This window comes from Helianthus annuus, chromosome 14 (assembly GCF_002127325.2).
Source record: "Helianthus annuus cultivar XRQ/B chromosome 14, HanXRQr2.0-SUNRISE, whole genome shotgun sequence".
Lineage (NCBI taxonomy): Eukaryota > Viridiplantae > Streptophyta > Magnoliopsida > Asterales > Asteraceae > Helianthus > Helianthus annuus.
Window position 1 is genome coordinate 128,411,337 of NC_035446.2, and position 72,089 is coordinate 128,483,425.

The 72,089-nt window shown below is 37.7% G+C and overlaps 5 protein-coding genes across 6 annotated transcripts; 4 read left to right on the forward strand and 1 right to left on the reverse strand.

The window, feature by feature from the left end:
• The first annotated feature begins 17,900 nt into the window (after positions 1–17,900).
• Positions 17,901–27,719, forward strand: LOC110903724 (beta-galactosidase). The gene is made up of 17 exons (XM_022149504.2): positions 17,901–18,057; positions 18,194–18,368; positions 20,115–20,354; positions 20,749–20,895; positions 21,208–21,286; positions 21,695–21,878; positions 21,964–22,029; positions 22,134–22,352; positions 23,510–23,716; positions 23,796–24,099; positions 24,420–24,579; positions 24,692–24,936; positions 25,680–25,735; positions 25,827–26,126; positions 26,250–26,369; positions 26,481–27,149; positions 27,256–27,719. The coding sequence occupies exons 2-17, from the start codon at positions 18,221–18,223 to the stop codon at positions 27,418–27,420; spliced, it is 3,309 nt and encodes a 1,102-aa protein (XP_022005196.1). The 5' UTR covers positions 17,901–18,057; positions 18,194–18,220; the 3' UTR covers positions 27,421–27,719.
• Positions 27,720–29,386: 1,667 nt separating this feature from the next.
• On the reverse strand, positions 29,387–35,638 carry LOC110903722 (protein RBL). Of its 2 annotated transcripts, XR_004879358.1 has the most exons (7): positions 35,409–35,638; positions 35,215–35,313; positions 32,559–33,598; positions 31,752–31,950; positions 30,417–30,968; positions 29,582–30,162; positions 29,389–29,543 (listed from the first exon to the last, which is right to left on the reverse strand). XR_004879358.1 is itself a non-coding variant. In XM_022149502.2 (6 exons), the coding sequence occupies exons 1-6, from the start codon at positions 35,425–35,427 to the stop codon at positions 29,657–29,659; spliced, it is 2,415 nt and encodes an 804-aa protein (XP_022005194.1). In that variant the 5' UTR covers positions 35,428–35,638; the 3' UTR covers positions 29,387–29,656. The 2 variants fall into 2 exon arrangements, 1 of the variants encoding a protein (XP_022005194.1); XM_022149502.2 differs by having other exon boundaries at positions 29,387–30,162.
• Positions 35,639–41,270: 5,632 nt separating this feature from the next.
• LOC110907375 lies at positions 41,271–49,080 on the forward strand. Its single transcript, XM_035983080.1, has 2 exons — positions 41,271–42,245; positions 48,641–49,080. Exons 1-2 carry the CDS (start codon positions 41,271–41,273, stop codon positions 49,061–49,063), a joined length of 1,398 nt encoding a protein of 465 aa, XP_035838973.1. The 3' UTR covers positions 49,064–49,080.
• Positions 49,081–64,330: 15,250 nt separating this feature from the next.
• Positions 64,331–65,592, forward strand: LOC110903721 (phosphoglycerate mutase-like protein AT74). Its single transcript, XM_022149501.2, has 2 exons — positions 64,331–64,850; positions 64,962–65,592. The coding sequence occupies exons 1-2, from the start codon at positions 64,394–64,396 to the stop codon at positions 65,381–65,383; spliced, it is 879 nt and encodes a 292-aa protein (XP_022005193.1). The 5' UTR covers positions 64,331–64,393; the 3' UTR covers positions 65,384–65,592.
• A 4,751-nt stretch (positions 65,593–70,343) lies between these two features.
• LOC110907373 lies at positions 70,344–70,874 on the forward strand. The gene has a single exon (XM_022152366.1). The coding sequence runs from the start codon at positions 70,344–70,346 to the stop codon at positions 70,872–70,874; it is 531 nt and encodes a 176-aa protein (XP_022008058.1).
• Positions 70,875–72,089: the final 1,215 nt, after the last annotated feature.

Here is a 72,089-nt window from a genome sequence, read left to right on the forward strand (position 1 = left end):
GTATACATGATTATGTGCAATTAAGTGTGATATTGGATTATTTCTTGTATACTAATTATTTATCTATAACTTAGTTGTCAAATGGAAAACGCTAATAATGAACCAGTTAATGAGGTTAATCAATCTGAGCAACAACCGGGGGATCAATATATGACTAGGCAGGATATAGAAAATATCGTTGCTCAAGGGATAGCCAACACTATTCCAACAATGATAGCTCAAGGGATAGCCAACGCTATTCCAGCAATCGTTGCTGCTGTTAAAAATCCAATAGAACCACAACAACTCGTTCCTAGCAAACGTATTTCTGAAGATAACTTCAGTAATAGCGTAAACGGAGGCAATGATCATGTTAATCATGACAATGAACCACAACAAGCGCCGCTCCCTAAGAAAATGAAAGTTGCAACGCCTGGTTACACTTACAAGGAATTTCTTGCTTGTAAACCATCTGAGTTTGCAGGCAACGAAGGAGCGACTGCGGCACTACGTTGGTTAGAGAAAACTGAGGCAGTAATTGCCATAAGTAAATGTGCTCAGAATGATCAGGTCATGTACGCGTCAAATCTTTTCAAAGAAGGAGCGCTAGAATGGTGGAATACGGTGTTACAATCAAAAGGAAGAAGGATGGCGTATGCTATGAACTGGGAAGAATTTAAGAGCTTGGTAGAAAGAAAATTCTGTCCCGAATATGAAAAGGAACAAATGACAAACAAATTTTTAACCCACCGAATGATGGATGTAGATTGTCGAAAGTATACTACGACATTCTTTGAGTATGCTCGAGTAGTACCAACCCTGGCTTCGCCAGAACCAGTACTTATTTCTCGATATATTTGGGGATTGATTTCTGAAATCCGTAACATCGTCAAGGCTGCGAAACCTCGCACGATTGATGATGCGGTGGATTTAGCCAATACTCTGACTGACGAACTAGTACGGACAAGAGAAGAAAATAGAAGGAAGGAAGTAGCCCAAAAGATTACCCAGGTAATCCGTTCGGATAACCATAACGATTTCAAGAAAGGAGGGAATGGGCAATCTTCCACTAGTCCATTTTGCAATTTTTGCAAAAGAAAGCATTTTGGAAAATGCAAAGGATACTGCAATTTTTGCAAAATTCCAGGGCATCAGTAAGAAGACTGCAGGAGGAAGAAATTTTCAGTTTGTTACAACTGTGGAGAAACTGGACATCTTAGGCCAAATTGTCCAAAACTAAACAAACCATCTGACACTAAAGCCAAACCTGCAGAAGAAGCAAAAAGGAATGCAAGAGCCTTTCAATTGACTGCTCAGGAAGCAGAGCTCATTCCAGATGTAATAGCCGGTACGTCCTAGGTTACAACGTTTACACAAAAAGTATTATTTGACTCTGATGTACACCAAAGTTTTATAAATACTTCATTCTGTCAAACTCTTAACTTAGACAAATCTTTACAGTCAAAACAGGCAAAAAGGAAAATATAGAACTCTTAGGTCATATAATTCTTCGCTAACCTAATTCCTATGAAATTAGCCGAGTCTGATGTTGTGTTAGAAATAGATTGGTTAGTAGCCAACCCTACTCAAATTCTCGGTGATAAGAACTTTATAGAAAATCCAGGTACCCGCCGGAGAAGTATTTATGATTATAGAAAATAAACCACGTAAGGTCACATGATAAATTATGAAGATATTCACTTAAATCCTGCTAAGATAGCAATGGAAGAGTTCGCAATCTTTAAATGGAAATTAGGAATTTTGTAAATTTAGCCGGATACTATAGACAGTTTATTAAGGATTCTTTTAAATAGGTATATCCTTAACTAAGCTAAAACAGTTAATTCTAAATAAGAACCCAAACAAAAAGAAGCCTCTAGCTAGCCTTACCAGAAGGAACAGAAGATTTTAAAGTATACGGTAATGCCTCAAAGTTAGAATTTGGATGTATGGTAATGCGACACAAAAAGGTAATTGTGTATGCATCAAGGCAATTGCAAAAGCACGAAGAAAGCCTTACCACTTGTAAGCTTAAAAAAAAAATTAGAAACCACAAGTTACCCTTAAGATTAGGAAACATTATCTAAGCAAGCTTACTATCCATATAAGTCATAAGAATTTAAGATACATATTGAGCAACAAGAATTAAAAAATGAGGAAAAGGAAATCCTCGGTGATTACGACTGTGATATTCAGTATCACGAAGGAAAGGCTGAAGACGGTTAGAAGAATTATACAAATAATAAACAAAGGCCGTCGAAGTTCGAGTTGGAAACAAAATGCTATTGAAAGTATTTCCTTGGAAAGGAATTTAAGAAGCTAAGTCCAAGATACGTAGGACCATTTCCAATAATCCAACGCATAGGACCAGTAGCTTATCATTTATAACTACCAGAAGAATTAGCAGGAGTACATGATGTGTTTCATATATCCAATCACAAGAAATGTCTCACAGACGAATCCCTGGTAGTACCTCTTCAAGATATAGAGATAAATGAAAAAATGCTAAAATTCATAGAGAAACCCCTACAAATAGAAGATCGGATGATTAAGTTCTCAAACACAAACGACTAGTACTAGTAAAAGTCAAATAGGAATCCAGGAGAGGACCAGAGTACACTTGGGAACTGAAATCAAAGATGAAGTGAAAGCACCCTCATCTATTTCAGTGAATCTCGAGGACGAGATTTTTCTTAAGGTGGGGAGGATGTAACAACTCTCATTAAAATTAATAATTAGAATGTTAATTATCTATTAAGAAAACCCTAATTGAGACACCCAAGTGATTCTACATAAACCCTAAAATTTTCAGAACAATCGAAATCAGGATCAGGGCCCCTAAAACTCAGCGGGGGTATTTCCTAGTTAGTATTATCCAAACTGTTTTCGATAGAAATTGAATTTTAACAAACCGTCGACTCACCCAAGCTACTGAGACGCGTGGCAACACCATATTAAAAGTGACCTCTCGCGCCACGCGCCAGGACCAGGTTTCCCTGTCGTGACACGCGAGGGAGGACATTTTTCAGCTATAAATAGGGGGCAGTGGCACTTGAAGTTTGCCGTTAATTCGACGTAAAAACTCAAAATATACACAGAGATATCGTTCGTTTACCACACAACACACACCGATCACGAAACGCTGCCGCAATCAGGGTAATAACTCGATCGCTATTACGATTCATTTCCGGGATCAATATATCCAAAGAATGTCTAAGTGCCGCCCACATTGGGTTATGCTTTATCGTTTGTCGATAATTCGATAAATGAGTTGAAGCATTATACTTTGTCGTTTGTCGATAATTCGATAAATGAGTTGAAGTATTATACTTTGTCGTTTGTCGTTAATACGATAAATGAGTTGAAGTATTGCACTTTGTCATTCATTGTGAGAATTTGATCTTGTAAGTTATCGTAACTGCTGTATTGATCACTAACCCTGTTTTGTGTGCATTATTGTTAAATTAGAAATAATCAAGGCTAATCAGTAGGCTTATACACTGCTCGTTAAATCTGCAATGTGAGTCATTCTCTTTTTCTCAAAGTGTTTTACAATACCTCAAAGTATTTTCAAAAGTTATAATTACAGGGACTAAGTCGTGGATATCTTGATTTATTGGTTAGTGGGGTATTGTGCACATTACTATTTCTCCCAGTTAGGTTCATTGACCTACTAGGGAGAAACGTCACTATTAGAGTTCATTAACCTAATAGTGGTATGACCATCGTCACCATTGTGACTTGTCACCATTGTGGCAGAAAGCCAGATAAAGATAAGATGTGAACCATTGTAATCGCTCTTATGCTGTAATTTATAACTATGGGTCATTTCCTAAAAACTGAATGAACTCACTCAGTATTTCCCCGCTGACAAAACCTTTTTCAAACATGTTTCAGGTAATCTGTTGTGAGCAAAGAAAAGTGCCAGAAAGCACTACCAGCTTAGAAAAGTGGCTCAGTGTAAATAAATAAAGGAACATGTTTTAAAAATAAAGATTTCCATGGAAATCACATTATTGTAAATTACTGGGTTTTATCCCTAAATTATGTAACGAGTAGTTTTAATACTAAAGATCCTGTTTTAAAAGACTTCCGCTGTCACCTAAATTAAATACCGCAGGATTTCTGTCCCGCGGCTCCTGAAACGGGTCAAACCGGGTCGGGGGCCGTGACAGAAATAAGGTGGTATCAGAGCCACTTCTCAAGCCACTGATTTAAGCCAATTAATTATTTAGAAAATACTTAATTTTTATTAATTGCTATTTTGTGATTATGTGTTCTATTATCTGAATAATTGTGTACAGTATGAGCATATTTTTATATGCTAGTCAATGTAGTAAGTAATGCAAATTCTTAAATAATTTGACTCAAGTATTAGTACCTTTATTATCTACAGTCTAGAAGTCTTATCAAGAAAATCATAAAATTTACAAATAAAACCTCGTGTGATGTAAATTTCAAATAGTACCCAGTAGGAACTAATATTTAAAAAGTTTTCTATAAATTTTATGAATTCTGACTATGTCTATTTTTGCTAAACAGCATGAGTAACTTGTCTGAGGCCCTTCAGAATTTAAATCTCTATCCAGTAAGAGTAGAAGTTTCCAGAGATTTCAATAGGTATATACCAGATATAGAAGAACCTATAGAGTTCGATGCTTTACCTCCCAAGAAACCCAAGCCCAAGGAAATAGAAATTGGGGAAAGTTCCAGGCAAATTGAAAAGTTACCATCTCAGGAAAAATTAGACTCTATAATGGCAAGCCATAATACTATTAAGCCTGTTAATGAAACTATTTTTAATCGCTCTTTTGAAACACAACTACCAATGAACTTAGAATCAGTTATTCCAAACCCTTTAATCCACTCGCAAATAGACGAATGGTTAATTAATGAAATACAGTTACAAAACCATCCCTATAAGCTTTTTCCTCAAGTTCCATCTAGAACCTTTACCAAAATTTCCCAATAAGTAATAAGAATATAACTGAACTCCGCCACTTTGACCAAAAAACTAATAAATGTTGGGAATAGGATCCAAGAGATTGGGAAACAGATCTCCTGGAAATATGATAAGAGGGAACACAGTTACTAGAAAATCGTTGACAAAAGGATAGGGGATTTATGAAACTGTTATTGTGTAATAGTAATAATAAAATCAGTATATGTAAGATGAATAATAAAACGGTTGTATATAGAAGCATGAAATTTTAGAAAATTTACAAATTTTGTTCGTATACATGATTATGTGCAATTAAGTGTGATATTGGATTATTTCTTGTATACTAATTATTTATCTATAACTTAGTTGTCAAATGGAAAACGCTAATAATGAACCAGTTAATGAGGTTAATCAATCTGAGCAACAACCGGGGGATCAATATATGACTAGGCAGGATATAGAAAATATCGTTGCTCAAGGGATAGCCAACACTATTCCAACAATGATAGCTCAAGGGATAGCCAACGCTATTCCAGCAATCGTTGCTGCTGTTAAAAATCCAATAGAACCACAACAACTCGTTCCTAGCAAACGTATTTCTGAAGATAACTTCAGTAATAGCGTAAACGGAGGCAATGATCATGTTAATCATGACAATGAACCACAACAAGCGCCGCTCCCTAAGAAAATGAAAGTTGCAACGCCTGGTTACACTTACAAGGAATTTCTTGCTTGTAAACCATCTGAGTTTGCAGGCAACGAAGGAGCGACTGCGGCACTACGTTGGTTAGAGAAAACTGAGGCAGTAATTGCCATAAGTAAATGTGCTCAGAATGATCAGGTCATGTACGCGTCAAATCTTTTCAAAGAAGGAGCGCTAGAATGGTGGAATACGGTGTTACAATCAAAAGGAAGAAGGATGGCGTATGCTATGAACTGGGAAGAATTTAAGAGCTTGGTAGAAAGAAAATTCTGTCCCGAATATGAAAAGGAACAAATGACAAACAAATTTTTAACCCACCGAATGATGGATGTAGATTGTCGAAAGTATACTACGACATTCTTTGAGTATGCTCGAGTAGTACCAACCCTGGCTTCGCCAGAACCAGTACTTATTTCTCGATATATTTGGGGATTGATTTCTGAAATCCGTAACATCGTCAAGGCTGCGAAACCTCGCACGATTGATGATGCGGTGGATTTAGCCAATACTCTGACTGACGAACTAGTACGGACAAGAGAAGAAAATAGAAGGAAGGAAGTAGCCCAAAAGATTACCCAGGTAATCCATTCGGATAACCATAACGATTTCAAGAAAGGAGGGAATGGGCAATCTTCCACTAGTCCATTTTGCAATTTTTGCAAAAGAAAGCATTTTGGAAAATGCAAAGGATACTGCAATTTTTGCAAAATTCCAGGGCATCAGTAAGAAGACTGCAGGAGGAAGAAATTTTCAGTTTGTTACAACTGTGGAGAAACTGGACATCTTAGGCCAAATTGTCCAAAACTAAACAAACCATCTGACACTAAAGCCAAACCTGCAGAAGAAGCTAAAAGGAATGCAAGAGCCTTTCAATTGACTGCTCAGGAAGCAGAGCTCATTCCAGATGTAATAGCCGGTACGTCCTAGGTTACAACGTTTACACAAAAAGTATTATTTGACTCTGATGTACACCAAAGTTTTATAAATACTTCATTCTGTCAAACTCTTAACTTAGACAAATCTTTACAGTCAAAACAGGCAAAAAGGAAAATATAGAACTCTTAGGTCATATAATTCTTCGCTAACCTAATTCCTATGAAATTAGCCGAGTCTGATGTTGTGTTAGAAATAGATTGGTTAGTAGCCAACCCTACTCAAATTCTCGGTGATAAGAACTTTATAGAAAATCCAGGTACCCGCCGGAGAAGTATTTATGATTATAGAAAATAAACCACGTAAGGTCACATGATAAATTATGAAGATATTCACTTAAATCCTGCTAAGATAGCAATGGAAGAGTTCGCAATCTTTAAATGGAAATTAGGAATTTTGTAAATTTAGCCGGATACTATAGACAGTTTATTAAGGATTCTTTTAAATAGGTATATCCTTAACTAAGCTAAAACAGTTAATTCTAAATAAGAACCCAAACAAAAAGAAGCCTCTAGCTAGCCTTACCAGAAGGAACAGAAGATTTTAAAGTATACGGTAATGCCTCAAAGTTAGAATTTGGATGTATGGTAATGCGACACAAAAAGGTAATTGTGTATGCATCAAGGCAATTGCAAAAGCACGAAGAAAGCCTTACCACTTGTAAGCTTAAAAAAAAAATTAGAAACCACAAGTTACCCTTAAGATTAGGAAACATTATCTAAGCAAGCTTACTATCCATATAAGTCATAAGAATTTAAGATACATATTGAGCAACAAGAATTAAAAAATGAGGAAAAGGAAATCCTCGGTGATTACGACTGTGATATTCAGTATCACGAAGGAAAGGCTGAAGACGGTTAGAAGAATTATACAAATAATAAACAAAGGCCGTCGAAGTTCGAGTTGGAAACAAAATGCTATTGAAAGTATTTCCTTGGAAAGGAATTTAAGAAGCTAAGTCCAAGATACGTAGGACCATTTCCAATAATCCAACGCATAGGACCAGTAGCTTATCATTTATAACTACCAGAAGAATTAGCAGGAGTACATGATGTGTTTCATATATCCAATCACAAGAAATGTCTCACAGACGAATCCCTGGTAGTACCTCTTCAAGATATAGAGATAAATGAAAAAATGCTAAAATTCATAGAGAAACCCCTACAAATAGAAGATCGGATGATTAAGTTCTCAAACACAAACGACTAGTACTAGTAAAAGTCAAATAGGAATCCAGGAGAGGACCAGAGTACACTTGGGAACTGAAATCAAAGATGAAGTGAAAGCACCCTCATCTATTTCAGTGAATCTCGAGGACGAGATTTTTCTTAAGGTGGGGAGGATGTAACAACTCTCATTAAAATTAATAATTAGAATGTTAATTATCTATTAAGAAAACCCTAATTGAGACACCCAAGTGATTCTACATAAACCCTAAAATTTTCAGAACAATCGAAATCAGGATCAGGGCCCCTAAAACTCAGCGGGGGTATTTCCTAGTTAGTATTATCCAAACTGTTTTCGATAGAAATTGAATTTTAACAAACCGTCGACTCACCCAAGCTACTGAGACGCGTGGCAACACCATATTAAAAGTGACCTCTCGCGCCACGCGCCAGGACCAGGTTTCCCTGTCGTGACACGCGAGGGAGGACATTTTTCAGCTATAAATAGGGGGCAGTGGCACTTGAAGTTTGCCGTTAATTCGACGTAAAAACTCAAAATATACACAGAGATATCGTTCGTTTACCACACAACACACACCGATCACGAAACGCTGCCGCAATCAGGGTAATAACTCGATCGCTATTACGATTCATTTCCGGGATCAATATATCCAAAGAATGTCTAAGTGCCGCCCACATTGGGTTATGCTTTATCGTTTGTCGATAATTCGATAAATGAGTTGAAGCATTATACTTTGTCGTTTGTCGATAATTCGATAAATGAGTTGAAGTATTATACTTTGTCGTTTGTCGTTAATACGATAAATGAGTTGAAGTATTGCACTTTGTCATTCATTGTGAGAATTTGATCTTGTAAGTTATCGTAACTGCTGTATTGATCACTAACCCTGTTTTGTGTGCATTATTGTTAAATTAGAAATAATCAAGGCTAATCAGTAGGCTTATACACTGCTCGTTAAATCTGCAATGTGAGTCATTCTCTTTTTCTCAAAGTGTTTTACAATACCTCAAAGTATTTTCAAAAGTTATAATTACAGGGACTAAGTCGTGGATATCTTGATTTATTGGTTAGTGGGGTATTGTGCACATTACTATTTCTCCCAGTTAGGTTCATTGACCTACTAGGGAGAAACGTCACTATTAGAGTTCATTAACCTAATAGTGGTATGACCATCGTCACCATTGTGACTTGTCACCATTGTGGCAGAAAGCCAGATAAAGATAAGATGTGAACCATTGTAATCGCTCTTATGCTGTAATTTATAACTATGGGTCATTTCCTAAAAACTGAATGAACTCACTCAGTATTTCCCCGCTGACAAAACCTTTTTCAAACATGTTTCAGGTAATCTGTTGTGAGCAAAGAAAAGTGCCAGAAAGCACTACCAGCTTAGAAAAGTGGCTCAGTGTAAATAAATAAAGGAACATGTTTTAAAAATAAAGATTTCCATGGAAATCACATTATTGTAAATTACTGGGTTTTATCCCTAAATTATGTAACGAGTAGTTTTAATACTAAAGATCCTGTTTTAAAAGACTTCCGCTGTCACCTAAATTAAATACCGCAGGATTTCTGTCCCGCGGCTCCTGAAACGGGTCAAACCGGGTCGGGGGCCGTGACAGTTGCCAAAGCCCCTTATCGACTCGCTCCATCCGAAATGAGGGAACTCTCGAACCAACTCCAGGAATTACTCGAAAAAGGCTTTATTCGCCCAAGCACCTCTCCTTGGGGCGCACCAGTCCTTTTCGTCAAAAAGAAGGACGGGTCGTTCCGGATGTGCATCGACTATCGAGAATTGAATAAGCTAACCATTAAGAACCGATACCCCTTACCCCGAATTGACGATTTGTTTGATCAGCTACAAGGTGCAGCATGTTTCTCTAAGATCGACCTGCGTTCAGGATATCATCAGCTACGGATTCAAGAGGAAGACATTCCCAAAACTGCTTTTCGAACCCGTTATGGCCATTACGAATTTGTTGTTATGCCCTTTGGTCTAACCAACGCACCCGCGGTTTTTATGGACCTAATGAATCGCGTGTGTAAGCCTTATCTTGACCGTTTCGTCATCGTGTTCATCGATGATGTCTTGATCTATTCCAAATCGAAAGCCGAACATGCGCAACATCTACGTTTGGTTCTCGAGTTACTTCAGGGAAACCAACTCTACGCCAAGTTCTCCAAGTGTGAATTCTGGCTGGAGGAGGTTCAATTTCTGGGTCACATTGTGAATAGTCAGGCTATCCATGTCGATCCTGCGAAGATTGAAGCTGTCAAAAGCTGGATTACGCCTAAGAACCCGTCAGAAGTTCGTTCTTTTCTCGGACTAGCGGGCTATTATTGACGATTCATTGAAGGATTCTCCAAGATCGCTGTGCCGCTTACCGCTCTTACTCATAAGGACAAGCCTTTTGTGTGGGGAAACGCGCAAGAGACTGCCTTTCAAACCCTCAAACATATGCTGTGCAACGCACCGATTCTTACGCTGCCCGATGGAAGCGACCACTTCATTGTCTACTGTGATACTTCTAACCTTGGTCTCGGCTGTGTCCTCATGCAGCGAGACAAGGTTATAGCCTACGCATCTCGTCAGCTCAAGATCCACGAGAAGAACTATACAACCCATGACCTCGAGCTAGGCGCGGTTGTCTTTGCATTGAAGATTTGGCGACACTACCTGTATGGCACTAAGTGTGCGATCTACACTGATCACAGGAGTTTACAACACATCTTTAATCAGAGAGAGCTTAATATGCGTCAACGCCGATGGGTAGAACTTCTCAACGATTACGACTGTGAGATTCCTTATCACCCAGGCAAGGCGAATGTGGTTGCTGACGCGCTCAGCAGAAAGAGTTACGTGCTCAGTACCCGAAACATCCAAGCCCAGCACAACCTCGAAGCCCTTATTCGTGAAGCTCAACATGCTTGCTTTAACGAGCGTACATTGAAGAGAGAAAGAATCTATCACGATGGAGCTCAGTTAGTAAGCAAATCCGATGGGATATTCTATTATCTGGACCGAATTTGGATCCCTAAGCGGACCGATTTGCGAAAGATTATCATGAACGAAGCCCACAAATCCCGGTATTCTATTCATCCCGGTGCAGATAAGATGTACCAGGACCTTCGTTATAAGTACTGGTGGCCGGGTATGAAACGGGATATCGCTCTGTACGTTGGAAGCTGTTTAACTTGTGCAAGAGTCAAGGATGAACATCAAAGACCTTCTGGCTTACTCGAACAACCGCCGATACCTATATGGAAGTGGGAGAGTATAGCTATGGATTTCATAACGAAACTTCCGCCCACGCCATCAGGTCACGACAGTATTTGGGTTATAGTTGATCGTCTAATGAAATCAGCCCACTTTTTGCCGATACGAGAAGACTACAAGGTGGAACGACTAGCCCAAATCTACACCGACGAGATCATTTGTAATCATGGTACGCCTCGTGACATCATTTCAGACCGTGACGCTCGGTTCACTTCGCGATTGTGGGAAACGTTTTAAGCGGCCCTTGGTACGTCGCTTAATCTGAGTACTGCATTCCATCCTCAGACCGACGGACAGACTGAAAGAACGATCCGTACTCTTGAAGACATGCTCCGAGCGTGTGTTATAGATTTTGGTGGCAGTTGGAACAAATACCTGCCATTGGTGGAATTCTCGTACAATAATATCTATCATGCCAGCATTCAAATGGCACCTTTCGAGGCTTTGTATGGTAGAAGATGTCGATCGCCTATTGTGTGGCACGAGATCGGTCACTCGCAACTAACCGGTCCCGAGATTCTACAAGAAACGACTGACAAAATCCACCAGATAAGAGACAACTTGGTAAAAGCTCGGAACAGACAGAAAAGTTACGCCGATAAAAGACGCAAGCCCCTTGAATTTGAAGTTGGCGACTACGTACTCCTAAAGGTATCACCTTGGAAGGGTGTAGTCCAATTCGGCAAGAAAGGGAAACTAGCGCCTCGATATGTTGGACCTTTTAGGATTCTGGAAAGGATCGGAAAAGTCGCCTAGAGACTCGAACTACCGGAGGAACTCAGTAACGTCCACCTGACTTTCCACGTCTCTAACCTCCGAAAATGCCTTGCTGATCATGACGTAATCGTATCGCTCGACGATCTTCAGATCAACGAAACCTTACACTTCGTGGAAAGGCCTGTCGAAATCATGGATCGCCAAACCAAGCAACTCAGGCGCTCTCGCATCCCGATCGTGAAGGTCCGATGGGAAGGCAAACGAGGCGCGGAGTTCACTTGGGAACTCGAAAGCGACATGAAGGCCAAGTACCCGCAGTTGTTTAAATAAATAGATCTGAAGCATCAAATTGGTAAACCACGGCGTTGGGTAGCCTTCGAGCCTAATTTCGGGACGAAATTCCCTAAACAAGGGGAGGCTGTAACACCCCGTGTTTTCGAATGTCAAAGTCAAAGTCAAAGTCCAAGTCAACTTTGACTTTCTTTGACTGTAGATGGTCTATTTTATGTTTTAGTTGTATTATGTGGAGTAAGTGTTGTAATCAGCAAGAATCGAAGTAATCGAATATGTTTTAACGCGAACTGATCTACGACTGTGAATGATAGGAAGTAACAATGCGATAAAGTTGACTAATCAGTAATCAAACCGATCTAACAATCATCGAACTCGAGACTTGAATTATGCGAATTGTGGTATTGTTATATGTGTGTGTGTGCCTTATATGTTACTTGTGCATGTTTACTTTATGTTTGGTGTGGTATTCAAGCAAATCAATTGAAAATCGAATTGAAACTCGAAAGGCAAATGAACTCAATCGAAACCGACAACGAAACGCGAAAAGTAGATGCTTGTATGTAGATATAGTGGTTGGGATTAAAAGTAATTTGACTAGGAAACCCTATCGTATTCGTATCATCGTCCATCGAAATCGAAACGTCGAAAATCGTCGCAAAATACTCAAAGTGTGTCGCGGATCGAACAGGAGGCAACCTGATCGAACAGGCCAGCCGATCGAGCAGCCCACTCGATCGGAGCTCCTAGCTGATCGGCTGCCACTTTCCTCTTTTGGAGCCTATAAATAGGGCTGTCATTGTCACACTTTCCATTTTTGGAAAGCTCTGACCGAACCAGCCATCTTCTTCACCTTTTCTCAGATTTCTCTCAACCCCGGTAAGTTTTCACTCTAATTCTTGTACGATCTTGATCATTACTTGATTCTACACCTTTCTATCTTTCAAAACTTGGATTTTAACCGTGAAATCACCAAGATCTAAGTGTTTTTAGGTGATGTCATCATGGTGTTCTTGAAGACATCATGTTTTGGCCTCATTCAACTATGATTAGCTTAGATCTAACCGATTTCCACATAAACAAGCTAAGATCTATCAAAGATCTAAACATCCACAAGTTGTGAAGGATTGGAAGAAGGAATCCCAACTTTATTTCTACTCTTTTACACTCATTGCCTTCAAACCGAGAGAAACGGAGCTTGAACCGGCTAACTAGTCATCCAAACAGTTAAAAGGGTTCAAGATTCGAGTTCTATGAACAAGGTTCACCGATTTCGGGTTAAACTCTAAACCGACATTCCGAACCGTTCACCGGCCGGACTTGGGTGATTCCTGTCCGAGCCAAAGAAACAAGTAGGAACGGAGGTTATCATAGTTCAACACGTTGTCAAGATACCTTGAAAGAATGACAAATAATCAAACAACCAAGTGTTAGACGAAAAGCCGACCAGGTCAGACTTGCTGGCCGAACGGCTAGGCTGTTCGAACAGCCCAGCCGATCGGACATGCCAGCCGATCGACCGGGCCAGCCGATCGGCTCGCACATGGTCCCACAGTTTCAAAATTTCATGAAGCATAGTATTGAGGAAGAGATGTTCGATCGAACTGCGTTTGGTGAACATTACTCTTCGGATCATGAAATACTATACTTCAACACTTAATCGTTTTCACAACTCGTTCGTAGTAGGAATGCCAGCCGATCGAACAGACTGTTCGATCGAGTGACATTCAGTTGACTAATTCTGAAGTTTCTAGCCGATCGAGTGAGCTAGCCGATCGAACGAACCGTTCGATCGACCGACTTGAAAGGTAAGAACACTTCAGTGTTCTCAAATGCTGCAACGAAAACTTCAAAAGTTCAAATCCTCAAACACAAACACACCAGAGGAAGAAACAATCCACTCGAATGGCCCAGCCGATCGAGCCTACCGGCCGATCGAACAGGACTGTCCAACCGGACATACCAGCCGACCGAACAGCCCGTTCGATCGAACCTGCCGTTCGATCGACCAGCCCATTCGATCCATCCTTACTTGTTTACTTTTCCACGTTACTTGTCGTTGTGCTATCGAACTATTCAGGCTAATCTTACTCTCAGCGCTCCCTTCAATCCATAATCAATCACTGTGAGTATACTCGATCCCTTTTTGCTTTTAGCACTTTTGGGTGTTACATACGTTACCTATTAAATCACAAACAACTGAACGCTAACCGATTGCATGTGCTACTTGACTAAATGAATGTTGTTTATTATGTTTACACGTGGAGTGCTATCTACCTGCCTTAGCAACATAGTACTATAGTTTGGACTCAGCACCCGTTCACGCGGGGGTTGTTAAGACAATTACTTGCATGGATTACGGTGGTAATCATGTATTGCGAACCGTCTCGGACGGTCAACCCGCAGTCGTTGGTATCGATGGTCCCATGTCGATAATTAACATGCATCGTTTTCCTCTGTGTACGTGCCTGGTTATGCGTAAACTATTCGAACTCTATATGTTATTATCAAACTTGTGTGCTCACCTTTACATTTTATGTATTGACTTTATTTTAACGTATGTGACAGGTAATTAGGATGCTTATTTGCTAGGAAAGCGAGGCTTGAATAAGTTTCTAGAAGCCCCCAACAAATAGTTGTCTGCCAAGAACAAGCGTCTAAGGCATAGTTGTCTGTAGATCTTGTCCTCTGGCATTACAGCCAGAAAGTCAACAGAATAGGGGTCTAGAAGCAGATAAACAATTGCTGTAATAATATTTGAATCTGAGTTGTCGGAACGAAAATTTCTTGTTTGGATGATTATCTGTAATGACATGTTTGTTTATTCGGGATACGGTATGGGACGTATCTTTAACTGGATTATATAAATAGTTGTTATGGAAACTTCTGAATAATCTGTTTCGCTCAGTGCCACGCCCCGATGATTCCGCCATCGGTTGGGGTGTGACAGTTATGTTGTGCATAATGCAATGGTATGTTATATCTTTGTCTTATACGTGTCAATGTTGGCCTTTTGCCACGTTTTGTCGTTTGAATTTTTAAACCCATTGTCGTAGCACTCATGCGTTCTCTCTGTGTGTTGTCTTCTTTTCAGACAATTGTTCTTCCGATTGAAGGTCAGGATTGCTTCGCATTTGTCTTTCGAACCATTAGGGCATAAATATTTTAGGCTTTTAGATTTCGTCTCTGATTTGGTTGTTTTTGTTGGCCTCATTATCTTCGACCAAGCAATTGCATGCAATGGAACTTTGACTTGGTCATGTTTTTTAGGTTGTTAAAATGTCGATAAAGATGAGACTACTCTCATACGAGATGTTTACGTTTGATACTTTGATTTGTTTACATGTATTCGAATTTTATGCTTTGGATTTATGTCACGCATTCGATTGTTATCCTTTGGATTTACATATACATGATGATGATGATGATGATGATGTTTGGTCAAGTTCTTTTTGGTTGTTAAAAAGTCGATAAAGTTGAGACTACCCTCATCCAAGATGTTTATTTTTGATACTTTGATATGTTTGCATGCATTAGAATTTTATGATTTAGATTTACTACATGCATTATATTTTTATCCTTTAGATTTACTTAACAAGAGGATGGTGATGTTTTCGCTCAAGTGATTGACAACTGAACTTTGATTTTTTGATGTTTCTTTAGGTTTTTAACATGTCAATGAAAATGAAACAACTGTCATCCAAAATGTTGGTGTTTGATACTTTGATATGCTTGTATGCATTCGATTTTTATGGTTTGGACAAATATTTGATAATCTTCATTGACGTGTTGGTGTTTGATACTTGATCTGTCTGCATGCGTTTGATTTTCAAGATTTGTATTTACTTAATATGAGGAATGGGATGTTTTCATGTAAATCTACTTTATAGTTTCTTTGTTAGGTTTTTTAGATCCTTATCGTCTTTTTTGATGAATTAATCATTGTTTTTTAGGCTTACATGTGGTTGTCATGGTGTTTATTAGATAGGTAATTTTAAAATGCGGGCAATGATGATCGAATATTCGTTTATGTTGAGACAACTTTAAATTGCATCCATGAGTCTTAAGCCCATTTGGGGTTGTTGTTGTTTCTTTAGGTTTTTTACATGTCTATGAAGATGAAACAACTGTTGTTCGAAATGTTGGTATATTTGATACCTTGATATGTTTGCACGCATTCGATTTTCACGGTTTAGACAAATATTTGATAATCTTCATTAGGGATGAGCAAAATGGACCCGGTACTGGTACCAAATTTACCGAACCGGGTACCTTTTCGGTACCGATTCGGTACCGACTTTTGACATTTTTGGTACCGGTCCGGTCCGGTACCGTACCTGTACCGAACCGGTACCGAACCGTACCGGGTATATTCGGTACCGGTACCCACTTTTGATGATTTTCGGTACTGGTACTTTCGGTTCCGGTACCGGTCGGGTACCGAGCTCATCCCTAATCTTCATGACATATTGGTGTTTTCATATTTTGGTCTGTTTTCATGCTTTCGATTTACATTGTTTGGATTTACCTAACATAAGGAATGTGATGTTATCATCTAAATGGATTTTACAGTTTCTTTGTTAGTTTTTAGACCTTTAATGTATACTTTGATGATTTGACGCGTTAAAAGTAACTTTTAGTCGTCTTTGGTTTGGGCTTCTATGTAGTTATCATGGTGCTTATTTGATAGATAACTTTATAATATGGACAATGATGATTATTCACTCATGACGAGTTAGCTTAAACTGCATCCGTGAGTCTTGATCCCATCTGTTGTTGTTGTTGGCTTGACCTGTTATTTTTTACAATTTTAAAAACCAGTTGTGGTGTTTTTTACCTTTAAGCGCTTTAAAGTCAGTATTTCTCATCCACTTTACCTTTTCAATGTATATTAATTTTTATTTGTATTTACTTATGTAAATTTCTATTTGTTGTCGTTCAAAATGACTAATCCACGAGCAAATGCATATGTATGTATGAGTGACTCAAAAGAATGTTGAATGAGGTGATGATGTCTGATTGTAGGATGTCACCAGGGACTAAGGTTGGATGAGACCTCATACAAAAGATGATTAGCATTCGTCAGACTCAAATGGACCTACATGTGGCTATCGATAAGCTCTACGAAGCTTCAAAGGTGTAACTAGAATTGTAAAAAAAAAAAAATTGATTGTAAATTTTGGTATTTTATTTATATACAATCAACTATTAAATTGGGTTATTTACACTCATGTCAAAGTGACCATTTTCATATAGTTAACTTAAGGGTACTGTATTTGCAAGGGGCTTGTGAAGATGATACAAAATAAATGTTTCAAAATAAATTTAGTAGATGAGAATTACAAATTTAATAAACTCAGACTTTAGTAGACGGAGTTACAAATTTGGGGTTACAAATTTGTATTGGTTATTCACACAACTTAATAATGGCGTATGAAATATAAACGTTGAACAAACATGACTCTTAATGAACTCTTTTGATCCCTATAACACATACATCTTCAAATAGTTTATTAGTTACTGTACCATTCGACATAGACTCTTTATATTACTTAATAAGTACATTACACCGCCACGACCAAAAAAAATAGTAAAAAACCTACCAACCTAAAATCTAATAAAAAGTAAAAAACTAATTAACATAAGGCTGATTCTAAACACCCCCCTCCCTCCTGATTATACCCCCCCTTGTGAGAGGAAAACTGTCGGTCTCACGCGAGCCCCACCTGTAAGTATGTGAGAGGAGGGAGGTGAAAAAAGTAATTAGTGGGGTGTAGAAAGTAACACCCTTAACATAACAATATAAGACCACTCATAAAGGATAAAAAAAATTAATTAAAAAAAAGAATACAACACCACTCATAAAGGATAAATAGAAATGACGTGGCAAACAAGAACCTTAAAGGGTTTCTCCGTGCAGAATCCAACACCTACTTCTACTGGATCTTTTCCATAATCATAACATTAATTTGGGGTTTACACCACTTGTACTTCTCTCACTACCCACTTCCGCACTATACCAAACTGGTATTATTCACCTTCATCCTCATCTTTTCTGTTCTTTTTATATATTTTTCTCAATCTTCAATCGCCTAATCTTATAATGATCATAAAACTATTGTTTTCCTATAATTCTAACCCTTTTTTCCTGATTTTTAATCAGATTTCTGGGTAATATATATCAAGATTAATGGCTGCTTCTGCAACTATGGTTGTGAGTAACAAGTTGATTGTGAATTCAAGTAATGGGGATTATAAGGTGTGGGAAGATCCATCGTTTATCAAATGGAGGAAGAGGGATTCTCATGTTTCACTCCATTGTCATGATTCTGTTGAAGGTAGGGTTTTTGTTTTATATATATGATAAAGAAGACGTTGACTTTGATCTTGGGTTTAAAACTTTTTGGATACTTTAAGGTGGTGGGGTGTGATTTGTTATGAGTTATGACATTTGATTTTGACATTAGATCTAATTAATGAATGATGGTTAGGTTTGTTTGGTTAGTTAAAGGTCAGAAGATTGTTTCAGTTTGTTTCTTGAATGATTTGGTTTATTCTTTTGGTACTGGATAATGTGATTAGTTCTCATTTAACTTTTTTAAACTCTTCGTTTAATGTTTAGCAGCCGATTAAGGTGGCCATCAATGATCAAACACATTGCGTTGTACTTGGTCCGTAGGTGGCTGCTTAAGTAGCTCTAAGCCGGGATCTTTAGATGATTGACCTTGATATATACCTTTTTCGAATTCAAGGCCGGCTCAACCTCTTTTAGGGAATTAGGGCCTAAAGTGGATTCTAAAATTGGGGTCTTTTTCGTTTTTTTTTAAAGAAAAATTGGTTAGGATCCTAACACATATTCTTTGTATATGATTTCTAAAAGCACAAAATCACACAATCTTAACAGAGAATTCGAGAGATTGAGAGCCGAGGAAGTTGTGATCGGGAAGAAGAATCAAATGTGAATCAAGCATAGTCAAATTCTAAAAAAATGGGGGGCCCAAGCTTCAATATATTTTTAATTTTTATTTGAGCTGCCGCAGTCTTTGATTAAGTTGATCGTTAATAAACCAATACGAAGGTGACTTTAATTCCTTTGTCTTCTAAATTCAAAGAACTTGGTTGTCCTCAAAATATTTAAACACTACCTTTTATTTATTTATTTTTATTTTTTTTGCCACTTTGGATTGGCTAATGACTTTAAAAATGTGAATACGGTATGAATTTACTAGTATTTGGTAGAAGTGACATATTGCATATAGGTTATATCATAAAACTACCCATTTGGGCCTGCTTAAAACTGTTGAGACTTGTTAACGATAATATAAAGGGTTCCAACTTTAAATCAAGTTTCACATGTGCATACTAACAAATTGTGTTATATCTTATGTTCATTAGCATGATTGGCTATTCATTCGAAACCAAAGTTGATTACAAATGAGGATACTTGGTGTTTGAGGTATTGTTCAAAAGAGAACTACGAGAACCGCATAAGCAGTTGTATCTTTTGTAAATGTGATGCATTGGTCGGTTATGTAACCGCCTACCCCACTCTCTTTCTAACACCCAATTTTATATGCCAAGCGCTACGTACAAGTGCATTATGGGGTTCATGCGGTTTACTACTTAAAATTGGTTCTGGAGTCAACATGTCCCCATCTATGTAATGCTACCTCAAACTTTTTGTATGCTTGCTTTAAGTGGCTAGCAATTTCAGTTTTTAACAATTTGCTCCTCTCCGAAGCGGGGTCCACAAAACATATGCAGACAAGTTGTTACAGTCATCATCATTATCATACTCAGTAAATCCCACCAATAGCAAAGCAAAGGTAGGGTCTGAGGAGGGTAAGATGTAGACAGCCTTACCTCTACCCCGTAGGAATAGAGAGACTGCTTCCAGTGAGACCCCCGGCTTGATAGTTGTTACAGTGTGCTCCAATATTATATGTTTTTTTTATATATTATTTTACACATAATCTTGTTTATAATTTGGACCTTTACAGCTTGGAAAATCTTGTAGCCGAATGTGTTTATGTTTTTCTCTAGTAGCACTTGTTCGACATGTTTTAAGCCTGTTTCATTTGCAGGTTCTCTAAAGTACTGGTATGAACGAAACAAAGTGGACGTTCTTGCTGCAAAATCAGCAGTTTGGGACGATGATGCTGTTTCCGGATCAATTGAATGTGCCAAACATTGGGTTAAAGATATGCCTTTTGTTAAATCGTTATCCGGTTACTGGAAATTCTTCCTTGCACAAAGTCCTACCGCTGCTCCTTCAAATTTCCAAGATACAGCGTTTCAAGACTCTACATGGGAAACAATACCAGGTAAATGCTAATTTACTATGTCATTATTAAAAAATCCACATTGGAATTTTTTAACATCAATTGGTTTTCTTTTAAATAAAAATAATTGTCGAAAAATTCAGTTGTATGAAAATAAATTTGATTCCGTTAAGCAAATTAGTTGATAAGTATCAAACTGGTAGTACTCTCAAGATAAGAGTACTTAAAATATCAATGTTAATTTTGAGTTTTTGGGAAAAAAAATATGTTTGACTATGTGAAGTCAAAAGCTGACTTTCTTCTGGACCTATATTAGTATTAATATGTGATTTTAGATACGTACAGCGTCTTTTTTTCCTTTCCGTTTCTTATGATTACTCCACTACAACTTCAATTCTAACTGTCCCTTGTTTTTTTTACTTTTTTTTTTGGACAGTACCATCAAATTGGCAGATGCATGGGTTTGATCGACCCATATATACAAATATAATATATCCGTTTCCACTTGACCCACCCCGTGTTCCCGATGATAATCCCACTGGCTGCTACAGGACATATTTTCAACTTCCAAAAGATTGGGAAGGTAAGTTCCTGATTTAATATTCATCACCAGATCTCTTTTGCTAAGTATTTTATGTAATAAAAGTAATATTATATTCCACCATGAAAGTTTCAATAGCTTGCATTTAGAATATTGAACTTTCTTGAGTTACGTGTTTTCCTGCTGTTAAAATTACAATGTCTTGAACGCTTGATGGTTGATTTCTTTTCACAAGATTCCGCTATATTGTCGTAATTGAATGGCATTTTGAATGTTTTATTAATATTAAAAAATATCTGTGTACATTTGATAGTAGTCAAACACGTCATAAAACTCTTCATTGGTATTTATTAGGTCGACGGGTATTACTACACTTTGAAGCTGTTGATTCTGCTTTCCACGTGTGGATCAACGGGTCTCTTGTTGGATACAGGTTTGGTTTTATCATGCATGCTTTTTAAGTAAGCTTTAATGAGTTATCGTGCTTCAAAGGTGACAATTTCAACCCAAGTAGGCCAAACGGGTTGAAAAACGTCAAAAGTCTATTTTTGATGAGTACAACCTCCTAAATCATTTTATATTATTGCCGTAATAAATATTCGATCTTTCATTTTTAATAAGTTCTACTGCAAATGGACTACAAAAGTGTTAAGTGGCTCAACCTAACCTCACCTGGCCAATGCTTACGGGCCATACTTAAATACGAACCCCATTTCAACCTATTACCCGACCCACTCATCTTGCGACATCTAGTCTGCTAGTGTCTACCCTTAAAAAAGATTCATATTGCAACACAACACGTTCATCGTCACAAGCTATATTGGTTTTGGTGTTTAATCAGTCAAGACAGTAGACTGCCGGCTGAATTTGAAATCACCGATTTCTGTCATGAGTGTGGATCTGACAAGAAGAATGTTATAGCTGTGCAAGTATATCGATGGAGTGATGGTTCTTATCTTGAAGATCAAGATCATTGGTGGTTGTCTGGTATTCATCGAGACGTGCTTCTGTTATCCAAACCAAAGGTTTCCGATTTTCTTATATGAACTAAAACTAAGCCAGTCGTCGTTTAAAAGCGGAAACTTCTTAATACTTTATGCATGTGTTCAGGTATGCATAGCAGACTATTTCTTCACTTCGAATCTAGTGGAAGATTATTCCTATGCAGACCTCGAGGTAAAACCTACGGTTCTAATTTCTTACATTTAAGTGATTTGAGTTTAGTCTGTTGAAAGTTAAAGAACTATATAATGGTCGAATTCTTATCTTTTATGCTTTAGGTTGAAGTAATACTTGACAAGTCAACGGAGGTCAATGTCAATAAAGATGTCAAAATTGAAGTCACACTGTTCGATATTAGCGGTAACGAGTGTACTGATCTTCTATCGACTGATGTGGCACGTTTAGAGCTTCATCCCCCTCCTAGAATGCCTTTAGGGTTTCACGGATATCGACTAACTGGAAAACTGAAAAATCCCAAGCTTTGGTCTGCAGAGCAAGTGAGTTATTCAATCAACCTATTACTTTTTTTCTTCAACTTAAATATGGCAAAATCGATGGGTTGAGTGACGGGTCAAAATGGGTTTGCGACAAAAAGATTATTTTTTACGGCAAAAGATCAAATACAAATAATCTTAACATACTAAACATACAAATTGAAGGAAAACCCAAAAAGACAAGGTGGCATTTTTGTAATTACCACCAACTATCAAAGTTACAACCAAAAATACCTAAAAAAACACAAATTTTTTTTTTTTTACATTTTTTATTAAAAAATCGCTACATTTCGTTAGCAAAAAAAAAAAAAAAAATTTTTTTTTGGCTGCTACTAAAAGTAGCGATTTTGTTAGAAATCCGGACAGCGGAAACCGGTGACACTTCTATCATCGTAAGCATCATCATCGTACACGTATTCATGTGTGTGTTTGTGTACGTACAGAGAACATATAAACATACATATATGGATATTATAATGTAAAATATCTTGGTGCCGAGAGAAGTTTCCCGGCAATGTGTATATATACATTAGACATAATACGGTTATGCGGTGGTTATGAAACGGTGTCACTGTACCGATGTAACCCTCCGATAATTATTGCCACCTATACATATAGACATAAGTTTAATTATCCTAATGATACTTAATACATAATAAACTAACGAAATTAAGTTTAATATTCCAACAGATTTTTTAATAAAAAATGTTAAAAAAATAAAATAAAATAATTTGTGTGTTTTTCTTTATTTTTTTAGATTTGTTTAGGTTTTTTGGGGGGTTTAGTTTTTAGCATTTTAGCTTGGGGGGGGGGGGGGGGGGGGGTTAGGTTTTTTTAGGTTTTTGGGGGGTGGGGGGTTTAGGTTTTTTTTGGGGGTGGGGGGAGTGGTTAGGTTTTTTTAGGTATATTTGTAGAGTAACTTTGATAGTTATTGATAATTACAAAAATGCCACCTTGTCTTTTTGAGTTTTCCTTCAATTTGTATGTTTAGTATGTTAAGATTATTTGTACAAGAACTTTACCCTATTTTTTACATGTTTTACGCGTCAACGTTGTAGCATAACACAAAATCCCCTAATCAACTGGTTTACAAGTAGATTAGCTATATTTGCCATCAATATATAAATTGTACATCATAACAAGGCTGAATTTTGTGGCAGCCAAATCTTTATACTTTAGTAGTCACCCTGAAAGATGCATCGGGTAATATCGTCGACTGTGAATCATGTCAAGTGGGCATTCGGAAGATTTCAAAAGCCCCGAAACAGTTACTTGTTAATGGGCATCCAGTTATGATCAGAGGGGTAAACAGGCATGAACACCATCCACGTATAGGAAAGACGAACATTGAATCTTGCATGGTTAAGGTGACACCCTTTTTGTCTTCTTGTTTATTCATATTCTTGCAATACATTTGATACATAACATCCGTTTTTAATGGCGTAGGATTTGGTTTTAATGAAAGAACATAATATAAATGCTGTTAGAAACAGTCATTATCCTCAACATCCAAGATGGTACGAGTTATGCGATTTGTTTGGAATGTACATGATAGACGAGGCCAATATCGAGACACACGGTTTTGATCTTTCTCACCATGTCAAGCATCCAACTCAAGAACCGATTTGGGCCTCGGCTATGTTGGATCGCGTTATTGGCATGGTGGAAAGGGACAAAAACCACGCATGCATTATTTCTTGGTCTCTCGGAAATGAAGCAAGCTATGGACCAAATCATGCTGCTCTTGCTGGTATGACTACTTTTCAAATTTTATTATACGTAGAGGTGGCTAAATGGGCACACCCGTAATATGCCAAAACGGGTTCCAGTCAGAATAACCAATCTTTGTACGCGTCGGTCTGGTTGACCCGAAATATTTATGAATTCTTTTTCAATAGCTAGCGTGTCAAACATGATTTAATTCTTTTGAATAAAATGATTTAGAAGGTTTTATGCATTAAAAACTCGCTTTGTGTGACTTTCGAGTGTTTAATGCATTAAAAATTTGCTTTGTTTTAAAGCATTAAACACCCGCTTTATTTCTGTTGAATAAAATGTAATGATTTCCAGGTTGGATTCGTGGAAAGGATCCTTCCCGAGTTATACACTACGAAGGTGGTGGGTCTCGGACCCCATCAACAGACATTGTATGTCCTATGTACATGCGTATCTGGGACTGTGTTAAGATAGCAAAAGATCCAACCGAAACGAGACCGCTAATATTGTGCGAGTAAGTTCACCTTTTAATCGATCTATATAATGAAGCAACAATTTCGTCTTTTAAATATGTCATTATTTGTTTCCATTATACCGACTTCAAATTATTAACCAATCTTGTAAAGGTATTCGCATGCCATGGGCAATAGCAACGGGAACATTCATGAATACTGGGAAGCCATTGATAGCACATTTGGTCTCCAAGGAGGATTTATATGGGATTGGGCTGACCAGGGGCTACTCAAAGAAAGTAGTGACGGTAGCAAGTTCTGGGCTTATGGCGGTGACTTTGGAGATACCCCTAATGATTTGAATTTCTGCATGAATGGTCTCGTATGGCCCGATCGGACCCCTCATCCTGCACTAAATGGTGATTACTGTATTTTTTTGCTTAGTATTTTGTACGGGTGGTGAAATGGGCTGGCGGGACATAGGGCAGCAAACGAACCGAACGAACACGAACAAGGTATTGTTCGTGTTCATTTGTTAAGCAAATAATGTGTTCACGAACGGTTCGTGAACACCTAGCGTACGATATTTTTTGTTCTTGTTTGTTCGTTAAGGAAATGAACGTGTTCCTGAACGGTTCACGAACACAAATAAAATCGGCGAAGATGGCGGAAGCTAGAGGTAGATGGCGAAGGGAGCAACGCTGGAACGTGAAGCCCAAATCATGGAACGGAGGTCGATAGTATTCGTCGATGTGAATAATGAGAAGGAGAGAGAACAGTGCATAAGCATGGTGGAATAGGGTTTTCTATTTTGTTTGTTAGGGTAATAAATTAAATTAAATAAGAATTAAAGAATATAAAAAAGTTTAGATAAAATAAATAAATGTACAAAAATCCTTAATGAACAACATAAACAAACGAACATGAGTAAATGTAAATGAACGAACATTCACGAACACATTACCAAACGTTCACGAACACAATCGAACGAACGAGACATCTGTTCGCTGAACGTTCAATTTGTTTGCAGCCTTAGGCGGGAGGGTTGGGTAATTTTTAGTCCGGTTTAATATCGGTGAGGCTGAGTGGGACCAACCAACAAACACTTTCTTATTAAACTTTTTATTTATAGTGACTTGATACTTTATTTATTTGTGTTCAGAGGTCAAGTATTGCTATCAACCAATTAAAGTGTCATTCACCGATGGCTTATTTAAGGTACCTTGACCGTTCTTAGTTCTATTTGTAATTTTAATCATTTTATGAAGCACATGTTGCTAACCTTGATGGTATATTTTTGTGTTCATAGATCACAAACACCAATTTCTTTCAAACAACCGAAGGGGTAGAGTTTAGTTGGGTGATTGAAGGTGATGGATGTAAGCTTGAGTCGGGAAGTCTCAATCTACCGATGTTAGATCCACAAAGCAGTTACGATATCAAATGGGAATCCAGCCCGTGGTATCCATCATGGGCCTCGTCCTCTGCTGCCGAAACCTTTTTGACTATTACCGCAACTCTTTCTAAGCCCACACGATGGCTTCAATCTGGTCATGTTGTGTCGACTCAACAAATCGAGTTACCTTCAAAAAAAGACTTCATCTCCCCTGTAAGTAGTTCTAACTTTTCCAATGAGCCTCTTTACATTTGACTTTATACGAATCTTTAATGATATGTTCGCTCTTAAAATGTTGTTAAGAGGCCAACTTACACTCTCTGTTTGGATTTGCAGGCCCCAAAGGTTAAAAAAGTCGCATTGAATTATGAAATCATAGACCATAAACTTACCATCCGACATAACGCCTCAGAGATAACGTTCGACAATGAGTCTGGTGCGATTGAAAGCTGGACGGTAATTACTTCTTTTACGTTGCATTACATGTCGTTCTAATCACTTTGGTAATGAATATCGAAAAACACCGTAAACCCGTTTTAAGTTTTGTTTGACGGTGATAAACGCTAGGTCGAAGGAGTTCCCGTGATGCGTAAGGGCATAACACCATGCTTTTGGCGTGCACCTACCGACAATGACAAAGGAGGAGAAGACAACAGTTATCTCTCAAAATGGAAAGCCGCGAATCTCGATAACGTTGTCTTCGTTAAAGAGAGCTCAAATGTTAAGAAGATCACAGACCAGCTACTAGAAGTAACCGTCGTGTTTAACGGTTTTTCAAAGGGTGGTGAAAACGAAAACCCTCTTTTCAAAGTCGACATGAAATACTCATTCTACGGTTCTGGAGACGTTATTTTGGTTAGCCATGTGAAACCAAGATCAGATCTTCCACCTTTGCCACGTGTTGGGGTCGAATTCCATTTGGAGAAGTCGATAAATAATGTTAAGTGGTATGGAAGAGGCCCGTTTGAATGTTATCCGGATCGAAAAGCGGCTGCGCACGTGGGGTCGTATGAGAAAAAGGTGGATGAGATGCATGTTCCTTATATAGTTCCGGGAGAATGTGCGGGCCGAGCTGATGTTAGATGGGTTGCATTCCAAAATGATCAAGGCTCAGGCATCTATGCTTCCGTTTATAATGACTCTCCACCGATGCAAATGAATGCAAGTTATTATAGCACAACGGAGCTTGATCGTGCAACACGCAAGGAAGAACTTGTGAAGGGAGATGACATTGAGGTAACTTTTTTGCTTCCATTTGGACGCTAAAAGTTCAAAAATACCAACTCTTTTTATAGAACGTGAATTCGTATTGTACTCTTATCGATTATTGGTTGACCCGCAGGTGCATCTTGACCACAAGCATATGGGCATAGGTGGCGATGACAGTTGGTCTCCCGCGGTTCATGACAAATACATGATTCCACCTTCACCATGCACTTTCTCCATCAGGTTCTGTCCGATAACTGCTGCTACATCTCCCCATGATATCTATAAGGCTCGGTCTTGAGTTAATAATAATGGTTGGCGTGGTCAAAAAGTCAATAACGCTCGGCCTCGTGATCGGCGAGTCAAGAATAACGGTTGGCATGGTCAACAAGTCAATAACAATGGCTGGCATGGGAAACAAGTTAATAACCTGGTATCTATGTGTTAGTTTAGCTTGCTGGTTGAACAACAGATGGCAGATTTAAGTTAATTAGTTTGGTTTTTTATGTTGCAAAACTCGAATTAACATTAAGTTTAAACAATAATTGGTTCCATCTGTTTCAGTCGGTTTGTTTAAAGTATGTATGTTTTCGATCGGTTTCTTTAACCTCTTAAGAAAAGTTGTCCATTAAGATCAAAGAGAAAGGGAACCCTTCACAGTTCACACCACCACCAAGAGAAAAGATCTATAAACCAAAATGAAAATAGAGGATAAACTTCTCAATTCATATTCATCAAGCATAGTGTCCAACTTTTGGAGGAACCTCTGAACTAGAGGTGCACAAATCGGTTATTTTGAGAAACTTGTTTGGTTAATTGAACTGACAGTTAAAAATATCGGTTATGCTTACTGGTTTGGTTAATAACTGGGTTTTTTTTCTCATTTTTTCGGTTGTTCACTTTAATCAGTGTGGTTAATAACCAGTTTTTTTTCCTATTAATTAACCGGTCTTTTTTTATTTTTTCGTTTTTTTTTTGGGGGGGGTTAATAGTTAAATTAGTTAAAAAAACCCGGTTCCTTCTAAAAAAATCCTAACTGATTACGAACCTATGGTCAACAAAAACTACTAACTGGTTATCCCTCGATCGGTTATTAACTAGTTACGATGTTGATTATTTAACTGCTTATTTTGTGGACCTCCACTCAGAAAGAGCAACAACTTTTGGCCCACAACAAGCAACTTATGGCCCAACAACTTTTAAACCATTAATAAATTCTAAATGGAATTTTGATTGAACTACTCGACGAGGTTTAAAACCAGCAGCAACAACCGGACGATCTGATGAACGATTTTCAGCAACTAACTTCTGCATAAGTTTGATGATTGTTTTCATATGCTTCATATCAGAATTTGCAATGTTTAGTAACAAATAATATAATATTAGTTGAACAAGTTGGCTGCATCTTATTTTATCTTATCTTATCTAGATACATAAGCAGTCAAGTGGTACTAGTTGTATTTCCTTCTCTTTATATAGCATGTATATTGTAAGTTTGCAAAATGAGATAAACGAGCTAATCAAATATAGGTTTAGTATCTCCTTTGTTTGAGTAGAGAATTTTCACTCCTTCGGCTTGTGGTCTTATTCATTCAAGCTTGAGTGTGTGTTCGTGTGTGATATCAGTTGGTTACATTTAGGTACGCATATCTTAATAAATGTGTAAACATAGAAAATGCGACGATGGAGATTACCCAAAACCTGATCTTAAACTCAACTTAAAAACCGACTTCAAGTATGAAATACTCAACTACACTTCTAACAACTGTTATATATATTGATCTCGAGTAATGATGAATAGTAACTTTATTTTTATAATAATATATAGTTTTTATTATTTTATTATTTAATATATTATAACAGTTTATTATTATATTTACTTTTAATAACATATTTTTCTTTTTTTAAACATATATTTCCTTTACCTTTTTTTAATAATTGTTTTTATTTTTTATTTTTTTGAACATATATTAATTTATCAATTAATTTGATATTTCTTTAATAAGTTACGTTTATAACTTTTTTTCTAAAAACTTAAGTACGTAGTTGTGCATGATTTCTTTCTCTGACATTCTGTAATAAGTTTTGTTAAAACGAGATTATACCCAAAATAAAGTATTTATCGGTATCACAAAAAGGTACGACGATAAACTAAATCGTTCTAATGGTTTGATTTTCTAAACAACATGCTTTATTTTCAAATCACATTTGTTTTACATTATCATTTGCTCGGTTTCGCCGCAACGCGCAATATAAGAAAACTAGCATAAATTAAATAACCAATATATATATATTAACTTCCATACCAACTACAAACTATATCTAGTCATCAAGACAGCTCTTATTAAATATCCAAGAACACCAAACAAATCATCTACTCTAATCACTAATTTCATGATCAATAAGACATTTGAAAGTAGCCAACTTAAAGATCTTCAAGATGCTATTGTTGCTGGATCCACCAACACATATGTCACTAATTTCATCAAAATTGGATACTTGGTAGCATTATTTCCCACCATTGTAACACACGGAACTCATTTGTTCGTAGAAACAACGAGTTCCGCCTCTTTTGCATGTTTTCTCTTAACATGGTTCCACAAATGATGAGTTCCAGCAGGTCCAGAAACAAATCTTCTCTGACAAAAGTTACAAACCGCAACACTTTTGTTGTTTCGTTTCGTGAACTTTTTGTAATAGTTCCAAACCTCGGATCTTTTCTTCCGCCGGCTAGCAGGTTCGACTTCTTCATATTCCGTCATCGACTCGTTATCATCCGTAGTTGATTTAATATCAATGTGATTACATTCTTCTGGAACAATGACTTCTGCGTGTTTTCCTCTAAGATGGTACCATAAATGAGTAGTTCCAGCATTTTCCGAAACAAAATTTGCACCACAATAGTTACAAACCGCAACTTTTTTGTCTGATTTCTGGAGTTTTTCGAAATGATTCCAAACCATTGATTTGGATTTAGTTTTCTTTTGTTCTGTCATGGGTAAATCACAGTCTGGAGTTAAAAAACTCTCCTTGTAACTACAATCTGCATAAATGTAAACATAAACACATTTATATATATACTAAACAAAAATAAAATCAACCGATTCAAAAAACTAAAAACTAGTTTAACTACAATAATTGGATTTTAAAATCCATATCCAAAGACAACTACCAAGTCATTAAGACATCGTGACATACTTTTATTCCGTATTTAAAAGAATAAGAACAATTTATTTGAGCTAAAAATTATTTTCTCAAGTAACAGATGAATATTACTTCTAAATTTTGAAGATTTACCTGATAATATTGTTTTCTGTGTATCTTTTATATCCTGCAATTCCAACAACTTCTTTGATCGTTTTCGTTTTCTTTTCAAGAGTGTCCCACCTGTGTATTCAACTGCAGAACTCTCCGCAACTGCATCGCGCGTCCAGCCTGTGTATTCAACAACAGAAGTCTCCACAACCGCATCGCGTGTCCCGCCTGTGTATTCAACCAGAGCAGTCTCGACAACTGCATCGTGTGTCCCGCCTGTATATTCAACCAGAGAATTCTCCACAACTGAATCACGCACCCCGCCTGTGTATTCAACCACAGAACCCTCGACAACCGCATCGCATGTCCCGCCTGTGTATTCAACCACAGAACTCTCGACAACCACATCGCGCGTCCCGCCTGTGTATTCAACAACAGAAGTCTCCACAACTGTATCACGCGCCCCGCCTGTGTATTCAACCACAGAATTATCCACAACGGTACCGCGTGTCCAACCTGTATATTCAACCACAGAATCCTCCATGACTGTACCGCGGGCCCCGCCTATGTATTCAACCACATAGTTCTCCACGTCTGCATTGCAAATTCATAAACACAAAATACTATTAACTAGAGGGTTACCACCCACGCTCCGCGGCGGTTCGAAATGTAGATAAAAATAAGTAAATGGCAAACGTGACAATAAAAAACCACGTCGCGACGGTATATTTGAAAGTCAAATAAAAGTTAGGTCTTTGTATACGAAAGCCAAGTTATTCGAACAAATTTACACTTAGATGTATATAAAGATAAATCGAATGAAAAGTAGACGTAAAAACTGTGAACCATGCACGTCCGGTGCGGCGTGTTAACGCGTCTAAATTAGACTGAAACATAAAACATAGAAAAGAGGTAAAAAGTTGAAGCATGCACGCCCGTTGCGGCGTGTTAACGCTTCAAAATTAGACCGAAACATAAAACATAGAAAAGAATAACAAAGTGGACCCAGGACCTGTGACGGGGCCGTGAAACAGAAAAAAAAATAGGCGTAAAAACGTTGAGCCACAGACGAACGTTGCAATGTGTTAAGTCGCAAATTTAGACCGAAAAGCAAAACGAAAAATTTGTAAAAGATGAAAACTATAAAGTAAAAAGAAAACCACAAAATGAAAAATTAGTACTATTGCTAAGCACCCATAAATATTATATATAATAATTGAACTATACAAACCTAACGTAATTTTATGCAAAATCACCATTGCTTTTATCCAGACAAGATTTAACGACTTGTGAACTTATAAAAAAAGCAATCACTCTGTTTAGCATTTTCACACGTTAAGAATCCTGGTATACTACGACATGAGAATATAATGTTACCATCAGTTTCACTCGAGTCATTTGAAAGTGGGGATCCAACATTGTTGCTATCTAGAAGCTTCTCAGGAATATCGGGGCAAGGGTGTGCTGGCAAGTAGCGTAATTCTTCCTGAGAGATATCCGAGTCGCTAAAAGTTGATTCCTTCTCAACTGTAATAATATCAACTTCATCATCTTCATTTAAGCATGATCCTTTAACCTGAAATAGTTAACGAAGTTAGAACTTATGATGTAGAGAGTGTTTCTTTTACACAATTTACCTCATTTGATAACTCCTACATTTCGCTTAGGGGTGTTCAGAATTCGATTCGGATTCGAAAAATTTGAAATTCAACTCAAATCGATTCGATTATCAAGAATTCGAATTCGAATTCGAGTCCAGTAAATCGAATACGAAATTATAATTTTAAATTTGATTTGATTTGATTCGAAATTCGAATTCAAGTTATACATGTTCATTTATTATATTTATATATAATATACATATATAACTTTAATTTGGGCTATAGTACAAACCAATCTATAAATTTAATCTAAGTCCGAAAAGAGCCCATCACCAAGCCCAAATAGCCCATGATGAATTTTCATATTTTAAATGAATTTGAATCAAAACGAAGTTATTCGAATTTATCCAAATTCGATTCGAATTGGCGTTTTAATTCGGATTGAATTGGCCAGTTTTTAATCGAATTCGAATTCCAGCAAAAAGAAAAATTATTCGAAAAATTTGATTCGAGGAATTCAAAAATTCGTTATTGGATTCGATGAACACCCCTAGTTTCGCTAGTTCAGATTTAGGAACTTTACCTTCTCAGTTTCAGGCATCAAATCAAATTCGTCTTCTTGTTCCACGTACTCCTCGTTTTCATCAAGTTCCCTGAAATCCGGAGCAAACACACTCCAATTTTCCGTATAATCTTTTACCCAAATGTAAACTAAACCCGTAAACGACACCGAAACAACAATTGGTTTAGCAGGGTGCCACGCCAAATCCACTAAAGCTTCCTTCGGACCGTCAAGTAGTTTCACAAGAAGCCCGTCCCGATCCCATACGTATATCTTATGCTCTCCTTTACTAGCGGAACCGCCAACAACCCACTCACCATCACCGCTAAAACATGGTGCTTTCCAATGCACTTTTGTTACGGAATCTTGAAACTCCCGAAGAAGTGATAAACACTTTAATCCAACAGATTCATTTCCAACAAAAAATTTGTGTGCATCTTTCAAGGGCAAAAGGTTCTCATAAACCCTAATAATACGATCACTCGAATTCGTAAGAACGTGTTGCCCATTCCTGCTGAATACTATATTCTTTATTGCCGCACCACCCGGAATTTGAACGATACCACAAACCTTGTTGTTTTTATAATCGATTATCAGAATTTCCCCTATTGAATTTCCTAAATAAACCAGATCCCCAGACTTGTTAAAGCAAGCTTCGGTAGTGGTATAATTGTAAGATCCATCTGAAACGTTGTGTGTGGCGTTATCGGGTGATGATATCGGAAGCACGGTTGTAATGTGGGTACGGAAATCGAGTATAAAAGGAGCGGAAGAGGATGAAGTGACTAGGCAAAGAGATGGTGGCGAGGAACCACCGCTGCCGCCAGGATGTAGGCGGGCTTGTAAGTGAGTTTGTTGTAGTAATGTTTGAAAGACCTTTTCACCCTTTGAAACATTCCAAAGAGTCAAAGAATTGTCGGAAGCTGATACAAGTATGTGATGACCAGTTTTTGACCAGCAAACGCTAGTTATGGCAGCAACACGGTCATTGTTCTTAAGTTCCTTAGCGATTCCTCTGGTCTGGAAATCCCATACAACACACCTGCCATCAGAGCACCCAGCTGAAAAGGAAAATAAATACCATAAACAAATTGATAATAATAAAAATTAATAAGGTCATGCGGGTTGGGTAATGGGTGAAAAAGGGTTCACGTAGCCAAGCTATTGGTGGGGTCTGGGGAGGGTGAGATGTAGGCAAGCCGCAAGCCTTACCTCTATCCCGAGGGATAAAGAGGTTGCTTCCAGTGAGACCCCTAGCTCTGAAGTCACGTATATTCATATAAGTCAAAGTAAAACACACATAGCCACTAGAAAAAAACACATGATAATAGACAAGTAAAACACCACTATAGGATATAAAACACATGATATAGACAAGTAACGCACCACATGCAAAGGTCATCGAAATAAATTAAAAAAAAAAGTTAAGCTACTAAGCAAAAACCTAGAACAACACCAAATCATCTACCTAAAAATCCTTGTCCTTAATCCTACGTCTCCATGAACTCCTATCCTCGACCATGTCCTCAAAGAGATGCAATTCTAATAAATCATTCCTAATTCGCTCGTCCCAAGTAAGTTTAGGCCTCCCTCTACTCCTTCTCCCCTCAACAGTGAGAGTTTCCACAGTTCTAACGGTATCAGTCGCCTGCCTCCTCCTGACATGCCCAAACCATCTTAACCTCCTTTCCCTTCCCTTATCTTATCTGATATGCTAGCAACCCAAATCTTTCCCTAAAAACCTCATTTCTTTTACATTTGTAGGGCCAAATTACTTGGGAGTTACTATCCCTACTCTGGGTTTTAAAAAAGCATGCCTGAGGCGCGAGGCGCACTGCGGCACGCCTTTTCCACAAAGCGCAAGAAGAGCGCAAATTTGGTTTTCTTAGGATCTGAGGCACGCGCCTTGTGTACTTTGGGTGTTTTTATGTATCGAAGTGTTTTACTATAGGTTTTTTGGCTTGTACATGTAGGTAAAATCATATATAAATCTTAGCTATATTTTGGATAAGGGATGCTAAAAACCTATGGGATATATAAAATATTTGTATAATCTCCTTGCGTCTTGGGTACAAAAAGCCCACCACTTTTGCGCTTCGCGCCTCGGGTTAGACCTCGTCGCTTTTGTGCGCCTATCCAGAGGCGGTGATGAGGGTGTGCGGGGAGGACCACCGCACAGTGCCCGTGATTTCGAGGGGCGCGTGTTTTTTAAAAAAAAATCCGATATATATATGTTAATTTTTTTTTAAATAGTATCCCTATACTAACTCCAAGATAGGCCCATTTACAAAACAATTTTTATGGTTTAGAAGTTAGCCCATTGACATTAGGTTTAGTGAGCCCAATACCCATTTGATTTTAAAAAAATAATAATAATAAAACATTACGGAAGGGCACATTTTTTCGAGCTCGAACAGAGGGTACATGAATTCTCATAGACGCCACTTCGGCTATCGCTATTTAAAAGCAAGTCCCTAAATACATTTTCCATCATGCATATCTTATGAAAATATGAAATGCACATCTCCTTTAAAAGCATATACACTTCACATATATGCCCTAAGCTACACTTGATTAATAATTTGAGGAAAACACACGTTATTTATTTATTTATAATAATTGGGCATTTAAATAACACAGGGAAACCTTTTAGAACACTATGGATGATGATGATTACCTGCTAGAAGAGTACCACGGCGATTAAAGGCAATGCATTTCATGACACCATATTCCAAATACGTATCTATCACTTCCGGAAAACCCCCCTGCAACGGATCTTCACACCCCCCAACAAAACTTCAAATCAGTAAACCATAAAGCTGCGTGTAAATGAGTAATCTGAATGCGAACGAGAGGGTAAGATTGTAGTACCTACAGTCGGACCATTCATGACGTGTGTATTAGCTGGCAATTTATGCTGTTATGAAGTGAATTGAGTCTGCATTTGCTCGCTTGTGATGGGAAAACCTAGGGTTTTGCCGCCGGTGATGTGTCACCGGAGAGGGGTAGAGAGAAGATAGGGGTTTTACTGCGGTGGAGAGTTTTGAGGTTTGGGCCAAAGATGGCCATGGGTATAATGATGGAAAATTTAGAATTTCCAACAAAAGTTTGCATAGTAACGTATGACGGGCTTATTTGTTCCACTAACGCATTTTTGTATTGTTATCGTTTTTAAAATTATGGGTAATTAGCCTGTAATAATGCTACCTAGACCTTATTAACCATTAATAATCCCACCTCAGAATATTCCTCACACCAGTCTCACCTTTCATCTATTTTTCCTACAATGGTCCCCCGTTAAAAAAACTTAACGGAGTTAAGCTTTTTTTCAAACTACAAACAGATTTTTTAGGGCTTTTGATCAGAACGATGATACGAGTCCATTGATGTAAAATTTACTTCGAAATGGTGCTCCAAGTGACTTGATTTTAATTAATTGGAAATTTAAACACCCGAATTGAAGCGCCGTTTTCATCGTTTGGAGCACCGTTTCGAGACAAGTTTTACATCAATGGACGCGTATCGTCGTTCTAATCAAAAGCCCTAAAAATATGTTTGTAATTTGGAAAAAAGCTTAACTCCGTTAAGTTTTTTTAACGGGGGACCATTGTAGGAAAAATATGTGAAAGGTGGGACTGGTGGGGGGAATATTCTGAGATGAGATTATTAATGGCCAATAAGCTCTAGGTGGGATTATTACAAACCAATTTCCCTAAAATTATTAATGGTGAAATAATAAATCTACATTTTTTACAAACTATTTTAACAATTTTATAACTTTTTAGAAACATTACTGGTTCTTACAGTAAATTTTAACTTTTAGAGTAGTCATTGTAAATGCATTAAGTTTTTAATGTTTTCTTTAATTGGGCGAATTAAAAAGCAAGTAATGGGTGAAACGGAAAAGATATGCATTTTATATACCGATAAGTTGTACCCTACATAGTATAATTTGTCTTAGGCGTCTTAAAATTTGAAGTAAATTTAGATCCCCTCCTCAAATCTTTTAGATAGTAGCATAGAAGGTACATAGAATTAACCATCATATTATTATCTTATTTTTATATAAATAATTGTATTATGTCACAAGTAGTCTTTCAAAGCCCTGTGCGAGGCACACAATTGCCTAAGGACAAGTTGTTATGTCTGCTTAATTATATCCACATCCGAGCTTCGTATATAATAATTACCGATCCTATAATTGTTTTCGGTAATTAACCGTATAATATTGATAATAGGACGAAACTAATTTTATCCTTAGTGAGTTTCAGTGCCCCTTTTTCCCTTTTTCTAACTGCCCCTTTTTCTAACTGTTTTACTTGGGGTGAAAAGCATGTTTAATTCCCGTACACACTTGCACATGAAAACGTGATTTGATGTGAATTATCTGAGTTAGCACTAACACACGAAAAGTCCCCACAAACACAAGTGATCAACTATAGGCTGGTGGATATGGGAATAGTACTATTGGTCTTACAAACTCAATTGAACTGGCATGGATGCTATGGGTTCTACTACAATTGCAAATGTCCATGCACATACTTTACACACGCCATGGGGTGCTAGACATAGCTATATGGGGCGGGAATGTTGACGTGGTTTATGTGGGCCACGGGTATATGGCTGAATTGTCGAGGTTTCACTTGTGAGCTTAGTATAATTACATCACATTTGTTAAATCCAATTTACGTACACACTAAATTGATACGAATAAAACCGGTGAAACTCACCAACTATTTGTAATTGACCGTTGTAACATGCTTTTTAGTTAAACCTAAGGAAGAATAAGGTGTGAACATGCTAGGTGGTCAAGTTTTATTGTTCGGATATTATTGTAGATAGAGGCAAAAATAGTAGTAGAAAATAAAGAAGTTCACGGGAACTTGTTCGTGTTACTCTATATATCGTGTGTAACCGACTTTTAAAATAATGTAATATGATGTACATTAGTGTGTTTATGTCTCTTTATAAACAACGAGGTTTATACCAGAGGTGTCTGTTGCACCTTTTTTTACTTTCGCTGCTGGTCAGGGTGTGACAGCACAAAAGTCATCATTTTTGTAAACGTGTTTTAAGTTTGTTCCCTAAGTTTCATGCGTTTATTGTTTGAGATCAAATTGTTATTGAAAGGTTTTTAAGTAAATCAACATGCCATTCCAACTATAGCTGGGTGGTAGAGGCTCTTGCCTATTGGAGAAAAGACCAGGTTCAAATCCTGACATGGAATGTAGTTTAGTATTTATTGGTCTAGTTTACAAGTAGTAGTAATGTAACCTTTGCCATTCAAAAAAAAAAGTAAATCAACATAATTTACCCCATTAAGGTTTACCCAAAACGTTTATTTATTCGTATCTAGCTTTTCCTACTACAAGCCAAAAATTGGACCAAATGATCATATACAACGTCCAATGTTTAGTTAATAACATAACAATATTGATCAAAGTTGAATAAGATTTTAATCGTTGATTGGAGCACAACTTAATCACAAACAAATAAGAAAACTCTATCACGCAAACTTCAAAGAGCGACTAACAAGGTAAGTCATATCATTTTTTTACGAAGATGTTGACATACGAGAGACCAAAGTCGAATTTTTAAGTCCAACCTCATTCACGTCGGGACAGTTGGGAAGTGCAAGGTCTTTATAGCAAACATAGAAACACTCACAAACATTCTTATTGTGATCGTGACATTTTCCCCATCCGTCTTTGTGCAACTTTGCACACGTATTATCACACTGAGTTGGCAAACACGTAGAAGGCGCCTTATAGACTTGTTCATCCTTACATACCAAGGCCATCTTGCAACTCTCACCTGATTGATCATCAAATGTAGGTAAACCCCATTGAATTTGTAATTATGTGTTTGACTTTAAAAAGTCTACTAGGATAGTAGTGGCAGCCCACAAATTAAATAAGAAAGCCAAGAATTAGTCACTTAGTCTGTAAAGTTGATACAGATTCTTTAAATCTTCTATTTTTAAAAGTGTGACTTTGAAAAGTGACATGTTGACTTTAAAAGTCAGCTTGCAGTGACCATAAGCCAATAATGTATATAAACCCTTTAGCCTATAAGTTGACTTTGAAGGTCAAACATAGATATGATGGGCACCAAAATCACTAATTTGCAATTTTTTTTTAACATATACGTCAAAACACATACTACAAAATCCGACATACCGAGGAACGTTATTGTGAGTTTAAGGAAAACAACATCAGAATCCAAATTCAAATTGAAAAAAGAACCTGTTTGACCTCGGATAAATTAACAACTACATATTGATCTAAACGAAAGGCGGTCCAAAAATACCGTTAAACGGGGCAAAAAGCAAGAGGATTGCCAAAGTTGCTAAAGAGAACTGCATAAATGATGGCTTTAGATGCTGCTGTTTATAAAATCAAAGAGAGGGTGATTTGGTTCAAGTGTTTTGGTTCATGGCTTTATTATGGAAAAGAAACTTGAAACTGAATTATTTAATGAATCATTAAATTCTTCAATATCTCACACTTTTGTCTACACCTCAATACAAATTAATGGTGTTTTATTTAGTGGGTACACTAGTGTAAAAACTGTAAGCCAAACATGAATATTTGAAACATCCGGGGACGGGTATCTGGGTATGGGATGGAAAAAATAAATATTTCTAAAGGTATGAGACACTAATGGGACTAGGTGATGCCCGGGCATACTATTCGAAACCGTATACTGATTTTCCGAACCATATACCCGAAAATATTTAATTTTATTTTCACTTAACCCTTGTCTAGTCATGCTTCATTCTAGTAGTTTCATACCCGAAAATATTTAATTTTATTTTCACTTAACCCTTGTCTAGTCATGCTTCATTCTAGTAGTTTCATGAGATATAATGTGAATTTTACTTTTAGGATATGTATTATTGATGATATTATTTATATTCATACGCCACAGTATCAAATTATATTTTGAGAATTAGATAATAATGAATTTTAAATCTAAAGATATTTTATGATGATGATGATGATGATATGCATGTAATATATGATATTTTAATTTATTGTAGTTAAAAACATAAAATTATACAAAAGTTATAATTGAAAAAAATTGTATCCGAAAATCTTAATAGGATTTTTTTTAATAAACTAATATGTATACTTGATACTCACAGACATGCCCAATACGATATGGTTAATTATCCGACAAATACCTTACGTGTCGGTGTATTTGACTGCATATGACTATGAGAAATGATTTTACAATCAGGTATGAGACTCCAATAACTAATACACCTGATATTGCCATCTTTATAAAATACACTAAAATTGTTTTTTCAAGAGGTGCACCCTGCCCACCTAGCCCTCTACCTAAATCCACCGCTGAAGATGGTTATGTAGGTAAATAACCGTAATTTTTATCTTGCTTTCAAAACCAAAAAAAAAAAAAAAAAATCCGATAAACCGAATTGTTTAAAACCATATAGGCCAAAAGTTAATGTACCTTTCAAGTCGAATATCATACTAACAGAGTCTCACTTAAATAGAGAAGAGAATGGAATTGGAAAGAAAGAGGATAGCAATCATGTTCCAGAGATTTTTATATGAGGAGAAAGGGGGAGAGGAGAAGAGAATGAGGAGGTTTTTTGTTTCTTATATATTTCTTCCCAAATCGGAATGATTCTCAGAGAAAAGAAGAGGTAAACATCACGTTCCTAATTTTCTTCCAATTTTACCCTCGTAAGAGATATGGCGGGTATATCTCCCACATCCCGCCAAATCATCAATCCACCTTCCATCATCTATCCCTCAATTGAAAAACTGTCGATCATTGTTTCTGTACCTGCTCTCCTCAGCAATCAGCAGTTCATCTTCCAGGTAAGATCACGTTCCTATTTCACATCCAATTTTGAGCGGCCAATCTCCTTTGCGTGGTCTTTTTATCTAAAATTTTGATTAAATTAATGTGTCCAGTTAGGGTTTTGGCTTCTTGAGTTGTTTATGTTTGATTAACTTAGATTGCTTTGATTGTTTATTGCTAAAACTTTGAAGCATAGACCTGAATTTGCCGTTTGAGAACTGTATGTATGTATGTATGTATGAAGGAGGCCTGACCCTGCACTTAGTTCAGTTTCAGTTTCGTTTGTATGTAAAATTTGAGATAATTAATTGAAGAATTGCTGGTTATAAATTTATAATTATAATATTCGGCTATTTTGATAAAAAAAAAATAAGATGGTGTATGTATCCGGAAAGTTCTCTTTAAGTTTCCTTTGAATATTGCTCTGTTACTGATTGAGGTTATAGTTATCTGATCTGATCACCTTTACTGTCATGTTATCTAATTAGTTTAGACAAAAAATGAGATCGTGTATGTATCTGGTTAGTTCTCTTTGAGTTTTGTTTAGCAATTCCCCTGTTAATGATTGAAGTTATCTGATCTTATCATCTTTATTGTCACCATATCTACTTAGTTATAGTCAAGTGTTAGATGTTTTGACTTTAAGTTGAGTCAGATCTGACCTAATACGCTAATAGTTGGTTTAGGTCGTATTTTGTTGACTAGAATACCACAAAATTGAATTCTCCTCAACCTTAGTTTCTAGTTTACTCTTATTTGATTTACTAACTCTAATAGACACAAGCATTAATTAAAAAACATGTCAGTGCACCCTACAATAATTTTACAGAACAAGAACGTAAAGTTTTAACTAACAATTTTCTAATCTAATAACAATTTTCAACTGCAAGTAAGTTTACAATGGATAATCAGATACGCGAGGCAGCTGAACTTGTGCGAGCTAGACAACTGCAAGCAGCTAACCTGATTTGCTTTCTGGTGGCTTTCGTTGCACTACGTAGATTGTCAACCAGAAGTCGTGCTAATTTACCTACTAATGATGAAATTTTACAACGACGATATGTGCGAGAAGAGATGTTACACGACCTTTCAAACGGCGGTAAATGTCGTGAGCTTATCCGCATGAGTGGGAAAGCTTTTATGACATTGTGCAGTATTTTAAAGTGTGATGGTGGACTTCGAGCTACTCAACGCATGTCCGTTGAAGAGCATGTTGCCACATTTTTGCATATTGTAGGCAATGATTTGAGAAATCGGTTTACCTCGTGGCTATACCGTCGTTCTGGGTCAACAACTAGTCGGTGCTTCCATAGAGTTTTGCGAGCGATTATATCACTAGAAGGTCGTTATATTCAACAACCTAAAGGTGATATTGTCCCAAAAGAAATTCAAGAAAAAAAGAGATTTTATCCTTTTTTTAAGGACTGTATCGGTGCAATTGATGGAACACATGTTCGCGTCAAAGTACCTAATAAGGATGCCCCTAGATATCGTGGTCGTAAGGGATACCCGACAACAAATGTATTGGCTGCTTGTACATTTGATTTAAAGTTTACGTATGTGCTAACTGGATGGGAGGGTACAGCATCAGACTCAAGAATTATAAAGAATGCGCTTACTAGAGATGATAAACTAGTAATTCCAACTGGTAATTTGTTCTACCAAATTCTCTTAAATTGTTTAATAATGTATTCTAATACTAATTACAAGTTGTTTATAGGTAGATATTGTTTAGTAGACGCGGGTTTACCTCACACGAGTACCCTAATGGCACCATATAGAGGTGTTAGGTATCATTTGAAAGAATACTCCACGCGTGCCTTGACTTTCTTGTTGCCGTCAAAGATGATGATGATTATGATGGAAATTGCTAGATGATCTCCAAAAGTGGCGGCTGCCTCTTCTGTATTGAAGATGATGATTCTTTTTTTTTCCGTTGTCCACATAAAAGTCAAGCCCCCTAATTGTTATCGGCCCAATGAAAAACCAAAGACCAAATGATGATTTGATATTGTTGATTTATTCTTCACATGTGCCGTCCCAATCAATGTTCTCGTAAGCTACGAGTTAAAACCGTAGCTTACGGTTTCAAATCTCTGTTCCTTCCCTTTCCTTTAAACATCCACTCGTAACCCACGAAACATAACCCGTAGGCTACGATTTACATTTTCTGTTCCCACAATCATGAAACACCAACAAATCGTAAGCTACGAACAAACTCTCGTAGCCTACAATCGTGACACCTCCTCCTCTATTCTTCATCATGCATAGCTTTTAACAATTACAAAAGAACCCTTGTACTCTTTGATTCTTGCGCATATAAACTCCACATAACTTTCAGAATATACCAAATTGGTCCCCAAACTCCACTTTTTAACACTTCTTCCACTCGTGAGCCTTTATATCACCCGAGTAAGCTTCAAAACTCATTCTTGAACTGCAACATCACATCCTATGCTTGTTAGGAAAAGAAAAAAATAGTTTAGAAAAATAACGGATTCTCGACATCGTCTCTATATTTAAATATTTTATTTCCTTTTTATTTACTCTTGTAATGCCTATAAATAAAGGCTTGTTTTCTAGGTTTTGATACAAGAATTATCAATAAAATTCAGTTCTTTGATTATCATTCACAACATGGTATCAGAGCAGTGTTTCTGATTCTAAAACACGTTGCTCATCATCTACAATCAACCCCAGCCAATCCAACCCAAACCAAAACAAAACCCTGATAATCAAATCAAAATCAAAGCCCGAAAAATCAAACCTGTCCGCATCAAAACAACAACAATAGCAGACGCCGACATCAACAGCCGTCGCGTTCATCTTGTCAGCAACCGGCCGCTCATCTCCGCCGCCAACAACCTCCATTACCGGCTAGAGACGTTTGAACAAACATCGACCGCCGGAACCGACTATCCTCGTTATCATCACAAACCCTTCCGATTCTTTCGCAAACCGCAACCAGCCGCCGGAGGAAGTAACGTTGGGTGAAGATCTGGTGTTTATAAACCCTAGAAATAGTTTCCGCTGTGAAGATCTTAAATCCACTGTGAAGATCCTAAACCCTAGAAGTAACGTTGGGTGAAGATCTTAAATCCGCTGTGAATCGATCAGATCAGATTTTGTTTTTTGGGAAACTAGGTTTGTGGTGGAGAATAATTGAAGGTTTCAATTTTATCAAAAGGAAAAAAAGAGAATCTCTTTTTGGTGAGGATAAAGATTTAAAAGGGGTCATGGAGCAGGTGTAGAAACAGAAAAAAAGGCAAATGGGAAAAGACAAATGCAGTACCTATGGTGGATCCAAACAAGATGAAGACAGGTTGTTATGAAAAAATAACGTTTCCGCTCAAAAAAAATAAAGCTCAAAAATCTCCAAACCAAAACCAAGTCACCATGTCTACCGACGGTGGCTCCAAACCAAAGCCAAGGCACCATGTCTAACTACGGTGTCTTCAAACAAAAACCAAAAAAAACCAAAACCCAAAAAAATCAAAACCCAAAACCAAAACCCCAAAAAAAAAAACCAAAACCCAAAAACCAAAACCCCAAAACAAAAAACCAAAAACCAGAAACCCAAAATCCCAAATCAAAACCAATGCCAAGACCCAAATGGCCAAGTTGAATTTTTTCAGCTTGAGGGGAAACCAAATCCAAAAGTTATCATGTCTAAAGGCGGTAACTCAATAGCTCAAACTACCAAGTCAAGGAGACGGTAGCCAAACCAAAAACCAAAAACCAAAAATCAAAACCCAAAATCAAAACCAATCCAAGTTGAATCGTGGCAATCCCACAATTCAACTTGAGGGGGAGTGTTAGGAAAAGAAAAAAATAGTTTAGAAAAATAACGGATTCTCGACATCGTCTCTATATTTAAATATTTTATTTCCTTTTTATTTACTCTTGTAATGCCTATAAATAAAGGCTTGTTTTCTAGGTTTTGATACAAGAATTATCAATAAAATTCAGTTCTTTGATTATCATTCACAACAATGCTCACACTTTCATCTTTAACCCTCGTAAATGCACCGAATTACGTACTTTACCTGCAAAACACCAAATTCTCGTAGTTACTGTATTCAACGTACATACTCGCTTAAAACACAATAACACGCGTAATATAAGCACTTTAACACCCGGGTTTCACACCCTCCATCATATCCCCACACTTATCCTTGATTGTCCTCAAGCAACCTTTACAAACATTACTCACCTTATTAACAAATCACCATTAAATGCCTTACCGAATTAACAATTTAAGATCCCAAGTCATACCCGTTCCATAGACTGACACAATCGAGATTGACAATCTGACAAATAAGTGATACGCATTTAAAACAACTTAAGACTTGCCAAACTAAAACTAACATGCTTATGATACTACACACATGCCACACGCCCCTCACAATAAACATTCCTCTCGGTTTAATCAAGACTAGCGTGTAATATGCTAGCATATTTTTCGCTCAAAACCAAATATGCTACTTTGTGATCATAAGCTTGTATAGCAATCACACCTCCACCGTATCAAATAACGTAACACATATCTAAAGGACTTTCGGGTTTTGGGTTAAGGGTAAAGGTAGGGATATATTTTTGGATTTTTTATGTTTATTTGGCGAACACAAATGAAGATACCAAACCATGACAACTTTATTCACACACAACGTATACTTTTGGGTTGGTTTCTACCCAAAAACATAGACGATATTCATACACTTCTATTTTTGTCCTTTTCTTCTTTTTTCTCATTTTTTTTCTTTTTCAGATTTTCTTCTTGTTTTTTTTTTCATAACAGTATCATCACGGTAGGTTTTTTTTTCACAATAGACAATGGGCGAACAAACGAAAGGTAATTAGGCTCAACAGGGCTACTAAGGGAAATTGCTGAATAACACCGAAGAAACACAAACACAAAAGGGTGTGACAGGAAATCCTACTGCCTTTATCACACATGTGCACATGTCAAACCCACAGTCTTAGCATGCATCGAATCACACAAGTTCTAACACAGAATAACACGTCGCCTGCACTCAACAAATGAATTCATAATATAATGTATCCTATTCGTTTGCAGGCTTAAGATCTCACCAAGAAAATGTAAAAAGGTTGACGACATGTAGCATATGCAATTAAAACATGTTACCCCTAGATAGACATCTCTTTTCAACCATTTTCTATAAAAACACTTGTCAAACCTACTCTCATGAAACTTAAAGGGACAACCATGACTAGGGATCTAAGTTAGTTTAATATCAGCAAGGAACCCCTTAGCGATTGAAAATGTTGGTTTTCATGTAGTTCAAGCATACTTGAGACTGAAAAGTTTTTAATTTTTTTTTCAGTTTTCATCAAATTCAACTCTTCAAGCGTTTAAGATCAACAATCTTACCAACCCTCTCTCGAGTTACCGCATCCCCACACTTGGGATACATTGTCCCCAATGTATGGTGCAATTTATACTCTAAACTCGAGAGATACCACCCGCAAACCATGAACGGCTAATACTAGATAACTCGACACATAAAACCATTCCCAACACAAAGATTCACACCACCAAATGTACAAATAAAAATAAAAACAAAAGGATAGAGAGACACATGAACCTGATAATTCAATCAGCAAGTGTCTGTAGCGGTGCAGCTGATGTGTTCAGACAAGGGCACAAACTCCTCTTGGATTCTCTGATATCTCACTAGGGATGTTGCAAAACATCCCCACACTTGAATTATTGCATCTGTGGAGATAGAATATAATCCTGTCAAAACACAAACACACCAAAACGAAACCAAAACAAAATACAATACAATACTCTACATCCTCGGGCTGCCTCCCGAGAGCGCTAAGTTTAAAGGTCTTCAGCCAGACCGTACCTGATATGCGCTACGGTGGTCTCAATGCACACTTACCCCTTGCATTTCCCATGAATGCACGGTACCTGACATCACTGATCCAGCAGGGTCTAATTTTGATCAAAATGTCCACTGAAGCACTGCAATCCAGCCTCAATCCACACTTTCCTACCGAGTTCCCAACATACACTCGATAGTTTACTCTCCATAAGCGTTTCTTTTTATTCAATATCAGCAGATAAGTTGGATTGTTGCACAACCACTTTATGATGATCCGCCCGATGTCCTTCACCGCCACCTTCTTCATCTCTATATGTGCATCCCCACACTTATTTTGTGGAATGTCTTCTTTCACCTCATCACCTTCAACAATTTTCTCCACATCTGACTGTTCAGCAATTGGGGGAATCACCGGTGTGGTATTAACCTCCACAACCTCATCCCTTACTTGAGAATAAGACATCTGTAGAGACACCCATCTATCCCTGGCTTGGCATTTTTCCATTGGAGTCATTCTTGGCCCATCATCCTTCACTTCAACCATCAAAAGGTTATACTTCGTAATCCACATCTCCAACTGGTCCTCTCTTGACAAGTCAGGTTTCGCCAATTGCTCTTCAATGTATGCCAGCTCTCTTTGTCTTCTATATTCCATAAGACTTCTAAATTCGGGTGATTGATAGTAACTATCTGACTGTGGTGCACATTCAGACTCACCCTGATCAACTGTATACTGGGTATGATAGGCATCCTGATAGTGTACCGGATGGTCTTCATAAGAAAATTGAGAGTATTCATTATAACAATGGTCATACTCCTCTTGGTAACTCACGCTTTGTACCATCCCCGGATCATAGCTACTCTCATACCATGTCTGCTCATCATAACAATAATTTGTATACGATTGGTAATCATATGCAACTCGCTGCGAATCAGAATAAGAATAGTATGGATGGACATCATCATCAGAATAAAAATCCAACTCATCTGCTCTCCTTTGTTCGTCCTCACACATTTTCCGGAACACAGGACAATCGTCACGCGTGTGACATGGACTACCACAACCTCGGCATGACCAGTAAGCACTTTCCATAATAAGATCTGCAATAAATCTGCACAGACAAAACTAGTATACCCAAGGTAAAAGCAAATAGTGGAATATGTGACGAATAAGATACTATTTTTAGATTTTTTTTTTTTGAATTTTTTTTTATCTATTTTACTAAAAACTTAACACTAAACACTTTGCGCACGCCTCCCCGGCAACGGCGCCATTTTGATGTCTGTCGTTAGTGACATGCAAAAACCGAAATAAACTAGTAGCTAGAGTAAGTCGGATATCGAACCAGAGGAGGATTGTGGAAAGTGTCGTAATGCTAAGTTTTAATTAACTACTAAAAAAAAAACAAAACTCAGTTGTGGATTGATTGTGAGAAATAGCTAAATTAACGAACAAAAATTGTGGTTTAAAGCAATGGGAGAAAAGATGGTTCCTCCAGATTTCAGGTTTTTCAGTTAACTTCAACTATGTGTTTGATCGTTACCTACATAGACATAGGTGTTAAACCTGATTAACTAATTGTGATAATCAACGACTAAGTACTCCGGTCAATACATAACGGGAGGTTATCGAATGATTATCAATTACAATTTACAAACCCTAACCCCATGTCAAATATATCCCAATTACTAGAACTCTCGGGAACTGAATGCTTAGAAATTAAGGTTTAAATAAACGTAACTGTTTACAATCAAGAAATCAAATCAATGGTGAAAAGCATCGAATGCTTAGATCACCAGGTAAAACAATTGTATCAACACATAATATTCATTAACTTACAAAAACCCTCCATCCGGAGGAAACCATAAAAGACTAGCCGCTCATTAGGAACAGAGATTTAAAACCGTAGCTTACGGTTTCAAATCTCTGTTCCTTCCCTTTCCTTTAAACATCCACTCGTAACCCACGAAACATAACCCGTAGGCTACGATTTACATTTTCTGTTCCCACAATCATGAAACACCAACAAATCGTAAGCTACGAACAAACTCTCGTAGCCTACAATCGTGACACCTCCTCCTCTATTCTTCATCATGCATAGCTTTTAACAATTACAAAAGAACCCTTGTACTCTTTGATTCTTGCGCATATAAACTCCACATAACTTTCAGAATATACCAAATTGGTCCCCAAACTCCACTTTTTAACACTTCTTCCACTCGTGAGCCTTTATATCACCCGAGTAAGCTTCAAAACTCATTCTTGAACTGCAACATCACATCCTATGCTCACACTTTCATCTTTAACCCTCGTAAATGCACCGAATTACGTACTTTACCTGCAAAACACCAAATTCTCGTAGTTACTGTATTCAACGTACATACTCGCTTAAAACACAATAACACGCGTAATATAAGCACTTTAACACCCGGGTTTCACACCCTCCATCAACGCGTGCCCCTGAGAATGCAAAGGAGTTGTTTAACCTTCGTCATGCATCATTACGCAACGCAATTGAACGAGCATTTGGTGTCCTAAAAAAGAGGTTTCCTATTATTAGAAGTACAGCGGAACCATTTTACTCGTGCGAAACACAGTCTGGCATCTTTTTGGCATGTTGTATTTTACACAACTTTTTACTAGAGGAAGATCGTGACAAGGATCTTGAAGATGAGGTCATACAAGAGGTGTTAGATGGACCACAAGAGGAAGAAAGTCAAATTACAAGAGATATACGTGAGGGTAGTACGAGATCTGAACAACTAAGGAACTCAATTGCAAATGAAATGTGGACTAACTATTTGACTTATCCAAACAATGAAATAGATATGTCAAAGTAGTTTTAGAATAGTACATTATAGTATTTCATTTCGATTTTGTATTGACTGTTATGGTTTCAATGAATTGGTAACTTTGTTCTTTTTTATTAGCATGTGCGTATAGTAATTTTATTTAACATAAGCAACCATTTACATAAGTACACATTTGAATTTATTTATGTATTACCATGTAGAAAGTTATCATGAGCAAACACGAAGCCACCGGAAAGAAGGAACAAATAAAGTGGACGGAAAGTATGGATAATATATTCATACAATCCATGATAGCGCAACAGGATAATGGCAATAGGATTAATGGCAGTTTTACTTCACAAGCATACAACAATATGATTGAGGAGCTGAACACAAAGCTTCAAATTGAATTGACCAAAAAACATTTGAAGAACCGTTTAAAAACATTGAAAGAGCATTTTTCCCAATGGTACGACATGTTTCGTGGAACGTCCTTGAGTGGATTCTCATGGAATTCAGAAACTCAATTAATTGAAGCCGAGGATGAAGTCTGGGATAAATTAATAGAAGTAAGTTTTTTTTTTGTAAGAGCTGGTATTGTCCGGGCGGGTGAATGTTAAGTATTGCAATACACCCGCCAAGCTTCGATAAAGAGTGGGGTTATCAAAATCGGTTCCAGATGTAGCACTCAACTTGTGATTAGTGTCAACGGGTGTGTTTACCGGCTTGCAATCATGCATTCCGGCACGATCGATGATATCATTGGTGTAGCCTTGTTGAGACAAAAACATCGTATCCTTCTGGCGAGAGACTGAAATGCCGAGGAAAAAACTGAGAGCACCTAAATCTTTCATGGCAAACTCCCGAGACAAATACGTCATTAAATGCTCACGTAATCCCATGGATGAGGTTACTAGTAAGATATCGTCCACGTATAGAAGCAGGTACGCGGTAAGGCCCCCATGATTCAAAATAAATAGGGAAGCATCACATCGACTTTGAACGAATCCCAAAGTAAGAACGTAATCCGTGAATCGTTGATACCAAGCACGCGGTGCTTGCTTGAGGCCGTAAAGGGACTTTTTCAGCAAGCAAACATGATCCGGAAACGCCTTGTCACGAAACCCCATGGGTTGATGCATATAAACTGTTTCATGGAGATTCCCATGTAAAAAGGCGTTGGTAACGTCGAGTTGGTGAACCGACCATGATTTCGAGAGTGCTATGGATAAAACTGTTCTGATGGTAGCCGGTTTCACAACTGGACTAAACGTGTCGCCACAGTCAATGCCAACTTGTTGTAATCGCCCATCACACACTAGTCTTGCCTTGTAACGTTCGAGAGAACCGTCGGACCTGAACTTGTGTTTAAACAACCACATACTGCGAATAACGTTCATTTGTGGGTGACGAGGGACCAATACCCAAGTACCATTGTTAATAAGAGCACGAAATTCGTTGGTCATGGCATCTCGCCATTCCGGTACGGACAAAGCAAGGGTTGGGTTTTTCGGTATAGGGATAAGGGTGTTAGTGTTTAGATTGAACAATTGCTTGGGTTTAACAATGCCATCCATAGCTCTAGTTCTCATAGACCGAGTAGGCACAGAAGGGATAGGGGAGTGCTGAGGAGAGTGTATGGGAGCAGCGTGTGAAGGTGGGGAGGGTGTGGCAGTTTGAGGGGCTGAGGTGGGGAAGGAGGGTTGTTGGGCCGAGAGTTGGGTAGTTGGCGGGGGCGGTGTGAATTGTCTTGTAGTGGAAGACGATGGTGAGGTGGTGTGGGTTGTTGTCTGGGCCGGGGAAGAGTTAATGGGTTGGGCTTGAAGCGGAGTTGAGGGATTGTGAGCTTGGGCCGAGGAGTCGGGGGATGATGAAGCAATGTTGGGCTGAGTTTGGTGCGGATGTGTGGAGGGTGGAGTGGGTTGGACATTGGGCCAGTAATGTAGGGGAAAAGAGTTAGTGAGAAAGTCGTAAGTGGACTGATTGTTCAAAGTGGGTATGTGAGTGAATGGGAATTGTTCCTCGTCAAATATGACATGACGAGAGATGATTAGTTGTTTTGATTTAATGTCAAAGCATTTGTACCCTCGGTGAGTAGTGGGGTATCCAAGAAAAACGCAAGGAGAAGATCGGTATTCAAGTTTATGGATGTTGGTGGATGGGATTAGGGGGTAGCATAGGCAACCGAACACACGAAGATGGTCGTATGTCGGTTGTCGTCGGTATAGAAGGTGGGTAGGAGTGTAGTAGTGATGAGTTTTGCTAGGCAATATGTTTAAAAGATACGTGGCGGTGTCTAAAGCATGATGCCAAAAATTATTTGGTAAAGAAGAGTGAGCAAGAAGGGTGCGGATAATGTTGTTGATTGATCGAATTTTACGTTCCGCTTTTCCGTTTTGTGATGACGTATGTGGGCAGGATAGACGAAATAGCATGCCATTTTGATCAAAGAATTGTTTAAACGAAGAGTTAACATATTCTTTTCCATTATCACATTGGAACGTTTTTATTTTTCTTTGAAATTGAGTTTCTATTTGCTTTGTGAATGTGTGAAACACAGAATATACTTGGGATTTTCGAGATAAGGGGTATGCCCATAAAAAATTCGTAAAATCATCCAAAAACAAGACATAATAACGGTGGCCCCCGGAGCTCAAAACAGGCGAGGTCCAGAGGTCACTGTGTATAATATCAAAGGGCTGCAAGGTACTAGAATTAGAATGATGGAAAGGTAGTCTCACGCTTTTACCAAAGACACAAGGTTCACAAACATTTTTATTGAGTTTATCAAAAACAATGGAACGAGATTTTTTTAATGTTTGCATTAAATTAAGTCCCGGGTGGCCGAGACGTTGATGCCAAAGCTGAGAAGATAGAGCAGCAAAAGTGGAAGGTGCATGTTGCGGCGGCCCGACTGAAAGAGTGTATAAATCACCGCTGCTGTTGCACCGGAGGATAGGGGTCCGGGTCTTGAGATCCTTCACAGAAAAACCAAAGGGGTCAAATTCGACAGAGACAGAATTGTCGGTTGTAAAACGACGCACAGATATCAAATTTTTAATAAGTTTAGGAGCATAGAGAACTCGGTTAAGAACAAAGGGTGGGAAGGGTGGTGGTAGGACTTGTGTACCGTGTCCATGAACCGGAATAGTCGTGCCATCTCCAACAATAATTTTTTGATTCGTGGTATTATTAACAAAAGTACGAAAATTACCTGTGTTGTTTCCCATGTGATCAGTTGCCCCTGTGTCCATGACAGAGTTGTAGTCTGGTTGATTTATGCTGAGTGAGTAGAGGGCCTGTTGAAGAGCTGTTGGAACATAGGAGGCTGTATATGCTTGTGTGGGCCTGGGCCCAAGGATACCATTACCACCAGAGGGCTGAACAGGCTGAGGGGCTGTGGGAAATGGGCAGGGTGGTGGTGACCAAGCCTGCCATGGAGTCACAGAGTTTGGGCCGGCCCAAAAGGGTGGAGTCTGCTGTTGTTGAGGAGCCCACGTGCCTGAATGTTGTTGCCCAGGGTACTGTTGAGTACCATATGGTTGCATCGAGTGAGTGGTATTGGTGCCACGTCCGCGAGAAGGGTTCCCGCGCCCGCGTCCCCTTCCACGAGACCTGCCCCGACCCCTGGAACGTTCAGAATAGTACTCCGAGGGTTGTTGTGGTGTAGCGGATCTGGCAGTGGTTGCATTTAACGCGTGACTCGCTGATTGGGAGGCATACAACGCTTTTTCTGCCTTTTGTGTCTCATTCAGAATAAGTTGGGAACGGGCCTCGTAAAAAGTAGGAAAAGGATCCTTTTGTTGCAAGATAGTAGAGATACCTTCGAATTGTTCCGTAAGACCAGAAAGTAATTGCAGAACCAGACGTTTGTTATCCACGGGAGCGCCAACATTGGCAAGTTGGTCCGCCAAGACTTTCAAAGCTTGACAGTAAGCAGACATGTTGGGGAACCCGTCCAACCTTGTGTTAGAAAACTTGTGCATTAGGAGAATAGCACGAGAACTTTTGTTGTCCTGAAAAATGCCTTCAAGTGTCGACCAAGCATCGTAGGCGGTGTTATTAGGTTTCAGAATAGTGTGCAAAAGATCACTGGAGATAGTGCTATATATCCATTGAAGAACAATGGCGTCAAGCCTATCCCAAGAATCTTCTGCATGTTTGGAGGGAGCCTTGTCGGGGTCTTTCGATGAGGTGCCTTTGTCGGAACGTGGGGAGAGATGGTCAATCACCAGAAAGGCACGACACTGGATCTTGAAGAGTTCACACCATGAGTCGTATTGACCCGTTTCCATTTCTAGGGTAATGGGAATCAAATTCTTGATATTGGACACAGTTACTGCAGGATGAAGTTTGGACTCCATATAGTGAGATAAGAAGGGAGAAAGAGGAGACGGCAGAAAGAATGAATAGGTCAGAGGATCGAGAGGATTGATACCATGTAAGAGTTGGTATTCTGACTAAATCGATGCCTTCTTCTCATTCCAGTATTCAATATATACAACGTACAATATCTCCTATACAAGGTAATAATATCACAATATAACAGAATGCCCTTGATATAAGGGGAATTGATATCTTCTAAATATAAGTCTATTATTTTTAATTATTTACTTGAGTATTTAGAATATCGTTTATAATACTCATTAGCTTAATTTTGTTAAATAGTCAAAGCCTGATGCTGCGGCATTGAAGACAAAGAAAGTCTCAAACTTCAATGAAATGCTACAACTATTTGCAAAAGATAGGGCAACCGGTGCACAAGCTGAAACAACCAAAGAACGAAATGCCCGAATGAAAGAAAATGACAGCGTTAACATAGAAACAGTTCCAGAAGTTGATGACTTCTGCGCTGTTAATGATGTAGTTCTGGAGAGCCAATGCAATACTGATGATGATATTCAAGTGCTACATCCTACGTCTTCTCGTGCAAAGAAATGTAAGAGTAGAAAAAGAAAAGTTGAACAACAAGATGAAGATTTAACCTCTATTATTATGAATGGCGTTATCGGTGTGGCTAATGCTATTTTAGAAGGCAATAAAATACTTGAAGGAGCTTATCATCGCGAGTATACAGGTGAAGAAATTTATAGTGCACTGGAGCCATTGGGTTTGGATTCCCATGAAATACGTGGAGCTTTAAATTACTTGGGAACCAACCAAGCAAAAGCAAGGATGCTATTTAGTTGTCCTCTTCTGATACGGTTGGGTTTACTAAGAGATATGATGGGTTCCGGTAACTAAGCGAGTTTAGGATGCAATTAACTAGTTGAAGTTTTTCTGTTTTTTGCTTTAAGTTCAAAAATTGTGACTTTTATTTCTTTGTTTGGATATTTTACTGTATGGTTATGGACCTTGCTTTCTAAATGACTTGGTTTCTTTATTTCCTCTTTTAATTTATTGTTTCATGTAGTGGTTCTGGCGTTATTTCACAATTATTGGTACTGTCGGTTTCTTGGATTGTTTACCATGCTATAATGCTTATATTTCATATGCTGTGACATATTATTTGCTGCTTAATATTGATCAGAACAGGTGTCTGCATCCAGCCTGACGTTAGCATATGTGAACTGATCCAGGTGTGTTTTCTTTACATTTGAATGATCCAATTTTTATTAAGGTTTACCTTTTGATTAATTGATATAATGCTATGGCTGGTACTTTATAAGTTAAAGTGTGTTTACATAAGGTTAAGATGTTTTGTGTTAAAAGGGTATAATAGTAAAATTGTAGGTAGATATTGTTTAGTAGACGCCGGTTTACCCGCCACGGTACGCCTAACCTGCATTTAATAACGCGTAACCAGCAATAGCAGTAGAAGTGCTACTGGAACAAAATCGGAGACGCCAGAGGCCTCCAAATTCCTGTTGCTGTTTGGTTTAAAGAGGAACAAAAAGGCAGCTGTCGCTAATCCTTACGCGCTGCCAGATGGAGTCGAGGGTGCGTGGTTCAAGTGGTCTAGGCAGATACAATCTACGGCTGAACTGGTATGCTAGTTCCAGTTTGATATGTTTGTTGTGGCTTTGTGCTTCATATATATAGAGCAGTCGATTTGAAACTACCGAATTGTCACAACTGATCCTGTTTTTTATTAAGTTTTACCTTTTTATTAGCTGAAATAATGATGTGGCTGCTACATATAATTTAAAGTGTGTTTACATAAGGTGGAGATTAGGGGTGCAAACAAGCCGAGCTACCCGCGAGCTACTCGAGCTCGGCTCGAAAAAAAGCTCGAACGAGCCGAGCTTATACAAGCTCGAGCCCGAGCCTAACACCAAGCTTGTTTAGTAACGAGCCCGAGTCCGAGCTTCGCTTATCGAGCTCGAGCCGGCTCGCTAGCCTTAACGAACTTTCTTTTTATATATTTTTTACTAATATATTAAACATATATTTAAATGATAATATTTACCATTTATTAGTCTTGACTTGTTGATAACCAGGTAAGCCTTTTATATAAACCAATTTACCTATATTGGGGTTAAAGAAACTTAAATTTGATGATCTGAGATTGTAAATTGTTAAAGATGATTATAGTAATGGCGCCTCTACTCAAGTGAATTGCCTTTCAGCTACTGTTGTTCCCAGGCTTATCTTGGCAACTAGTTCTTGGCTTTGTTATATATCATGACCAAATGACTCTTAAGCTATGGTATGGCACATCTCACTTATCAATTTGTTTTTCATTGTATTGTACATCAGATGGGTCAATTTGGTTATGTTTCATGTGTAAGCGTGTAACGGGTCAAATGGGTTAAGCTAAAGGATTTGGCTGAAAAGGGAACTTGTCAAATGGGTCAAAGTCTTCCGAAATAGACCTAAATCGCTCTCTAACCGTATTTGTTTCATTCTAGTCCGTTAATAGTTATTGAGATTTTATCTAGAACAATGTTTTGACATATTGTAACCTTAATAGCACGCTGTTTTCAGGAAGGCGACTTTGATAAACGATACAGGGTCTAGCGGCCGGTGCTGTGTTAGGATCTGCAGTTGAGAGAAGACTGCAAGTAGATATTGTGCCTTTTATGGGTAAGGATATATGAAATTTTTAGTTATGCTTTTAAAATATAATTAAGCATCTTTATTTAACTGTGATCATACAAAAATACTTCATTAGATTTAAGAGGTTGTATGTGATAAAAATAGATGTTGGGCCACATGATGATTTTACAATTAGAACAATTGCGGAACTAGTATTTTAGAGGAAACGTGATGCGTCGAAACGGTTCGATTCGAAACGGTACTGGTTGAAACTGTACGGGTTGTAAAAAAAATAATAAAAAAATTAAAAAAATAAATAAATTTAAAAATCCCAAAAAGATTTTTCTTTGATGTTCGTGATTTACACTTGGTAGTTGAGTTGTGTTGTGCAGGATGACAGAGCATTACACAGATTTCAGCTTTTCTACATGTAAATTATGTGGGGGTCCACGTCATCCGTGTATTAGTTGCCACGAGGCCCACTACAGGAGGGCACATGGAAAACCGGTGTCTTATGTTTCACAGCTTCCACCTCCATCATACGCTGATGATTATGACCTAACGGTGGAGGATGGTTATTACTCTGATGGATGGGATCGGGACGAGGATACGTATTATGAGCCAAGGACGGATGGACGATGTTTCTGTTGCGGTCGTTATCATACTTCTTATGATGAGGATGTGTGCGCGGTGTATTTGGAAAATCCAGAGTATTGGAATAAAAAAATGATGGATGCATACATCTCAACACCGTATCAGGGATACCGACAGTATCATCCCGAGGAATATTATAAGCCCGAGGGTGTGTATGCTTATCAGACCGAGGAGGAGAAAAAGCTTGCTATGTTGGAAGCGAGTTTGTCCAAACTCGAGCAGTATTTATTAGCACCCAACCTTTCCGATGAAGATCGAATCAGCTGCCTAGTTTCCAAGTGTCAGAAGTTAAAAATGAAGATAGAAATAGAAGAGCGTCTCTCACCATTACCTGATGATATTAGAGATTATTCTCACATGGAGGGGGAGGTTGTGGAGGATAATACCACACCAATGAATCCTTTATCTGATGAAGAGTCACTGGTGGATCAGATGGTGTGTGAGGATGAGGAAGCAGAGCAGTCTGATGAGATAAATGCGTGTACCGAACCTCTCCCCATATCAATAATTCAAATTAATAAGTGTGGGGAAGAGGGTTCGAGGAAGAAGATGAGAAAGGTGAATCTACAAGACGTCAGGGTACATATCGTGAAGTGGATTAGCAAAACCCGCAGGTGCAATCTGAACATGCCAATTATACTGACAAACCTATGGAGATGGCATGTAAAATTCCGAGCATTCATTGGAAATACCGTGGGTAAGTGTGCATTGAGACCACCATAGCGCATATCAGGTACGGTCTGGCTGAAGACCTTTAAACTTAGCGCTCTCGGGAGGCAGCCCGAGGATGTAGAGTATTGTATTGTATTTGTTCTTTTGTTTTGGTTTCGTTTTGGTGTGTTTGTGTTTTGACAGGTTTCTACGTTCCATCTCCACGGATGCAATGAATCAAGTGTGGGGATGTTTGGCAATATCCCCGGTGAGATCTCAAAGAATCTATGAGGGGCGTATTTTCCGGTTAGATCGCAGCAGCTACACCACTACAAACACTCACTTGTTTTCTGATCAGGTGCATGTGTTTATCTATCCTGTGTTTTATTTGTTTTTGTGTACTTGGTGGTGTGAAATTTTTGTGTTGGGGGTGGTTTCTTTGTGTCGAGTCGTCTAGTTGTTAGCCGTTCGTGGTTTGCTGGTGGTATCTCTCTAGTTTAGATTATAAATTGCACCATACATTGGGGACAATGTATCCCAAGTGTGGGGATGCGGTAACTCGAGAGAGGGTTGGCATGATTATTGATCTTAAATGCTTGAATGGTTGAAATTGGGTTAAAATTGAAAAATTTTGAAAATTTTTGTTTCTCAAGTATGCTTGAACTACATGAAAACCAACATTTTCAATTGCTAATGGGTTCCTTGCTAACATTAAACTAACTTAGATCCTTAGTCATGGTTGTCCCTTTAAGTTTCATGAGAGTATTTCTGAAAAGTTTTAGAGAATAGTTGAAAAGAGATGCCTAACTAGGGGTAACATGCTTTAGGAATTACACATGCTACGTGTCGGTAACCTATATTCCTTTTGTTCGGTGAGATATTTGAGCCTACTAGAATTATAGTTGAATTGCAATACATGTTCATTTGTTGAGTGTAGGCCATATGTTGCTTTGTGTTAGAACTTGTGTGGTTTGATACGTGCCGAGACTGTGGTTTAGCTTATGCACATAGATGATAAAGGCATTAGGATCCCTTCCATTGTGTTATTTGTTGATTGTTTATCCACCCATCTTAGTAAACCATGTTGAGCCTTTTACCCTTCGTTTGCTACACCTTGTTTGACCCGTTTGATTACCAACCATGAATGACAAGTATGTTTAGAAGTATGTTATAAAAAAAAAAAATGAGAAGAGAAAAAAAAAAGAAAAGAAAGAAAAAGAAAAAATAAAAGTATTATTAGTGTTCGTGTTAAATAAATGGGTTGAAAATAATCCAGAGTGTTAGTATTATTGTGAATAAGTTGTCATGGTTTGATATTCTTTTGTGCTCGCCTTATAAAAAAAATCCAAAAATATTACCTTACCTTACCTTAGACCTGGCAATTTTGACCCATGGGCATAAATTTGGGTTGATTTGGACTTTAAAAAAGAAGGCATGGGCTATTTTGGGTTGTCATCTATACCTAAGGAGGTTGAAATGGGTATATACAAATTTTAATAGAAAAAAATAGTGGGTCAGGATGGGCCAACTTAAAATACACGGTAGGTCAGGATGGGTAATTACATTCTGGTCTTGAACAGTCCAAAACTCAGAATGTACATAACAGATCTATCACGCAAAACAAATTTCCCAAGGCAAAATGATTGAGAATTGAACACTATTGCAAAATCGACCAGCAAAACGTTAATGTGGTGGCGTTATTCCTCCGGTGGGAACAAATTTCCAACAAATTGTTTGGAGAATTGAATGATATTGCAATCAGTTTATATTCTAACGTTCAAAACTGTTTGAAGATTGTGACATTAGTAGCTTAAATCTCCCCAATTTCAGTACAGATGCAATACGGTTAGGTTTACCAATTTCTGTTTGTTGTTACAGTAAATTAGTAGCTTAAATCTCCCCAATTCGTTGTCGTTGGTTCCGGATTGTGTATGCATTTGACAAATTTGTTGTTTGGAGGACTGGAAAGTTCAGTTGTTTTTATTAACTTGTGATCTTTGAAGTTCCATATTTCATAGTTGCTTGCTTACAAACCGTTCGACGAAATCCCTCAGTGAAGCCATTTTAGTGTTCTTGATCAGGTGTTGTGAAAGTGAGAAGAGATGGATCAAAGAATCCAATCGTCTTTGTTGCTACAATCATTTTAGTTTCTTGTTTTTTTCTAATAAAGAGAATATGATATGATAAGAAAGATTTGGTTTATACATTTGATGATATCTGTTGTGATTCAAGCTATGTATTTTTTTTTTTTTGGTTTAAATGGACATGAAGCTAAATACAATTTAGAATTTAAAACTGAAACTATCTACCTTTTATTTATGATTCTATGAAAGTTAGAATTAAAAACTAAAACTCTTGTGGATTTTAAGTTAAATAAAGCTTAAAGATCATTGTTTTAGGTTTTATAAAGCTTAAACATTTTAACTGTATGTAGTTGTATTGATTTATTCACTGTAAGAGTTTTGTATGTTTGATTACTGATTTGTTTTGGTGTAATTATCAATTATGCAGCATTAACGATATAAGAAGTGGATTATTGAGTTGCTAAAAGTTGGAAAGCACAAGTGTGCGCTCAAGGTGGCTAAGAGAAAGTCGGGTACCCACCAGAGGGCGAAGAAGAAGAGAGAGGATATGTCAAGCATTCTTCGCAAGATGAGATATTTTTCTTCTTTTTTGGATTTTTAGAATTTTTATGATTTTTTAGAATTTTTTTGATTTTTTTAGAATTTTTATGATTTTTTAGAATTTTTTTATTATTAATTTTTTTTAGATTTTTAGAATTTTCATGATTTTTTAGATTTTTTTAGAATTTTTTTTGATTTTTTAGGATTTTTTTGATTTTTTTTATTTTTTATATATTTTTTATTTTTTAGAACCCATCTTAACCCAAACCCAACCTAAACCTAACCCAAACCCATTTTGACCCATTACCCATCCAACCCTATTTTTAAAATACCCATCCTAACCTATACCCATCCTAACCCAAACCCATTTTAACCCATTACCCAAACCCATCCAACTTGCCCACTTTGCCACTACTACTACCTTTACCCTTAACCCCAAACCCGAAAGTCCTTTTGATATGTGTTACGTTATCTGATACAGTGGAGGTGTGATTGCTATACAAGCTTATGATTGCAAAGTAACGTATTTGGTTTTGAGTGAATTATATACTAGCACATTACACGCTAGTCTTGATTGAACCGAGAGGAGTGATCATTGTGAGGGGCGTGTGGCATGTGTGTAGTAATATAAGCATGTTAGTTTTAGTTAGGCAAGTCTTAAATTGTTTTAAACGCGTATCACTTGTTTGTCAGATTGTCAATCTCGATTGTGTCAGTCTATGGGACGGGTATGACTTGGGACCTTAAATTGCTAATTCGGTAAGGGATTCAATGGTGATTTGTTAATAAGGTGAGTAATGTTTGTAACGGTTGCTTGAGGACAATCAATGATAAGTGTGGGGATGTGATGGAGGTTGCAAAACAAGAGCGTTAAGTGTGTTATTTTACGTATCTTATTGTGTTCTAAGCGATTACGCGTCTCGAATATGTTAACTACGAAGGTTTGTGGTTTTTCAGGTTAAGCGCGTAAAATGATGAAGTTACAGTAGTTAGAGATGAAGCAGAACGGTCAAACTTAATAAACATAGTAAATGGTGTTGTTTGGGATTGGTTTCGGGCCGAATGCTAGCTTGGAGTTGCGAGAAAGATAAAAGAATGAAGTTTCGAGCTTGTTGGTAAATTATGTAAAGTTGGAATGCATGCAAAGCCAAAGAAACAGAAATTACGGACCGTAGCCTACGGCTTACGGTCCGTAGATTACGGTTGAAGGCAGAAGGCAGACTTGACTTGTGACATCAGCACATGTGGAAGGGACTATTTTAATCAAGTCACAAAGTAATATAATATCATCACATCATGACTCTAGAACACGGGCCATATATTCATGTGGATTGGAGCAGGCTAGGATCACGTGGACTCTTTTGGGCTAAGACACAAGCACATCACAAATCAAGAGGGGGCGGCTTGCTTATTTTGGACATCACGTGGAGCATCAAAGGATTAAAAAAAAAAGAAACGTCATAATTAATTAAGGGGTCACGTGAATATTAAGGAAAAATATAGGGCAACATCATCATACATATATCGACGGCAGGCAAGAAGGAACAAAACATCCAAGATCATCATTGCAAGTGGAGGCCATTAAGAGAATAGTCAACAAAAACATCATCATCATTAAACGCTGACATCTTGGGCCAATACATGAGGTGACTTTGAATTTCTTTTGGTGGGCCGCCATATTGAGAGGAGGGAATTAATGTTGATGGGCTGATAACATCGATAACCTTTTGGACGGCACATGCAAGTAGTGGTGCACAAAAAACCCGAACCCGGACCCGGACCCGAAAAAAAACCCGGAACCGGGTATTATAAAACCCGGTTTTTTTATACCCGAACCCGAACCCGACCCTACCCGTAGGGTAGGGACCGGGTATGCATATTTGATCTAAAACCCGAACCCGGAACCGGGTTTTTTTATACCCGGTTTATACCCGAAACCCGGTTTTATAAATACCCGAACCCGAACCCGGAACCGGGTTTTATAAATACCCGGAACCGGTTTTTAAAAAAACCCGATTTTGATGTAATCTTGTTTAATTATGTATGCATTAAGACTTCTAGTTCTTATTGTTTAACAAAATTATGTATGCACTTTGATGTAATCTTGTTTAATTATTAGGTTTCTAATGATATTTGCCACCGCTACTTAATTATTTAGTATATTTCATTACAAGTGGAAACAAATATGCCAATATATGTTGGCCCTTCTATTTTCTTTGTTTGTTTAATATCATTATTAGTTTTTGTATTTAGTAAATTGTGCCTCTGTTTATAAAGTTCAAGAATAACCACATGAAGAACTATAAATTGTGCCTCTGTTTATCAATAGATTTGATGTCTATGTGTGAGAGTTATGTTTGATACATTTTATAAGCATAGTTCCGGTCGGGTTTTTTTAATACCCGGTGCGGGTTTTTTCCCAACCCGATGCATACCCGAACCCTACCCGATGAATACCCGAACCGGACCCGAACCCGGAAATAGAGTATTATAATACCCGGGTTTTATAAAACCCGACCCGAACCCTACCCGAACCCGGGTATATAGGGTATACATTTTTGGTAGAGAACCCGGACCCGGACCCGACCCGGTTTTAAAAAAAACCCGATTTTGTAAAATCCGATCCTACCCGAACCCGATCCTACCCGAAACCCGGTTTTTAAAAAAACCCGATTTGTGCACCACTACATGCAAGAAAGGAACACAGCTATCATCACGTGGATCTTTTTGGAGATAGTCAACAGATGTGAGAAGTGGGCTCGCAGACTTGAGGGTGCATGTGAGGGTCTTGACCTTTGTGGATTGGGCCGCCAACACATGGGCTTTGAAGTAAGGGATCAAAAGGGCAGTCGCCATATTCAGGGGTTTTTCTCGAGGGCACCAATTATAATAATAAAAAGACATCAACTGATCATCATTCGTTCACATCGACTAAGGTGGAGGTGAAGATCATTCAATCCACATGAATATATGGCCCGTGTTCTAGAGTCATGATGTGATGATATTATATTACTTTGTGACTTGATTAAAATAGTCCCTTCCACATGTGCTGATGTCACAAGTCTGCCTTCTGCCTTCAACCGTAATCTACGGACCGTAAGCCGTAGGCTACGGTCCGTAATTTCTGTTTCTTTGGCTTTGCATGCATTCCAACTTTACATAATTTACCAACAAGCTCGAGACTTCATTCTTTTATCTTTCTCGCAACTCCAAGCTAGCATTCGGCCCGAAACCAATCCCAAACAACACCATTTACTATGTTTATTAAGTTTGACCGTTCTGCTTCATCTCTAACTACTGTAACTTCACCATTTTACGCGCTTAACCTGAAAAACCACAAACCTTCGTAGTTAACATATTCGAGACGCGTAATCGCTTAGAACACAATAAGATACGTAAAATAACACACTTAACGCTCTTGTTTTGCAACCTCCATCACGGGTCGAAACGGTTCAGGTCGAAACGGTTGGCGTCGAAACGGTACGGGTCGAAACGGTTCGATTCAAAACCGTTTGGGTCGAAACGGCACGGGTCGAAATGGTTCGATTTGAAACGGTACGGGTCGAAACGGTTCGCGTCCAAACGGTATGCGTTGAAACGGTTTGCGTCCAAACGGTATGCGTTGAAACGGTTTGCGTCCAAACGGTTCGCGTCCAAACGGTATGCGTTGAAACGGTTTGCGTCGTAAGAGCCTGATTCAGTAATTTATCAACATGATAATATTTAGCTGCTGGATCTTTTGAGCTAACAGTTATATATCTCTTTCAGTAAGCCTAAACTCACCACCCATGCCTTTAAACATGGATTTCAAAATCTCATTTAGAAGCAACGTGCCATTTTGTGGGACTCCAACTCTCTCAATGGACTCTGCAAGTGCCCAAATTATGTCATACGCCCATATTGCAAGCACATGCACCTTTCTAGTAAACTTCAATGTTTCATCTATTTGTGAATTAATGTAGTCTCCTTGATGATGGTATATAACTAGTTAAGTATAACTAGTTAAACTATATGCATGAGTAACTTATAAATTTGTGATTTGATTCTTTTTTAGTTGTGATTTGATTCTTTTTAGTTGTTTACACTAAGACATATAGATGGATTTGAAGAAAACGAAATGTTTTAAAGAAAACTCAGTTATGGTATCATCACTTGTCATGTTTTTTTTTTTTTTATTTTACTTAAAAGGGTATAATAGTAAAATTGTCACTTTCTTTTCTTTTTCTCTGCACTCGGAAACACACAAAATGTTTATTTTCTTTTCTTTTCTTTTCATTTTCTTCAAACTCTGGAACGTAAAATAAATTTGTATATTTTTCTTTCTCTTATTTTCTTTTCTCTCTTAATCTTTCTTTTCTTTTCTTTCTTTAGTAAACTTGGGAACACAGCGTAAAAGTCAAAACTAAAGTGCCAGTCACCGACAATTTCGTTGCAACAACACGACACCCAAGATTTACATCTAACTTACAGAATGTTCGAACACGGAGGAGTTGACCGCCTCCCAAAACGAATAATACTGATCCGTCACGGCGAGAGTGAAGGCAACCGCGACGGTTCAACCTACTCCACCGTACCGGACCACCAGATCGCACTCATCCAACAAGGAATCTCTCAGGCCAGACTCGCCGGAACCCAGATCCGCCAACTAGTTTCCGGTTCGGACAGCCTCCCGGACACCTGGAAAGTCTACTTCTATGTTTCACCGTACACGCGAACTCGATCGAGTCTCCGGGAGATTGCGAGATCGTTTCCTAGGAAGTGTGTGATTGGAGTTAGAGAGGAATGTAGGATTAGGGAACAGGATTTTGGGAATTTTCAGATTACTGAAGAAATGAAGGTGATTAAGGATGTTAGACAGAGGTTTGGTAGGTTTTTTTATCGGTTTCCCGAGGGTGAGTCTGCTGCTGATGTGTATGATCGTGTTTCTAGTAAGTGTTTTGTTGATGATTTGTTGTAGGATCAGTTGTTTGATCTATGATGGTAGCGATACGGATACGTACGGGTTAAACATTTGGGAAATAACTTTTAAAAATGTGCAGGCTTTCTTGAATCTTTATGGAGAGACATAGACATGAACCGGCTTAATCATGACCTGTCAACAGACCTAAACCTGATCATAGTCTCACACGGGGTCGCTTCGCGAGTGTTCTTGATGAAGTGGTTCAAGTGGACCGTTGAGCAGTTCGAGTACTTGCACAATTTTGACAACTGTGAGTTCCGAGTGATGCAATTAGGTTCGGGTGGTGAGTACAGTCTAGCAGTTCACCACTCTGATGAACAGATGCAACAATGGGGACTATCACCCGATATGATAGCGGGCCAAAAATGGCGAGCCTATGCTCCACGGGGTGCCAATATGGAGAAATTGCCATGGTACCTTGACGGTTTCTTAGACCATGCAAGTGATGATGGTGACGACGATAATGATGATGATAAAAATATCGAAAATAATGTTTCTTGAGTTTTCATGTTGAAGATCCATTGCATATGTTCTTGAAGATCCATGCAGTGGTACTATGCACATTACCTCTTGTATTGATCATATACTGTCCCTCAATAGTTATTATGTATATATTCTTTTGTCTCATGAAAGTTGTAACCAGTGATACAATCGTTGTAATAAGTGTTTTGTTGTTAGTTAAATACAACCGAAGGGTCTTTATTTCTTCATATGTTTTCTAACACTGAAGAAAAGTTTCACCCTAGCACAACCAATCTACGGTTCGACCATAAACTAACTGCTAAAAAGTTTATAGTAAAGGAAGCTATTAGCATGATAGACCTAGTATAATTTATACGGATGCCGATTGGGGAGGCTGCCCCGACACGAGACGATCCACCTCCGGTTATTGTGTTTACATGGGCGATAATCTTCTTTCTTGGTCATCTAAACGCCAACCGACACTATCATGTTCTAGTGCCGAAGCCGAGTATCGCGGTGTAGCCAATTTCGTATCCGAAATCTGTTGGCTCAGAAATTTACTCCTGGAACTACACTGTCCACCTACTCATGCCACACTAATCTATTGTGACAATGTTAGTGCCATTTATCCAACCGGGAACCCTGTTCAACACCAACGCACGAAGCATATTGAGATGGACATCCATTTTGATCGTGAAAAAGTCGCCAAAGGATTAGCTCGTGTGCTCCATGTTCCCTATAGATATCAAATAGCTGACATTTTTACTAAAGGACTGCCACGCATTCTCTTTGAGGATTTCAGATCCAGTCTCACCGTTAGTCCTCCTCCCGCTTCGACTGCGGGGGTATATTAGCATGATAATGATAGACCTAGTATAATTTATAGTCCGATATATATGTAAGATAGTTAGCTATATATTTGGAAATGACCTAGAATAGGTCAAATCTTGTATTCTATATATCTTCCAGAAGATCAATAACAGAACAGACTCTGAATCCTACTTTCAGAAGCGATCACGCATCAGCAACCTTGTGTCCCACATGGTGCTTTTTGAAATGGATGTTCCAAAGTTTCGTTTTCAATTCGATAAGTTCATATTGTTCTTATACAACGTATAATTAGTCTTAATGTAGGAAACATGCTAAACACACATAATTCACACCGATGAGAAAACCATTGTAGGACCAAATTAACACGCGATACACATGACTTAAACGCTTTATTCGTAATAGAGAATGGTTGTTCTCAATGGCAAATTGGTAAGCATCATAGTTTTGAATGTCTAAATACAAATTCACATGGGCATGACTAAACACAAAAGAGTGGATTTGTGGATATTGCTCAATTTACATAATTTCAACCTAAGTAACCCTTTTGTTGCAAATACCATCAAAGTATAATAACCATAACAAAGATCTTAACCCCATAACCTTAACTATAAGAAAGATGTGGACGTTGTGCTTGATGGATTCTTAAGAGTATAATATCATTGATGTGATACACCTCGCACATTAGTACATGGCGGGATTGCAAACCCATGTGTATCACGCGAGACGAAAGCATATAATGCTAGATACATTCTAGCAAACAAACATGTTGTCATCCATGAATCTGCTGCCCTTGCTGCTACCGTCGACCTCTGCGTCTACATCTCTCACATTCCTATAATTAACTCCACATTTGATTAATTCTTCATGTTTATATATTCTTTTAAGGTTACCACATAAATTTTAGGTTGTGGTTGAGAATATCAATTGTACATCAACTACATAAAAACTCTCAGATCTGTTAGATAAGCTTTCTTTAAACATCATTATCTGTTGAGCATCATTTGTTTTTTTGATCGACAGGTAAATTAGTAAGCTGTTATTTAAGTCCAAAATATGCAAAACAAATATTGCCCATCCTGATATTACTATTATTTACATAAAAAAAGAGTACCATTTCTATCCCACATCGCCTGAGAAATAATCTTTCCTCTTCTTTATAAAACACATTTGCGGACCATTTGTCACCGGGCTTGGTAGCGCTTGCCTGTAACTCAAGTGAGGGTATCAAAGATGGTTGGACAGTGATTTAGCCCAGTCAGGTTGGCTCCATTGGTGCACAAACTGGCTTGCCCGTTCCAAGTTGTGAGTTGGATCATGTGGTTTGAGCGAAGGCTCGGGTCACGTGGTTCCTAAAGCAGGGGGCACTGCGTAAGGCTGGCTTCACAGAGCTGCGAAAACCCCTCGCTCACGACAGTGGAAGGATAACGAGCCGGGGCTCCATGGATCCATAATAATCTACTTGGCTGTCTCAAATGAACAACCATCTTTTTTTTTTTTTTTTTTGATATTTCAGAAGTTGTTGCAAAAATCAGGGAAACACATCGAACCTCATCCAGAAACTCCCAACCTATCATTGGTTCTGCTTACAATTAGTCATAAAAAAAAGTCAACCAGTTCGAACAGTGGACTCTTAGAGTCAAATGTGTGATAATCGGAACCTTAAAAGTATGAAATTTTGTTTATTAATATGCTGCAGGTGGAAGTGAAGAGGGGAGTAGAGGAATGCAAGAAACGATTTAACAAACTTTCTAACGAAGAAAGGGATGAGGAGACCCTCATCAATTTCATCAGAAAGCAAAGAGTAACAAACAAGTCATGAGGAGGTATCTGATGTGGTCTGATTCTGAATACTCAGAATTAACATAATCTTTCTCCAAACACAACTCTTTCAAACATTCCTAGACTAAAAATATGTTTTCTGGTTAAAAGGTTACGATCATTGTGGCTGCTAGCGGCGCACATGAACTGCCACCGATCAAAACGAGGGAACTTGTGAAGATAGCTTTGCAAAAGCTTGCATCTATCCCTTCAAACAATATTCTGGTGAGACCTGTTTGCAATTGTTTTCTTTGCTAGATCATAAACCATGCTTTTTATATCTATAAATATCTAAATAATTTATATTTTACAGTACAATTTACTTACCTTTTATCTTTGTAAGTTTTAACTAAATATATTTAAAAAAAAAGTATTTATTAGAAACCAAAGAACCATAAGCAATGCAGCTTTAATCATTGCAATATTATGGCACCCCTATTCGTATCGTGTTTGCTGGAACTTATCAATGGTAAGCATTGGCAGCTAGGAAGAAGATAAGCAAGCAGTAAACTCTTTATAGATGGAGCGATTTTGACCATTCAACTCGGGCCATGCATCACCTATCAACGGGCGATATATTTGTGGACTATCATTTGGTTTTTGGATGACAAGTAAATTACTAAGCCGTTATCTAAGTCCAAAATATGCAAAAATAAATATTGCTCATTCTGATATGTTAAAGTTTATGTTTAAAGGAAGTACCATTTCTATCCCACATCGACTGAAGAAAAATCATTCCTCTTATTTATAAAACACATTTGCAGATCCAATGCCACTGGGCTTGGTAGCGCTTGCCTGTAACTCAAGTGAGGGTATTAAAGATGGCTGGACAGTGATTCGGCCCAGCCAGGTTGGCTCCATCGGTGCACAAACTGGCTTGCCCGTTCCAAGTTGTGAGTTGGACCATGTGGCTCGAGCGAAGGCTTGGGTCACGTGGTTCCTAAAGCAGGGGGCACTGCGTAAGGCTGGCTTCACAGAGCTGCGAAAACCCCTCACTCATGACAGTGGAAGGATAACGAGTCGGGGCTCCATGGGTCCATAATAATCTGCTCGGCTGTCTCAAATGAACAACCATCTTTTTTGGAAAACTGTTCACTAAAACTAATTACAAGTTCAACATCAGAAAGCAAAGTGCCTCAAGTCATGAGGAGGTATTATGGAGAGACCTATTTGCACTTGTTTTCCTTGCTAGCTCTTAAATCATGAATTTTTGTTGTTTACCTGACATGTTACATAACAAGAAATGCTTCACGATTATCCACAGCTGCATCCTGTATAGGTCATGTATACAGATGCAGGAAACTGCATTCCCTCCTAACCTTTTGTTGATACGGGCCTTCTATGCGATTTAGGTATGTTACTATCCGACCATTTTTATACATTCTGATGTCATATGGGCATGTTTTACCTGTGTTCCTTATTCAAACTTTACTTGAACGGCCCAATATTTGTACCAAATTGAAATGGAATAACAAATTCTGGTTTCGAATTAACCGAATCTGTTCGATATGAATACATGATTTTAACCCTACGAAATTGTGGTATCTTTATACTAATATACTCCGTCACAGACAAATAAGAAGCTAGAACACGAAGAAGAAACAAAATAACGCCGGTCTTTGATTTTTTTAAGTAGAGCCATTAGCAAAAACATTAAACTTCATTGAGCTTTGATCAAAAAAACAATTGAAATACAATGAACAAAAACTTTTAAAATCTATTTAAATTATTTTAAAAAATAGTATAAAACCTTATGAAATGTTAGAACTAGAGATTGTAGGGCTTTACCCTCGAGAGGGAGCCCTTCCAGAAATTCTCGACGGCCAAGGGAGACCCGCGGTACCATTCCGCAAGTGGTATCAGAGCCTAGTGCTCTTTTTTTTAAAAAATAAGATACTTCCCTTTTTAAATGGAAAACAAAAAATTATTTAAAGACGATTCGGAAGAATCAAAACAAAACACTGAGGTAATAAACTTCAGTGAAAACGAAAAGGGTTTTGTATCAGATTATATGATTAACTCTGATCAATTAACAAAAATTAGCAAGCTTAAAATCAAGCTTGACACAAAACAAGTTTTTAATCAAACGAAAACATTACATAATTTAGTGTCTAGAGCCTTTTCTAGAAAAAATAATATATTTTATTGTTTTAACACTGAAGAACTTTCGGTGGACATAAAAAATACATCGGGAGAAGTCTATTTGCCACTTCTTACAAAAGGGGAAATAGCAAAAAGACTTTTACATATTAAACCAGAGTTGAGAAAATCTCTCAATATGGTACATATAGGAGCAGTCAAAATTCTCCTAAAAGCACAATTTAGAGATGGAATAAATTTCCCCATAAAAATGGCCCTTGTTGATAATAGAATTATTAATAGACAAGATGCTCTTTTGGGAGCAATTCAAGGAAATTTAGCTTATGGTAAATTCATGTTTACTATTTATCCTAAATTTGCTTTACATCGAGATTCAAAAGATTTTGATAAAACTCTATGTTTTATACATCAGTGTGAAAGAACTGACCTTATGGAACCAGGAAATAAAGTTTTTACGATTAATTATTTAATTTCGTATGCTTTAACTAATAGTACTCATTCATTTAAGTATAAGGAAAAAGAAAATATAACAATTGAAGATATTTTCTCAGAAATTGGAATTGTCGAAGGAAGTAAATTTTCTGAGCCTTCACAATTACAAGAAAATTGGGCAATTGATATTGCACGAAATAAACATATTCTAGGAACAAAACCTAGACACAGTTTTGCTGGACCCTCTTTACAAATAAGAGAATCTAGTAACGCTGACGACTTAATGCGATCCATGTCTGAAAGAATAGACAAATATGGAGAAATCTTAAAAGAGGTTATTGGGACGTAATGTCTTTAAAACCCCTTTTAAGTTATTTGCATATTACTTATAAGCAAAAACGCTTATTAGCATGAGTTCTCTTGGTAAAATAGAAGAAATGCTTAGAGATTTAATTAATAAGGTAGAAGTTTTATCTACTAACGAAAATCTTGAAGCAATTGCTGCAAAAATCATAAAGGATATTTCAGAAAAAGTTGACGAAAAAATAAATTCTGAAATTCTTTTGCTTGAAAAGAAAAAAGAAAAAGTGAGCAAAGAAAGAAGCTCTCGAAAATATTCATTTCCAAACTTCAACGTTGGAAATCCATCTCTAGGAAGCTCTAAAAGTCCAAATGCATTAACATGGCCTTTTGGATCAACTTCAAATGACTAATAAAGGTCAAATGAAAAACCTTTTTAGAAAAATAGATCTAGAGATTTCTAGACATTGTTTCTATCTAGAAAGAAATAATCAAAGAATTTATGAATTACTTTTGGATTGGAATATTCATCCATCTGATAAACTTTTTGAATTAACTAATTTAAAAAGAAAAAAATTCCTTTATGGAAAAAGACGTTCAAAAATTAAAAAATAACAAGATTATTTTATCCTGTGGATAAAATGAGTTCCATCATTCAAAAGTTGGAGAAAATTTTAGATGAACAATTGGAAACCCTTCCAATTGAACAAGTAAATGAACTTGTTCACCTGATTTCATTAGATGACAAAGAATGTGAACAAAAGTTTTCAGAAAACAAAATGTTAAATGAAAAATATTTTTCTAAAGATAAAGAAAGAATCTTTGTCTTAGAAAAGGAGGAACCACGGATCTTTGGTCTAAAGGAAGAACCCGAGACTGAAGAAAGTTCTTCTAATATTGAAATGTCTCCAAAACATAGATTAAATAAAGCCTCTACGAGCAATAATAACAGACGTTTCAATAGAAAAAAGAATACGGAATTTTCCATGCCGTATCATAAAGGTATACCTGATTCTAATAGTAATGATAATGGTAGTTCTACTACTATTAATACTATTAAAATTGATTGTATCTTTAACCTCGACAAAAGAAAAGAGGTAATTGATAAATGGAACACTGAGATCAGTCTAATCATTCAGACTAATCCAGAAGAATTCAAGCAAGCTAAGGCTTTGTTATTATTAGTTGAACATAAGTCTGCAGGAATTGTGCAAAACTTCATCAAAGGAACAACTTGGGATGAAAATATGCATGGTGAGGATCT

Bases quoted from the DNA above. Each gene is read 5' to 3' on its own strand.
- LOC110903724 (XM_022149504.2), top strand. From the start codon at position 18,221: ATGGCTGCTTCTGCAACTATGGTTGTGAGTAACAAGTTGATTGTGAAT. The intron at 21,287-21,694 runs GTTTGGTTTTAT...GTGTTTAATCAG, and splicing joins GGGTCTCTTGTTGGATACAG to TCAAGACAGTAGACTGCCGG. The intron at 27,150-27,255 runs GTAACTTTTTTG...GTTGACCCGCAG, and splicing joins TGAAGGGAGATGACATTGAG to GTGCATCTTGACCACAAGCA.
- LOC110903721 (XM_022149501.2), top strand. From the start codon at position 64,394: ATGTTCGAACACGGAGGAGTTGACCGCCTCCCAAAACGAATAATACTG. The intron at 64,851-64,961 runs GTAAGTGTTTTG...AAAAATGTGCAG, and splicing joins TGTGTATGATCGTGTTTCTA to GCTTTCTTGAATCTTTATGG.
- LOC110907373 (XM_022152366.1), top strand. From the start codon at position 70,344: ATGGCCCTTGTTGATAATAGAATTATTAATAGACAAGATGCTCTTTTG.
- LOC110907375 (XM_035983080.1), top strand. From the start codon at position 41,271: ATGGATAATCAGATACGCGAGGCAGCTGAACTTGTGCGAGCTAGACAA. The intron at 42,246-48,640 runs TGATCTCCAAAA...GCGTAATATAAG, and splicing joins TTATGATGGAAATTGCTAGA to CACTTTAACACCCGGGTTTC.
- LOC110903722 (XM_022149502.2), bottom strand. The intron at 30,969-31,751 runs GTAACATTATAT...TTTGCAATGCAG, and splicing joins TGACTCGAGTGAAACTGATG to ACGTGGAGAACTATGTGGTT. The intron at 30,163-30,416 runs GTAAATCTTCAA...ACATTTATGCAG, and splicing joins ACAGAAAACAATATTATCAG to ATTGTAGTTACAAGGAGAGT.